This window comes from Rutidosis leptorrhynchoides, chromosome 2 (genome assembly GCF_046630445.1).
Source record: "Rutidosis leptorrhynchoides isolate AG116_Rl617_1_P2 chromosome 2, CSIRO_AGI_Rlap_v1, whole genome shotgun sequence".
Lineage (NCBI taxonomy): Eukaryota > Viridiplantae > Streptophyta > Magnoliopsida > Asterales > Asteraceae > Rutidosis > Rutidosis leptorrhynchoides.
Genome location: NC_092334.1, coordinates 92,625,662 through 92,697,750, shown reverse-complemented (window position 1 = coordinate 92,697,750; position 72,089 = coordinate 92,625,662). Strand labels below are relative to the sequence as shown.

Here is a 72,089-nt window from a genome sequence, read left to right as displayed (position 1 = left end):
TGAACACCATACTACAAAACACATACGTACACGCGACGCGAGATTTAACTAAATTAAGTTGATTACGCCATCTTAAACTTATGGAGTGATGTCGAATGGAAATGTGAGATAGCGTAATGTAATGACCGGGATTACATTACGGTAACTCATATAGAAGTTCCGACATCGCAAAATAAGGAATTGGGAGCGAGTCAAGTAGGTTACTTGGATAAATACCGTTTAGAACATAAACCGTTTAATTTCAAATATGAGTAGAAATTTACACCGTACGATTTAATTGTTATTATAACCTATAAGGAGCGTGCATTCACGTCACAATTCGTCACTACCCGACACTGTCCGTCACCCCTGATTTCTACTTGGCACTACGAAGACACTGCCTGGACATACTCATCATCTTATACCACTACCCCTTGCTATTTATCGTTGGTTACTACTACTCAACGCCGCCTTTCACCACTAGTCGCGACCGATCACTACTTCTCACTGCTTATCATTTTTGATCCACCGACATCTTACTGCAATTATTGTACCAATTACATATAGGCTAATCCTGTTGCTATCATACTTATTATATTAGATTTTGTCTGATATATTTCCTAAATTTCCTCCGTAAATTACGGAAATCTTTTTGCTATATACACGTATTCAAGGAGATAAACATAGCATCCAACACTCAATTCATATCAAACCCTATTCCAAACACATAATATGGATTTCTCATCTGATTCCTCGAGCTCCATGGATAGCGTAACCGGAACAAATGAACCTATTAGCCATCATCTTTTCTGGATGAATTGGGGGTGGGTTCGTAGTCAACTTAATCAATGGAGGCGAGAAGAAGGCGATCCCTTTCACCAACCGAATTCACCTCTTGGTGAAGAACCTGAAGCACTTACCGGCGAACCAATCCGGAACACCATTTTCACCCTCATTCCCAGGATATCCCGCCACGAATATCTAATATCCAGAATTCTAAATCTTATTCATCCACTTGTTCGAACCGCCAATCATCCCAGAATAGTAGAAGAAGTCAACGAGCTTCGCGCTCGAGTAGTGGCTCTGGAGAATATGGTGCGAAATCTAAGAGCATCAGCAGCACCAGCAGCATAGCCAGCACCACCAGTACCATCAACATCACCACCAATAGCATCAGCTTCACCAACAACAACATCCACATCCCACACCTCAACATCACACTCGGTACTTCGGATATCAACATCATACACCCCATAGATACCAAGGAATATTAGTAATTGTGAGTTAAGATGTATTGACTCATTCTTCCTGGAAAGAAAAAATTATATATGTATACTTTATATATATATGGTTTGGAACAATAATAAATCTTTTCGTACTAAAGTATTACGTGTGAATCTTAACTAGTATCTACTACTTGGTTAAATCATATCACTAATATGCTATGATGTACATTCTTCGTTAATGACTTAACAATCATTAATCACTGCTTCAGCACAATAAACTCCATTTCATAATAAACTAAGTGTATTATTCAAATACATGTTTGATTTTTCACTTCTATTTTCGATGTACTCAAAACTTTCTAGAAAATATTATTCGTGCCTTGTAAATTTCACAAGAACTTCACGAGCATCAATATCATATACCGAGGTATATCAATAAACAATGAATAATGAAGTATTGATTCATAACTTCATTAGCGAAATATTTCGCGACAATTATGAAATCTCTAAGGTTTTGGAGATTATCTTCAACCGTAAATCAAATGAGTTTAATATTATATTAACTCATTAAATCCATGATTACATCTGAAGAATATATACGAATATATATATTCATAAAGATTGTAATTAAAAACTCTTCTGTATAAACTGTAAATTGTAAAAATATTTAACGGGTAGGTAAAACCCGAGAAATATTTATATCTCACATTAATATGTTACATTATATATTCTTCAAATTCTGATTCAATAATCAGTAACTATACTAATTACACTCACAAGATATGTGTATCCGTTCACAAAAGAACAACTACTATATATTCTGATTTTGACGTATCAGAATCTAAGTAAAGCTTTAGCAAGTGTTATCTTCCTAAAGATCACTACATTCATGAATTATATTCATTTGTATTCTATGATGAATTATCACATCAAACCATCGAAATTATCATTCATTACTTTTGAAATCAACAACGCCTATTCGTCAACCATTAGATCCGTTAACGATTACAATCAACGTTTAATCATCTAAAAATAAAATCTCTTGAAACCATCTCGGATTGATAACCAACGATTCAGATTCGTTAACCTTGAGAATGCTGACGAAGCAGCAAAAGCTATAGATGGTCTTAATGGCCAAAAGTTTGATGATAAAGAATAACGTATTGAAAAAGGCTCAGATTTGGAACTGAAAAATGGATTGAGCTAACCATGAAGGAGACCAAGGACAAATACAAGGACCAAACCCTATATTCAAAGAATCCAGGTAATTCTGGATCCGATGATATCTTTAGAGAATATCTTGCTCCGAAGTCATGCTGAATTTCTAATGGAAGATGATGATTCACAGACCTTACAATCATCATGAACCATGTTACATAACTCTTTCATTCTATTTAACTTCTAAACATATCAAGGAAATATATTTCTTGATGATTCGGTCTTTTTCGGATATTCTGGTAATTTGACAAATCAAATTGTGCTATTACCTTTCCTTTCTACTTTGTATATTATGATCATTCAAAACTCCATACCTACGAATTCTGGACCATTACTTGCTTGATTTAAAGTCGAGAAGAGAGAACAAGGTGAAAACGGATACTATGACGATGAACAGCGAATGTTTCTGCATTATCACCAGCCATTGATCCGTATTATTTGACCATGTATAGAAGAACAAGTTGAAGATCTTCTTGGATAAAAAGCATGAGTCTTCGAAAAATAGGTCAGAATATAAAAGACAACAAACATGGAAGATCATAAACCATTTATATCAATAAGTATTGAAAAACAGAGGAGTGCTAGAATTAAAAATACTGTCACCCCTAGAGCATTATAGAAGAACAGAGATTCTTCTGGTGGTAGACTAAAAAGAAGAATGACTGTATACACAGTCAAAATAGTAACGAAAATCAAGAGCGGGTGAAGCATCTTCACAAAATTTTCAAAAATAGAATTTTGAAAGTAAGAAGATTGAGGTTGAGAAAATAAGGACGCAGAGATGATTAATTTATATCAAAACTTTTTACCATAGCAACGCATCAGCCGATTAAGATAATCGTATTAAATCAAAAAGAAAAGGATTCTAATTTCCTTAATTACCGGATCCAAATCTCACAGATTTCAAACGATTATATTCAAATCCCTTAAATTTAGGAGATTCAATAGTGATCACATCGAAAAGTCAAGGCGGACAACTATTACTTCAATACATCCGTTAGTGACATATTCAGACGTATTTTTACACGTAACCGAATCATTTCATTCATATTCTTGATGATAAGAAATTCTATACACTTAACTCGTATTCATTATGAAACCGAACGTACCTTAGAAGTCCATCTGTATAGAGATCTCGAAAGATTATTTAATCTTATCATATTATTTGACGAAACACTCGTATATGACCAAATTCTTTTATTAAAAGAATGTATGAAGGCTTACGTCTGAAAAGACAAACTATTCAAGCCAAGTATAAACTTTATTTGCAAACTTAGTTATAGAATTCAAGCTCACGTTGAAACGTGGATTTCTAATGATACGAAAATATTTTATTTTCATCAATAACTGCCATCATCCAAATTTCGGGACGAAATTTTCAATAACAGGTGGGTAATGTAAAAACCCGAGTTTTTTCGTTAAATACTTGACGATCGTTAGTTAAATCATACAATTTTCATACGCTAATTTTTTTTTCCAGAATAGTTAACAGTGGCTATGTGAAACTTTTTCGTATTTAAAGTAATTAAATGCGTACTTGATCCTTAGTGGATTACTTGAATTAATATGTTATATTAATTAGTGAACTTAATTCGGTTGACGAATTAAACTAGAAACGATACGATTAAAGTTAATCGCCTAGAAAACTTTTCAGTTAACGGAACTCAGAAAAATGATAGAATAATTATTCTTAATAATTATTGAACTTATGAAAGAAATTTAATTTATTATGTACTTAATGAATTAAACACGATGATTTTATTTCAAGACTAGTTAACGTTCCGAAGATTCGGTACGGTTAATGGCACTCGAAACGAACCACGCGCGAACGAGCTTTTACACAAAACGAGCCCGAGACCCGAGCCCGAGGCCACATGGCCATGACCTCATACCTCATCATCCTTGGTCCCATGAATAGCCAATGTATGTTGACTATTAGTTTAGGCCCATGTTTGTTGACTTTTGGTTGTTTAGGACACTAACTATATTCTCTTAATTTCTAAGTAACAAGAGAACATGTCCCATTCTTTTTCCTATCATTCTTGCTCCATGATTGCAGCCCCATACACACCAAATAATCCCATACCTTCATCCCTACAATTCTCCATCAAGTTTTGATCTCTTGTTTTTGCTTCTTTGATCAATATTGTTGCTTGCATCGTTCTCTTCGCGTTTGTATAAATGATTTTGTGATCAAAGGTATAAACACATAAACTCTAATCTCTAAAATCAGATTTTTATTAAGGTTTCATGGATTAGGTTGTCTATTGCTCAAGTCTTGATGTTTGATGAATACTAGATGCGATAAATTGCTCGTCTTGATTGTTTTATGCGAAAACCGAATTTGTATTTGATGTGTACAGTAATTTTAATTTTTCAATTGTATTCGCTTGATTTCTGTCATAACCCGTCCTTAACCATAAGAACGTGTTAGATAACGTATGATTTCATTGCGAGGTATTGACCTCTATATGCGACATTTTTAAAAGAAAAACTGCATATATTATACATTACAAACCATGATCCTTATTTTTGATACAAGCTTTGGACAAAATAAAGATGATTATCGTTTAGCGATAATCTTCGACTTACAAACTTTACAAATGATAATAACAACCCGATTTCTAGCATATTTTACAACACAAGTTCTTGGATATGCAGTCTTATTTTTGACACAAATATGCGTACGCAAGATCCTGCTTAGATTCAACATGATGCAGCGGAAGCTTTTAGAAATCACCTGAGAATAGACATGTTTTAAAAAGGTCAACATAAAGTTGGTGAGATATAGGTTTAATGCCGGCAGCAATATATATATATAGACCACAAGATTTCGTATATAAACAGTTTAATAAAAATATTCTAAGTGGTTGAGCACTTGGTAACCATACTTAACAATTAATTACGTCGCATATTCCCTTTAATATGAAATCTTACTACACTGTACCAAGTGTAGTCACGAAACGAAGTACTATGCAACCGTTGAATACTGGTCGTCCAGTCCGGTTGGGGTTGTCAGGCCCGATAGATCTATCAACAGGATTCGCGTTTACAATACCGCTGTAAATATTAGTTACCAAGCTACAGGGAAGTATGCCAGTGGTACAACTCAACGTAGAATATATTTTTCAGTTACTTGTGTCCATATCGTAAAACATAAAATACATGTATTCTCATCCCGAAATATTTAGATTTTAAAAGTGGGACTATATACTCACTCTTGTCTTGATGATATATATAATTTGACTCGGTCTTCCGGTTGATATCACGAACCTATCCATATATAATATATCAATATGTTTTCATTTTAAAACAAACGTTATATATATATATATACTTGTTATACTTTTAATATTTTGAATATTTCCTTAGTCCGTAGTTAGCATTTCGATGTTAGTAATTCAATTTTAATGGTTCATTTTTAGATGTTTAATATACCCGCAATAAACAAAACCCCCAACGAAATAAATAAAACCCCATCGTATATGTATTGGTTGAGATTAATCTTGACCCACGGTACCGGTGTTGTCAAATGACGTATTGCGTACATAAAGTACCGGTGTTGTCAAATGACGTGTTGCGTACAAACATGGGATCTTATGATTAATCTTCTCGTGTTGCTTACGGGTGATCCTGAACCATATGAAATTGAATTATGAGTACATATATATAAAATATCATGTTATCTTATAAAGATGTGATTTTATGTAAATTTTTCCAATGAATCCCGAAGTCAATTAAGTCTTGGATAACCAATTTTGTTTCGGTCATAGTTTCTTCGTTACAAGTCCGTTTTCGTTGATTCAAATTGCCATCTTCTTGGATCGAGTTCTTCTATAAGACTATGAACTGTAAATACCTTGGTTTGTATTCAAAATCATACGGCATAGATGAAAGTTTAGTGAAACATATGAAGTTAAACATTTTTGTTACAACAAAATCATTTAATGACCATTTTTCCAAAAATACTTATACTTTGAAAAACCAAGTTTTACCTTGTTAAATTAACATATAAATAAGTTATGTTACATGTCTTGAAGTATTTTAAAAGTTAAGTTAGAAGGATCTATTTAGTTTGCAAACAAGTTTGAAAACTTTCAAACTATGTTCTTGTTGTTAAATTTTTATACCACAAAATAAGATAGCTATATATATATGAATCGAATAAGGTTATGAACATAGATTCTACCTCAAGTTCCTTGGACAAGGTTGCTGTAAAAGAGAAGTAAAAAGCTAGAATCAAAAGGGTGATGGAAGTGGATGAAAGATTGGAAGTAAGTTTGTGTTCTTGGAAAGGATTCTTGAAGTGTTGTTGTAAGAGTTTTATTATGGTGATTAAGTAGTGTTTTTGAAGCTAGATCTTCTTGGAACTTTGCTGAATTGTTATGGAGTTCTTAGAGCTTTCAAGTAAGAGAGTTAGAGAGTAATTTTGAAGTGAAAATGGTGATCAAAAGTTTGATATGGGGAGGGCTATAAAAACGTGACCAAGGGGGAGACAAAACAAAATTCCAAGTTGTAATTTTATGCAATTAGTCAAGCTATCCTCCAAATTCTAATTACCTAGCTCTAAGGGCAGTAACAAGGGTTGGTTAGGTGGTGATTTGATGTGTATATACCAATAGTAAATACGTATAGAAGCTAGGTATGATACGAGTACAAATACTCTAGGTATACGTATAGAAATTTTGTGAAAAATGGAATGAGGATTCAAATATAGCTATCTTTTGTGAATACACTTATATGGTTTTATGTATTTAAGTTCTTAAAAGTGATTAAATACATTACTTATACGATATATGTATAAACATTATAAGTCATAAGTATTTATGTCAAATAACGTTACGTATGGTTATCGTTTTGAAAACTTAAGTTAGTAGTTTCAAAATATACTTATAACTTGTTGTTATTAATACAAAATGAGATATTAAAACATTCTTAGATCATGTTAAATATGTATATATACATATATATACACAAACGTATAATTATCATATATTGTATAGTTCGTGATATCATCGGTCAAACTAAACGGTCAAACGTTGTGTAAAACTCTTTTCGGAAACATAAGTCTCAACAATTTGGATTGCTTATCATGTTGGTAAGGTTTAATTTATGTAAATATTAATCTTATAAGTATAGAATGATCGAAAAAGTGCGGGTCGTTACATTACCTCCCCGTTAAATAAATTTCGTCCCGAAATTTTAAAATTGTACCTATTTTGCGTCATCGAGAAAAAAGTGTGGATACTTTTGTTTCATCTGATCCTCTCGTTCCCAAGTAAACTCGGGACCTCTTCGAGCATTCCAACGAACCTTAACAATCGGTATGTTGCTCTGCTTGAGCTGTTTAACTTCACGGTCCATGATTTCGATTGGTTCTTCGATGAATTGTAGTTTCTCGTCGACATGGATTTCTTCAAGAGGAATGGTGAGGTCTTCCTTTGCAAGACACTTCTTAAGGTTCGAGACGTGAAAGGTATTATGTACTCCGGAGAGTTGTTGCGGTAACTCGAGTCTATAAGCTACCGGTCCAATGCGTTCGATGATCTTGAACGGACCTACATATCTTGGGTTTAGTTTACCCCTTTTTCCAAAACGTATTACACCTTTCCAAGGTGACACCTTTAGCATAACCATGTCACCGATCTGAAACTCTAATGGTTTCCTTCGGACATCGGCGTAGCTCTTTTGGCGACTACGGGCTGTTTTCAATCTCTCCATAATTTGTACAATCTTCTCAGTCGTTTCGTGTATGATCTCGGGACCCGTTAATTGTCGATCTCCTACTTCATTCCAACAGATAGGAGATCTACACTTCCTTCCATACAATGCTTCGAATGGCGCAGCTCCAATGCTCGCATGATAACTATTATTATACGAGAATTCTGCTAACGGTAGATATTTATCCCATCCGTTTCCAAAATCGATCACACATGCCCTGAGCATGTCTTCAAGAGTCTGAATCGTTCTTTCACTCTGCCCGTCGGTTTGCGGATGATATGCGGTGCTCATATCCAAACGAGTTCCTAGGGCCTCCTGTAGTGATTGCCAGAACTTTGAGGTAAATCTACTATCACGATCGGATATAATGGAAATAGGTATTCCATGCCTTGAAACAATTTCCTTTATATATAATCGTAATAGTTTCTCCATTCTATCCGTTTCCTTTATAGGCAAGAAGTGTGCAGACTTGGTGAGACGATCAACAATCACCCAAATGGTGTCGTATCCCCAGGCAGTCTTTGGTAACTTCGTGATGAAATCCATAGGAATACCATCCCATTTCCATTCTGGGATTTCTGGTTGTTGAAGTAACCCTGACGGCTTTTGGTGTTCTGCTTTGACCTTGGAACAAGTTAAACATTCCCCAACATATGTTGCAATGTCTGTCTTTAAGTTAGGCCACCAATAACGTGTCTTAAGATCTTGATACATCTTTCCGACTCCAGGATGTATCGAGTATCTTGTCTTATGTGCCTCGTTCAATATCAACTTCCTTAATCCACCCAACTTCGGTACCCAAATACGGTTTGCAAAATATCAAATTCCATCCTTCCGTATAACGAGTTGCTTCTCATACTTCTTCATTATTTCACTTCTTATGTTTTCTTTAGTAAGTGCTTCTCGTTGAACTTCTTTGATTTGTGAGTTGATATTCATGCGAATTTTTATGTTCATTGCTCGAACTCGAATTGGTTCTCGTTCCTTTCTGCTTAAAGCATCGGCCACCACGTTCGCCTTCCCGGGATGATAACGAATCTCACAATCATAGTCATTTATTAACTCGACCCACCTACGTTGCCTCATGTTCAATTGTTTCTGATCAAAAATATGTTGAAGGCTTTTATGATCAGTAAACACAGTGAATTTAACCCCATACAAGTAGTGTCTCCACATCTTCAATGCAAACACGACTGCTCTCAATTCTAGATCATGCGTCGTATAATTTCGCTCGTGAATCTTCAATTGTCGGGACGCATATGCAATAACTTTCTTCCGTTGCATAAGAACGCAACCAAAACCTTGTCGCGAAGCGTCACAATATATTTCAAAATCATCGTTCCCTTCTGGTAACGATAAAATAGGCGCCGTAGTTAACTTCTTCTTTAGTATTTGAAATGCGTTCTCCTGCTCCGAGGTCCATTCATATTTCTTCCCTTTTTGCGTTAACGCTGTCAACGGCTTAGCTATTCGGGAAAAATCTTGAATAAACCTTCTATAATAACCGGCTAAACCCAAAAATTGTCGTATCTGCGTTGGAGTCTTAGGAGTCTCCCATTTTTCAATGGCTTCAGTTTTTGCTGGATCAACCTGAATTCCTTTGCTACTAACAACATGGCCAAGAAATTTCACTTCTTTCAACCAGAAAGCACATTTAGAAAATTTAGCATATAGTTGTTCTTTTCTCAACAACTCTAATATCAACCTTAAATGCTCTTCATGCTCTTGCTCACTCTTGGAATAGATAAGAATATCATCAATGAAAACGATAACAAACTTATCTAAATATGGACTACAAACTCGATTCATGAGGTCCATGAATACAGCTGGCGCATTTGTCAACCCAAACGGCATGACCAAAAATTCGTAATGACCATAACGTGTCCGAAAAGCAGTTTTCGGAATATCTTCTTCTTTGACGCGTAGTTGATGATAACCCGATCTTAGGTCGATTTTTGAATAAACACATGATCCTTGCAGTTGATCAAATAAGTCATCAATTCTTGGTAGTGGATACCGATTCTTGATAGTTAACTTATTTAATTCACGATAATCTATACACATCCTAAAAGATCCATCTTTCTTCTTAACAAACAAAATTGGAGCTCCCCACGGTGAAGTACTCGGTCGTATGAATCCACGGTCCAGTAATTCTTTTAACTGACTTTGAAGTTCTTTTAACTCGGACGGTGCAAGTCTATATGGAGCACGAGCCACTGGTGCAGCTCCTGGTACTAAATCTATTTGAAATTCTACCGATCTAAATGGAGGTAATCCCGGCAATTCTTCCGGAAAAACTTCAGGAAAATCTCTTGCCACAGGCACGTCGTTGATGCACTTTTCTTTCTTTTCGACTTTATTAACATGTGCTAAAATAGCGTAACATCCCTTTTCTAAACACTTCTTGGCTTTCAAACAGCTAATGAGTTTTAGCTTTGAATTACCCTTCTCTCCATAAATCATCACCGGTATTTTATCCTTACCAGGAATACGAATTGCCTTCTTAGCACAAACAACTTCCGCTCCTATTTTGGACATCCAGTCCATGCCGACTATTACATCAAAACCTCCTAATTCTATGGGTATTAAGTCGATTTTAAACGTTTCTCCGGCTAGATTTATTTCACAACCACGACAAATTTTATCGGCTTTAATTAGTTTACCATTAGCTAACTCAATCAAGTACTTAGCATCTAGAGGTAATGATGAACAATTCAATTTAGTGTAAAAATTTCTACACACATAACTTCTATCGGCGCCAGTATCAAATAAAATAGATGCTGATAAGTTATTAATGGTAAACGTACCCGTAACAAGCTCCGGGTCTTCTCGTGCCTCTCTAGCATTAATAACAAACGCTCTTCCACGTGCAGGTCCGCCATTCTGATTCGGGCACTGGCTCTTATAATGACCTTGTTTTCCACACCCAAAACAAGTAATGTTAGCCAAAGCAGTTCTATTTGCGTTGGTGGCAGGAGTCTTGCTACCATTTGCATTTGTAACGAGAGCCTTACAATCTTCAGCAAGATGTCCCTGTCGATTGCATTTGGTGCACAACACACTACAGTAACCAAAGTGATGTTTGTGACAACGGTTGCATAAAGGACTTTGTCCTTTGTAACCAAAGCCTGAACCGCTACCCGCACCTTTCGGGGTTTCTGGTTTCTTAAAAGATTGCTGTTGGTAACCTCGATCATAATTTCCGTTCCACTTCCTTTTGTTACTTGATACCTTCACCTCAGTAGTGAATGCTTTCTTATCCAGAATGACCTGATCCATTAACTCGTTCGCCATGGTTATAGCTTCATGAATTGTCTTAGGTTTCGACGCCGTAACGTTTGCCTTGACCTTCTTGGGCAAACCACCTTTGTACATTTCAATCTTCCGTGCTTCGGTTGGAACCAATTCAGGACATAGTAAAACCAATTCCATGAATCGCTGATTGTAGTTGGTGATTTCAGTACCAACCACCTTCAAACTTCGTAACTCATCTTCTAACTTAATAACCTCATTCCTTGGACAATACTCGGTGATTATCATCGCTTTGAATTCTTCCCATGGAGTATCATAAGCTACATCTCCTCCTACCGCCTTCACATAATTCTTCCACCATGTGAGTGCACTATCTTGTAAAGTGCACGATGCAAACTTGGTCATGTCTTTTTCATCACAACCACTGATTTTGAACACCGTCTCCATCTTTTCTATCCATCGGGTTAAACCGATCGGTCCTTCCGTTCCACTGAATGATGAGGGCTTGCAAGCTTGAAACGTCTTGTAGGAGCATCCTACACGAGGATTTGGGTTAACTGCAGCAGCTCTTGCAGCCTCAACCCATAACATTCTGTCGTTCACTCGCTGGTTGATGAGTTCCTCGAGTTCTTGTTCCGTCATTCGATTCAATCGCGCCATTTCCTAATGAAAGAAAATAATTATTCTCATGGATTATTATAGATGTAGTGTGTATTTATAGTACATTATAGCTTGTTAAAAATATGAACCAGGTATTATTATAAAAGCCTTTTCTTCTTATTAGCTTTTTATAATTATATCTAGGGTAGTACCTACCCGTTAATGTTCATACTTAATAGCTTAGTACAGAACCAATTACTACAATCTAAATAATACTTAACCATGGAAAATTATTGCATTTCATACTTCGCTATTTTACATATGCTTACATCAAACTTTAAACAAACCACACTAATAATATTATACAAAACATTATGTGATTCCATGGTTTAATACGGCAGCGCATCATTTGGTCTATTTCCCAAAACATTTATGTCCAGGGAATCCCTCAACGCGAATCCTAGCTGTCTCCCTACGTTTTGGCTGAGGTGCCGAAGAACTAGATGCGGGGATAGCACTAATAGGAATAGCGGGGATAGGGGTGGTAGTGTCTAATGGAATTGGTGCCACATCATCCTCCCTAAACTCGGGATTTGAATTTTCTATTTCATTAGCTTTTCGTTTCTTTCCTTGATCGAACTTTTCTTTCGTAATTTCCTGTATTTCTTCCTCGGGTTCACTTTCCTCTTCGGGTTCACTTTCCGGTTTTTCTATAGTTGGTTCATCCGGAATTTGTGAGTCTTCCCCAAAGATACTACTTTCGTCATCGGATAGGTTAATGACTGGAACACCATATGAAGATTCTGATTCGGAGTCGCTGAATGTGATAATAAGTTTCGAGCCCGACATTTATCACATAACAACTAACCCATTAGTACTACATAATATTTACATATAAATTTTAACCAACAGTGATAAGCAATGGTTTTCAAAATCAGACCCGGTCAAAGTCCAGACTTACTAATGTATCCTAACGACTTCTCGGTTAGACACACTAATGCAAACCTGGTTCGCTAAGACCACCGCTCTGATACCACATGTCATAACCCGTCCTTAACCATAAGAACGTGTTAGATAACGTATGATTTCATTGCGAGGTATTGACCTCTATATGCGACATTTTTAAAAGAAAAACTGCATATATTATACATTACAAACCATGATCCTTATTTTTGATACAAGCTTTGGACAAAATAAAGATGATTATCGTTTAGCGATAATCTTCGACTTACAAACTTTACAAATGATAATAACAACCCGATTTCTAGCATATTTTACAACACAAGTTCTTGGATATGCAGTCTTATTTTTGACACAAATATGCGTACGCAAGATCCTGCTTAGATTCAACATGATGCAGCGGAAGCTTTTAGAAATCACCTGAGAATAGACATGTTTTAAAAAGGTCAACATAAAGTTGGTGAGATATAGGTTTAATGCCGGCAGCAATATACATATATAGACCACAAGATTTCGTATATAAACAGTTTAATAAAAATATTCTAAGTGGTTGAGCACTTGGTAACCATACTTAACAATTAATTACGTCGCATATTCCCTTTAATATGAAATCTTACTACACTGTACCAAGTGTAGTCACGAAACGAAGTACTGTGCAACCGTTGAATACTGGTCGTCCAGTCCGGTTGGGGTTGTCAGGCCCGATAGATCTATCAACAGGATTCGCGTTTACAATACCGCTGTAAATATTAGTTACCAAGCTACAGGGAAGTATGCCAGTGGTACAACTCAACGTAGAATATATTTTTCAGTTACTTGTGTCCATATCGTAAAACATAAAATACATGTATTCTCATCCCGAAATATTTAGATTTTAAAAGTGGGACTATATACTCACTCTTGTCTTGATGATATATATAATTTGACTCGGTCTTCCGGTTGATATCACGAACCTATCCATATATAATATATCAATATGTTTTCATTTTAAAACAAACGTTATATATATATATATACTTGTTATACTTTTAATATTTTGAATATTTCCTTAGTCCGTAGTTAGCATTTCGATGTTAGTAATTCAATTTTAATGGTTCATTTTTAGATGTTTAATATACCCGCAATAAACAAAACCCCCAACGAAATAAATAAAACCCCATCGTATATGTATTGGTTGAGATTAATCTTGACCCACGGTACCGGTGTTGTCAAATGACGTATTGCGTACATAAAGTACCGGTGTTGTCAAATGACGTGTTGCGTACAAACATGGGATCTTATGATTAATCTTCTCGTGTTGCTTACGGGTGATCCTGAACCATATGAAATTGAATTATGAGTACATATATATAAAATATCATGTTATCTTATAAAGATGTGATTTTATGTAAATTTTTCCAATGAATCCCGAAGTCAATTAAGTCTTGGATAACCAATTTTGTTTCGGTCATAGTTTCTTCGTTACAAGTCCGTTTTCGTTGATTCAAATTGCCATCTTCTTGGATCGAGTTCTTCTATAAGACTATGAACTGTAAATACCTTGGTTTGTATTCAAAATCATACGGCATAGATGAAAGTTTAGTGAAACATATGAAGTTAAACATTTTTGTTACAACAAAATCATTTAATGACCATTTTTCCAAAAATACTTATACTTTGAAAAACCAAGTTTTACCTTGTTAAATTAACATATAAATAAGTTATGTTACATGTCTTGAAGTATTTTAAAAGTTAAGTTAGAAGGATCTATTTAGTTTGCAAACAAGTTTGAAAACTTTCAAACTATGTTCTTGTTGTTAAATTTTTATACCACAAAATAAGATAGCTATATATATATGAATCGAATAAGGTTCTGAACATAGATTCTACCTCAAGTTCCTTGGACAAGGTTGCTGTAAAAGAGAAGTAAAAAGCTAGAATCAAAAGGGTGATGGAAGTGGATGAAAGATTGGAAGTAAGTTTGTGTTCTTGGAAAGGATTCTTGAAGTGTTGTTGTAAGAGTTTTATTATGGTGATTAAGTAGTGTTTTTGAAGCTAGATCTTCTTGGAACTTTGCTGAATTGTTATGGAGTTCTTAGAGCTTTCAAGTAAGAGAGTTAGAGAGTAATTTTGAAGTGAAAATGGTGATCAAAAGTTTGATATGGGGAGGGCTATAAAAACGTGACCAAGGGGGAGACAAAACAAAATTCCAAGTTGTAATTTTATGCAATTAGTCAAGCTATCCTCCAAATTCTAATTACCTAGCTCTAAGGGCAGTAACAAGGGTTGGTTAGGTGGTGATTTGATGTGTATATACCAATAGTAAATACGTATAGAAGCTAGGTATGATACGAGTACAAATACTCTAGGTATACGTATAGAAATTTTGTGAAAAATGGAATGAGGATTCAAATATAGCTATCTTTTGTGAATACACTTATATGGTTTTATGTATTTAAGTTCTTAAAAGTGATTAAATACATTACTTATACGATATATGTATAAACATTATAAGTCATAAGTATTTATGTCAAATAACGTTACGTATGGTTATCGTTTTGAAAACTTAAGTTAGTAGTTTCAAAATATACTTATAACTTGTTGTTATTAATACAAAATGAGATATTAAAACATTCTTAGATCATGTTAAATATGTATATATACATATATATACACAAACGTATAATTATCATATATTGTATAGTTCGTGATATCATCGGTCAAACTAAACGGTCAAACGTTGTGTAAAACTCTTTTCGGAAACATAAGTCTCAACAATTTGGATTGCTTATCATGTTGGTAAGGTTTAATTTATGTAAATATTAATCTTATAAGTATAGAATGATCGAAAAAGTGCGGGTCGTTACAATTTCATTTCCGGATGATCAAGTTATGGTCAATTGAAATTAACGTTGTGTTTTTGTGATTGATCAAAAATCTGGGTTTGATAGACCACGAATTGGATTGTGAAATTTATACCATTGGATAGGTAATTTAAAAACACTCAGTTTACACTAGGAGATCATGTCATTTGCTTATGCAAAACCCGAGATATGCTTGAATTAGTGTAAAAGTAGTTTTATACAGCACTTGCATGAAAACGACCTTGTATGATAAAATGTGTTAGCTTCTGTGATTAAAGCTTTGAATATTTGAAATATACACAAAAATTAATTCATCTTGCATGTAGATATCATAGGCTAATTGTATCTAGATCTTCGGCTAATCGCGTGCGAATGTGACTAGCGAAACTAGAATCGAATCTGTAAATTGCTCTCTGTTTTATACTCTGTGGATTGTGTTTATTGAATGAGCATGTAAGCTTCTGAAATATGAATTTTAACATGATATGTGACTTATTGTTAGTTTATGTCAATCTCTTAAACCTTATGCATTGGGCACAATAGGGCCATACTTTATGTAAATTTTGATTTGAGCTGAAAAACTGAATGTTCAATTTGCATGAATAAACTGTACAAATTGGCTAAACCAAAATTGCTCGATTTTGGATATGTGTTATTTTAACTTGTTTTTAAACTATGGCCACTGGTCTTGTATCGATTGCATGTTCCTAACTCCGGTTATAGCTAAAACCAAATCAGTGCGCGGTCAGAAACTGACTTGGTGAACCCCAAATGTACCCCTTCTGATTCCTGACTTTTAATTATCGTATGAGACCCTGGCTGGACTTTTTGGAATTGATTTTGAGTATACTTATGATCTGAAGTTTTCCATGTTTACTTGAATTTTGTACTATGAGATAATATGCTAAGTTTGCTACATGTACATGAACTTTGTGCACAACGATAAACTGAAATTGTGAAATTGACCAATTATGATCTAAAACGTGTTGTTTGACTTAGGTTTGATATGTTGACCAACATTTGACATGAACCTACTGATTTTGACTTTAGTTGACTACTTTGACCAAGTTTGACTTTCGCTTTGACTTCGGTTGACTTTGTTTGACTTGCATGAATTAGTTGACTGTATGTTGACTTCTACTTTGAAACGCGTCGATTCGAGCAATAAGACAACTTATACTATGAAATCACACTTGTTTAAGACATATTTATTGACCAACCTAAATACATATACTTAGGTTGCATTACTCGGCTATAAACCGTACAAGTAAATTTTCCACTTTTCAATCCGAGCTTTATTCAAAGGTGAGTCTACAGTCCCGCTTTTTACATGTTTTCAAGGATGAGAATACACGCTGTTATACTTATATTATCAAATGCTTTTTGTATTGACACGAGTACTATATATGCATATTGATTTTGTACACAAAGCCTCTAGCTTGAATACTTTAAATACCATCGGTGTAGGCACAATTTAGATGGACGGATCCGTTAGGTTGACAACCTCACCCGCTATAAAAACTGTGGTGCATTTACTTTGAACATAATACATTCATACAAGTGTATAACATTTTTATGAGGTAAAGGCAGGTATAGTGGATTCTATACTTGGGTCATTGCTAGTATTCAGGTGCTCATAGATTATGCAAACGTTTCGCAACTTGGAGTTGTACTTGTAAAATCTCGTGGCCAAGGAAACTAAACTATATTTCTGATAACTGTTTTTCAGATACTATACAACGTTATTTAAAACTGTGGTTTACGAACAAATGAGATAAAACTTGACATGGTATTGTCTACGAATATTTGAAACTTGACATGGTATTGTCTACAAATGATTGAAACTTGACATGGTAGTGTCAATAAACTTTTGAAATGGGACACGGAGTTTTCTAACTTTTAACATTGAACCTTGGTGGTCTTCCACTAATAACCGTTTTCGAAATGTATTTCTTAAACATACTGTATTGTTTACCTAAAACCTGTAGATTCGCTCAACATTGTTGTTGATCCGTTTTGCGTGTTTTATTCTCAGGTATTAATTGCTTCCGCTGTAGAATATTGCTGTTACGTAGAAGTCAAGCCAAGCACTGGGACCAGAGTTAACATTCCGTTAAAGGGATTTTTGACGGGGTGTTACAAATGTAATTACTTCTGCTAGCCATCCTAGTATGGTTTTGGGTCCATCTTCGAATGTTGAAATTAATGTGTTGAATAATGATAATTTGGAAAATGGTATCACATCCCCAAAATGGACCAGGGGTAATTGTGACCAATCATATCATAACACAATTGTATAAACAAGAACGACTCTATATGAGACTTTTTAAATAAAACCTTTGTTAATAAAACAGCGGAAGCAGTAATAAATGTTTACATTATTATTAAAATGTAAAATAAATGTTTATGAACTAAAATATAATATGCGATGTGGACTCCATGTAAGCATCAAATCTATCATCACAAAGTTGCAAACAGCTAGCTCAATCATCACATGAGACAAAACATGCTTAAAGTGTTAACCAAAAAGGTTGAGTGAAATTCACAGGTTTATAAATAATATCCAAAGTTTTAGACCACAAGATTTAGTTTAAAGTTGATCAATATAGATATATCAATCTAAAAGAGTTGCTATAATTTGTAATATCGCTACTAAACAAAATTTACCTTGTGACACCTTGTACTGTCAGTGTCGTGAAATCATTATTATGTAACCAAAGACCAGCGGTCAAATGATTAGAGACGTTACTCTTAATAGATCTATTCACAATAATTAAGTTTGCATTTAAACGTAGCAATTAACGATATTACGGTAGGGATTTAGCATGAATCAAAGCATGACAGCATAGTTAATAATTTAGTACTTGTGTCTAAGCGTAAAACAGTTATAAAGCAAGCATGTGTCTCACCCCAAAAGTTGTAAAACATTTATGAAACAGTAAAAAGTGGGGTTATGAAGTTCACCTTAGTAGCAAGTAAGTTATTCCATGCAAAGAAGAATGAACGGAGTAAGTGATCGGAGATTTTAACCTAGAGATATAATCTTTGATTAGTTAATGTCTAACAGACATAAAGTTTGTTTATTAATATAGCAACTATATTAACAGTGACGGTTTTCGAGAAAAGTTCCTATTTCTCAAAAGTTTCTATTTTTGGAAACCTACTATTTTTGTAAAGCTTCCACTTATAGTAAGCTTCTAGTTTAAGAATGTTCGAGTTATAATCCTCAACAAAGACGTTGTACAATCTCGCCCAAACGTCACTGCTAACATGCAAGTCACTTGAATGATCTATTGTTATCGAGCGGCCCAGGATCTCTTGACCAGAATCTAACTCTTGTCATTCGAGATCCACAAGCGTCCCATAATGGTAACAAGGAACCCTAGGCCACAAGTAGCGGTGAGGTTTGTATAAAGTGCACGTTATCTTTTAATTATAACGTTCACGTTATAGGTGTATACACACAACGAATTATTAATGTACTTAATACTTATATATGTGATAATATAACCTAAGTATTATTTAATATTTAGTTATACCTTAGTATGTCTTATATATATTAAATATAATTACCTTTAAATAAATACCTAAATTACTTCAAAGATAATAGTGTTTTATTAATCAAACATTATCTAAAATTGTCTAAATACTTAATTAAATATCTAAAAATTATATACATAATTTTTATAGTCTTAGTTAATCATATAAATCAGTAAAAAATTTAAAAAAAAAATTTATTATATTTTGTATTTATTTTTATTTTTACCCTTAATTTATTCACAAAACAAGTTTAATTCTTCATAATTACTAAATAAACCCAAACAATTATTTTTATAATTTTTATAAGTTTCTATCAGTTTAATAACCTGTAGAAAAAATATTTAAAAAAATATTTAAAAAAAATATTTTTATTATTTTATATTTATTCTTAATTTACCTTCGAATTACATAATAATAGAGTTTAATTATATAATAATTACCAATTCGACCCAAGTAATTATTTTTATAATTTTTTTCAGATCTATATAAGTTTTATAAACGCAGAAAAAATTATATATATTTTATTTTTGGTTAAAAATATTTATTACGAATTTTACATTGTTTTTACATTTAAATACTACATAATTCGTATTTAATTATAAATAATATTCCATAAATTATCAAAATTATTTTTATACACCATAATACTTATAATACTAATTATAACATATAAAAGAAATTTATATATATGCATTTTGAATTTATAAAGAATATACAAAAAATAAAAGCAATTCGATAAAAAAATATAGAAATTACCTCAAGTAGTTTCCCAAGTTTGTGAGAGAGTTTTTTCAAAGATTTGATACAAGTTTTTATGAAATAAAAGTGGGTATTTATAAAAAAAAATAGTTGGTGAAAAGAAAAAATATAAATAAAATAAAGGTGCCAATTTTGACAACAACAAAAAAGAAAACATGTTAAAAATGTTTTTAATAAGTTTTTATTTTTAAAAATATTTAGTCAAAATTCATGGGCTCATTATTTAATTTATAAAAAAAATCTTTTTTTTATAAGCTAAAATATAAATAATGATTAAAATAACTTATCATTTAATTAATAATTATGTTACATATAGTTTTATATAAAATACACATTAATATCAATATTAACTAAAGTTATTTTATATAATTAGTATAAACTTTAGTTAACAAAACGTGTCGACAAAAAAATAAATATTTAATCAACGTCGAATTTAATCATATATTAAGTATGGATAACAACCCTAGGGGCAAATTAGTCAATTCGAGTATGGAAATGTGAGGGTTGTTATAGTACCTACCCTGTGACGACCCAAAAATTTCTGACCAAATTTAAACTTAATCTTTATATGGTTTCGACACGATAAGCAAAGCCTATTAAGCTGGGTCTCAAGAAATTGAATTGATTTCATGGATACATTTGACCTTTGACCATTTCTGATGATTCACGAACAAATGTGTGTAAATAAAAATGTAAATATATATATATATATATATATATATATATATATATATATATATATATATATATATATATATATATATATATATATATATATATATATATATATATATATATATATATATATATATATATATATACATACATAGATATATATAAAGATAAAGATAAGTATATATAATAAATTAAATTAATAAAATACACTTTAATCAATCAATTTGAAAATTTAAAATGTAAAATAATAAACAGAATAATTAAGTTATTATCAAAATGAATATAAAAAAACATATATATATAATATTATTATGAATCTATATAAGATAAATATATATAAATGATTTCTATTAATAATTATTATGTTAAAACATATATGAAATTTAATAAGTATAAATTGTTATATTATTATTATTGTTAATATAATCATTATCAATAAAATTAATATTATTATAACTAATAATATTATTAGTACCATTAATAATATTAACATTTTTATTATCATTATTAAAATCAGTGTTAGATACATTATTATAATCAATAGATTATATATAAATATGAAATTTAATATATATAAATTGATATTATTATTATTATTATTATTATTATTATTATTATTATTGTTATTATTATTGTTATAATTACTATCATTATTATTATCATTATCTTGATTATTATTATTATTATTACTTTTATTAAAAATTAACACTTATCATTATTATTATGATTAAGGAAAGTAAATCTTACTAATATTGTTATTATTACAAAGTATTAACATTTAGTATTATTATTATTATTATTATTATTATTATTATTATTATTATTATTATTATTATTATTATTATTATTATTATTATTATTATTATATTATGATTGTTATTATAATTGCTATATTCATTATTACTAGTATTATTATTATTTAATGTTATTATTATTATTATTCTAATTATTATTATTAACTTAGTTATTTTAATAGAATAAGTATTATTGTTATTCTTATTATGACTAAGATTATTGTTACTATATTATCATTAATGTTATTATTACTATTATTATCCTTATCAATATATCAATATCATTTAAAAGTATTATGATTGAAAATTATAAAATTATCATTGTTATTAGTATAGGTATTATCATTATTACTATGATTATGATTATGATTATTATTATTATTATTATGAAAATGATACAAATTATTATTTTTCATTAATATTAGTATTAGTATCATTTTTATTACTAGTATGATTTTTATAGTTAACATAAGTATCATTATTAACAATATTATTATTATATAGTACCAATAATATTCACTAATACTATCATTATCATAATTATTAATTTCAAACCAATGAATTCCTTATAAAAATATATTTAACTTAACTATATTAAAATTTATTCAAAATATATAAAATGAACATATTTAACTAAATAAAGAAATACATAAGTTATTAATATAAAAATTATATCACTATTAATAATATATATATATATATATATATATATATATATATATATATATATATATATATATATATATATATATATATATATATATATATATATATATATATATATATATATATATATTTGTTCGATTACAAGTCTATGTTTTAATATATATATATATATATATATATATATATATGGATAATATAGGTTCGTGAATCCGAGGTCAACCCTGCATTGTTCAATTCCGTCGTATGCATATTTTTACTAAAAATATCGTATTGTGAGTTCATTTGTTCCCTTTTACTCTTTACATTTTTGGGACTGAGAATACATGCACTGTTTTTACAACTGTTTTACTAAATGCCTTTGAAATCTATATTTTTGGACTGAGATGCTTTTATAAATGTTTGACGAGATAGACACAAGCAAAACATTCCTCGAATGAATTATTATGCAGACAGAAGTTCTGTGGATTATTATTGAATTAATTGGACGTGATAATTGCCACTAATTGTTGTGAATATTTTTCCCTGATTATTATTGCTTGGTAACCTAATAATTATAAACGGATATGGCCCTAATTCACGTGAATCCTAAAGGTAGCTACCGGGTTTAACACCCCCACCCAGAATGTTCACTAGACGGAAGAGCTAGTGGGCGTGGTGTTTAGTACTTCGAAGTTTATATATTATACATACGAGATGTTCTGTTTTGGGGATATTATTGATGCGCATTATATGTTAAGGTCGGTAACCAAGCCAAGCAATGAATGCAAAGTGAATGTTATGTATCGAGAGAATGATTTTATACACAGGTTATGTGTATGATATTTTGTACACGGGATAAGTGTACGGTTACTAAGATTTATGAAAATGGTTTTGTACACGAGATAGGTATACTGTATTTAAATCTTGTGTTCTATCAAAATGATGAATTTTATTGCTTATGATAAATCTATGAACTCACCAACCTTTTGTTTGACACTTGAAAGCATGTTTATTCTCAGGTATGAAAGAAATCTTCCGCTGTGCATTTGCTCATTTTAGAGATATTACTTGGAGTCATTCATGGCATATTTCAAAAGACGTTGCATTCGAGTCGTTGAGTTCAACAATATTATTATTAAGTCATTGATAGTTTGATATATTATGAAATGGTATGCATGCTTGTCAACTTTTGATGTAATGAAAGTTTGTCTTTTAAAAACGAATGCAATGTTTGTAAAATGTATCATTTAGATCTCAAATACCTCGCGATGTAATCATATATTATTGTATTCATCCTTATGGATTAGGACGAGTCGTATCATACCCGTTAAAGAAATTTTGTCCTGAAATTTGACAGAGATCGTCATGGTTGACAATAAGTATGTTTTCATGATGGATATGAGTTGGAAAATAGAGTTTTATCACTATTGAGTAATAAAACAATTCGATTACGTGAAGAGTATGAGTGAAGTTATCATAAAAGAGTGAAATGAGAAAAATAAAGATTTGTTTTAATTTTTGACGTAGTCACGGTTGATTTCCGGAATTCAAGGGATTTAAAGAAAATCTTCGTAATCTGTATAAGATTTGATTCTCTGGTAATTAAGGAAATTAGGATTTTCTTTGATTAAATTCGTAATCTGCCTCGATTACTATGTCCGATATTTCCAATATAAATTAACCTCTTTCGTTTCATTATTTTCACCACTCCTATACTTTCTTCCTCAATTCATACTTTCAAAGATTGTGAAAATGCTCCATCCAGTTCTTATCCTGGATATTTTTCTGGCTATCGCTTCTGTCATTCTTCTTTTTCATCTACCACCGGAGGAATCTATTTACTTCTACTATTGCCTTGGAGTTATAGTAATTTTAATTCTCCCGTGTCTTTATGTTGCTATATGTATTGATATACACGGTTTGTAATTTCCGTGTTGTTATCGGGCTTTATATTTTCCCCCTATATGTCGGAGCTCCGTGCTTTTGTTTTTCCTTCCCGACTTCACGTCAAGCGAATAATGGTCCAGAATTCGTAGGTATGAAGTTTCGAATGATCATAATATACAAAGCAGAAAGGAAAGGTAATAGCACGATTTGATTTGTCAAATTACCAGAATATCCGGAAAAGACCGAATCATCAAGAAAAATATTTTCTTGATATGTTTAGAGGTTAAATAGAATGAAAGAGTTATGTAACATGGTTCATGATGAGGGTATGATCTGTGAACCTTTAACACGTCCCATTAGAAACTCAGCATGACTTACTGTAATATAATCACGTTGGCCCGACGTCATTATATTATACTAACTCATGCTTCAATTCCCAACACTTCTCCAGAATTCATTCATAATTTATATTTAGGTTTTACAGAAGTTTCCAATATAATGTAATACAGATAGCACGAAGAGGTATATAATTTCGGACGAGAATATTTATGAAAATATCTTCAGAAATATCGAAGATATTTATGATGATATATTAGAATTTCTAAGTTCGAAAGTTGATGAAGAAAAATTTTCCGCAAGCTTTTAACATGACTTCGGAGCAAGACATTCTCTAAAGATTTCATCGGATCCAGAATTACCTGGATTCTTTGAATATAGGGTTTGGTCCTTGTATTTGTCCTTAGTCTCCTTCATGATTAGCTCAATCCGTTTTTCAGTTCCTAATCTGAGCTTTTTCAATACGTCATTCTTTATCATCAAACTTTTGGCCATTAAGACCATCTATAGCTTTTGTTGCTTCGTCAGCATTCTCAAGGTTAACGAATCTGAATCATTGATTATCAATCCAAGGTGTTTTCAAGAATATTGAATTTGAAGTGTTTAAGCGTAGGATGTAACCATCAATGGTTCTAATTTCGGTGGTTTGACGTGATAATTCATCACAGAATAAAATATGAATATATATATATATATATATATATATATATATATATATATATATATATATATATATATATATATATATATATATATATATATATGAATTTAGTAATCTTTAGGAAGATAACACCTGTTAAAGCTTTACTTGGATTCTGATATGTCAAAATCAGAATATGTAATTGAATTTGTATGAAAATGGTTGTTCTTTAGTGAACGGATACATATATCTTGTGAACGTAAGTAGTATAGTTACTGATTATTGAATCAGAATTGAAGAATGTATAATGCAACATATTAATGTGAGATATAAATATTTCTCGGGTATTACCTACCCGTTAAAATATTTTCACAATTAACAGTTTGTACAAAAGAACTTTAATTACAATCTTTATGGAGATATACGTTCATATATGTATTCTTCAAATATAATATAGATTTAATGAGTTAATATAATATTAAACTCATTTGATTTGCGGTTGGAACGAGAATAAATAATCTTCAAAACTTGAGAGATTACATAATCGTTGCGAAATATTTCTTTAATGGAGTTATGAATCAATACTTCATCGTTCATTGTTATTGATATACCTCGGTATATGATGTTGGTGCTCGTGGAATTCTTGTGAAATTCACAAGACACGAATAATGTTTTCTAAAAAATTCGAGTACATCGAAAATGGAAGTGTAAAATCAAACATGTATTTGAATAATACACTTGATTTATTATGAAATGGAGTTTATTGTGCTGAAGCAGTCATTAACGAAGGATGTACATCATAGCATATTAGTGATATGAATTAACCAAGTAGTGCATACTAGTTAAGATTCACACGTAATAGCTTAGTACGAAAAGATTTATTATTGTTCCAAACCATATATATATAAAGTATACATATATAATTCTTCAGGAAGAATGAGTCAATACATCTTAACTCATTATTACTAATATTCCTTGGTATCTATGGGCGTATGATGTCGATGTTTGAGGTACCGATTATGATGTTGAGACGTGGGATACTAATGTTGTTGTTGGTGAAGCTGATGCTATTGGTGGTGATGCTGATGGTACTGGTGGTGCTAGTTATGCTGTTAGTTATGCTGCTGGTGCTCATAGGTTTTGCACCATATTTTCTAAAGCCACTACTCGAGCGCGAAGCTCGTTGACTTCTTCTATTATTTCGGGATGATTGGCGGTTCGGACAAGGGGATGAATAAGATCTAGAATTTTAGATATTATATACTCGTGACGAGATATCCTGGAAATGAGGGTGAAAATGGTGTTCCGGATTGGTTCGCCGGTAAGTGCTTCAGGTTCTTCGCTAATAGAACAATTTGGTGGGTGGAAGGGATCATCTTCTTCTTGTCTCCATTGATTAAGTAGACTACGAACCCACCCCCAATTCATCCAGAAAAGATGATGACTAATTGGTTGGTTCATTCCGGTTACGCTGCCATTGGAGCTCGAGGAGTTCGAGAAATCAAGTGAGAAATCCATATTATATGATCGAATAATGGGTTTTTGATATGAGATGGGTGTTGAATACTGGATGATATCTCCGTCTCCTTGAATACGTATATATAGTAAAGAGATTCCGTAATTTACGGAGGAAATTTAGGAAAAGTGTTAGACAAAGTTTATTGGGATAGATATGATAAGATATGATTTGTCTATACTCCATTTATGCAATAATTGCAGTATGACGTGTCTAGATTAAAAATGATAAGTATGTAATCAGATAATGATAAGTATGTAATCAGATAATGATTAAAGACTTTCAATTCGTAATGGCTTATTCATGTCTAGGGGCTTGAGCTATATGATCCTTTAAATCGGTAATCCAAACCCTTCCATTCTAGAGTTTCGTAGATGTCATCCGTCAAGAAAATTCAATGATCAAAGATAACGAGAAATCAAAGATTTAAAAGTAATGAATATGAGTAGTGATGACATTATAATGTCTTTGAGATTCTCGATAACTCAATGACATTTTTCGGTTCACAAACCGATGCATAAAGGCATAAAGCATATAGGTACGTGATATAACAAGGAGGTTATATACGTTTGAGTATGAATAGTAACAAATATAGGAGTTTCAATTATCATGGATAATATTTCATGTAATACATATATAATACACAAAATCATGATAGATGACATAGGAATGTCGAGAACGGTGTCGCATTTAAATGTGGTGGCGGAATTGAATAGTACTTAGGAGAATGAGCAGAGTTCTTAGATTGGCTCGGCATTCTAAGATAAGTAAAGTTTCTAAAGTATAGTGTAGCATTTAACAGTTAAAAGCAACAATTAAAGACACTATAGTCAAGGAAAGTTGTAGTCCTACATTGCTAAGGTACCTAATTGTATAAGGCACACTTAAAATGCAATCTTGGTTCTCTACAACAGCCTGCTCTGATACCAATCTGTCACACCCCCAAAATGGACCAGGGGTAATTGTGACCAATCATATCATAACACAGTTGTATAAACGAGAATGACACTATATGAGACTTTTTAAATAAAACCTTTGTTAATAAAACAGCGGAAGCAGTAATAAATGTTTACATTATTATTAAAATGTAAAATAAATGTTTATGAACTAAAATATAATATGCGATGTGGACTCCATGCAAGCATCAAATCTATCATCACAAAGTTGCAAACAACTAGCTCAATCATCACCTGAGACAAAACATGCTTAAAGTGTCAACCAAAAAGGTTGAGTGAAATTCACAGATTTATAAATAATATCCAAAGTTTTAGACCATAAGATTTACTTTAAAGTTGATCAATATAGATATATCAATCTAAAAGAGTTGCTGCAATTTGTAATATCGCTACTAAACAAAATTTACCCTGTGACACCTTGTACTATCAGTGTCGTGGAATCATTATTATGTAACCAAAGACCAGCGGTCAAATGGTTAGAGACGTTACTCATCTATTCACAATAATTAAGTTTGCATTTAAACGTAGCAATTAACGATATTACGGTAGGGATTTAGCATGAATCAAAGCATGACAACATAGTTAACAATTTAGTACTTACGTCTAAGCATAAAACATTTATAAAGCAAGCATGTGTCTCACCCCAAAAGTTGTAAAACATTTATGAAACAGTAAAAAGTGGGGCTATGAAGTTCACCTTAGTAGCAAGTAAGTTATTCCACGCAAAGAAGAATGAACAGAGTAAGTGATCGGAGATCTTAACCTAGAGATATAATCTTTGATTAGTTAAAGTCTAACAGACATAAAGTTTGTTTATTAATATAGCAACTATATTAACAGTGACGGTTTTCGAGAAAAGTTCCTATTTCTCAAAAGTTTCTATTTTTAGAAACTTACTATTTATGAAAAGCTTCCACTTATAGTAAACTTCTAGTTTAAGAATGTTCGGGTTATAATCCTCAACAAAGACGTTGTACAATCTCGCCCAAACTTCATTGCTAACATGTGTAGTGACCCGTCCTAATCCACCTGGACGAAGTCTTTAACAGTTGGTCCCATTGCGCGGTACTGACCTCTATATGCCATGAACGACTCCATGTAATGTCTTTAAAATGAGCAAATACACAACGGAAGATTTCTTTCATACCTGAGAATAAACATGCTTTCAAGTGTCAACCAAAAGGTTGGTGAGTTCATAGGTTTATCATAAACAATAAAATTCATCATTTTGATAGACCACAAGATTTAAATACAGTACACCTATCTCGTGTACAAAACCATTTTTCATAATGCTTAACAGAGTAGGTTCGTATCCTTTTCTCCTCCGTAGGTTGCCTCGCGATTTTTAAATAACCGTACACATATCTCGTGCACAAAAATAATACACATAACCTGTGTATAAAAATCATTCTCTCGATACATAACATTCACTTTGCTTTCATAGCTTGGCTTGGTAACCGACCTTAACATATAATGCGCATCAATAATATCCCTAAAACAGAACATCTCGTCTGTATAATATATAAACCTCGAAGTACTAAACACCACGCCCACTAGCTCTTCCGTCTAGTGAACATTCTGGGTGGGGGTGTTAAATCCGGTAGCTACCTTTAGGATTCGTGTGAATTAGGGCCATACCCGTTTCTAATTCTTAGGTTACCAAGCAATAATAATCAGGGGAAAATATTCACAACAATTGGTGGCAATTATCACATCCATATAATTGTAATCGAACGAATTTATATATTATTAGTGATATACTTGTTATTATGTTTTTCATTAGTAACTTAATTAAATGTATTTATTTTATATTCTTTAAATAAATAAAAATGTTAATATATTTTAGTTAAGTATATTTATATATGACTAATTTTTGTTGTAGTAATGATAATAATATTAGTAGTAATATTGATAATAATAGTAATATGATTTTTATAAAAATAATAACGATACTAGTAATAATGATAATAATAATAATAATGAAAAATGATAATAATAATAATAATAATAATAATAATAATAATAATAATAATAATAATAATAATAATAATAATAATAATAATAATAATAATAATAATAATAAGTAATAAGTAATCTACCTCAAAGAAGTAGCCCTTAAAAAAATGCCAAGTCCGGGTTTGAACCCGCGACGTCCCGCTAACCTGATAACATCCTTAATCAATCTTCCATTTATGTTTATATGTTTTATCTCACAACCAATATATGTATAACCCGAACTTCTGTTTCTATTTTCTTCTATCAACATCATAATCATAATTATCAAACACTAAACCTCATTATCGTTCGTATTATCACCATCATCATTTTCTTATCCTAACCATCATTATGATCCATCATCATGAATCTTCATGATCATAACCACATTCATCTCATGTTTTCATGTATCAATATTATCCCATTCCTTATCATACACGATTTTTATATCATCACTCGTCTGGCCTGCATTTCTTTCGGCCCACCGGCAGTTCCCAAGCCTAACATACCCTAAGCCCAACTATTCACTAGTCCATTTATAAAATTAGAAAATAATACGGCCCAATCATCCAAATATAATTGAAGCCTAAAAGTAGCCCAAGAGAAGTAAATCAAAAGGCTCGTTAGCCATTAGCTGAAAAGGGAACCGATTACCATTGACTATAGCTTGACAAATTGTTCGATGGTGGGGTTCGGTTTCAGATTAAATAGAATAAGGAGCAAAAAAAAAAGACACTTGTTGACTTTGGAATCCAATACACGTCCCCCTCCTTAACCCCATGTCTCATTCCATTATCAATATCATATTAGAAAATACCAAAAAGAAAGAAGGTGCAACCTTTATCATCATAAAACCATCGTGACACCATCATTATCATAATTAATATCCCATCAATTGTTAACCTCTTCCTTTTTCATTCCCCTCAATGTACATCGTCACCTAAACATCAATAATATTATTTTTCGGTACCCATTACAGTTTCATCATCATTTTACCTTATTACGTAGTATCACATATCATCATCCTCTTGTTCATCCCCGTGACCGTTATCATATTCTTAATCTTAATTATCAACATCTAAATTTTGAAGCAAGAGTGTGTGATGGTTTCGGCCCAACTAGAAGGTCCAATAACCAAGCTTAATTGTATAGTCCATGTAGGATTCACTAACTAGCCCACTAACAAATTTACTTAAATCCATCGGTCATTACTTGATGTAATTATACCAACCAATTGTGGTAGGGTCTTGCTTTCGGTTCCTTGGTCGGCCATTAAATTGTCACTAGTCCCACTTGCATAACTTTTGATTGATAAAGTAATGCCTTATTGAAGTTGCTGTACACCAATAACCCACTTTGCCTTTTGTTTTTAATTAAATGGTTCGGTAGGCTTGATAACAATCTGATAGTGCTCCAAATGAACATATATTTAGTATCAATATCCCTCCGATATGTAAAGATTTCAGTTGCAATTGTTCCATTTTCATGTAATATTCATTTATATTAAATAAGTGCGAAGACAAAAGGCGAAAACAACGAATTGAAGACGCAAAGGTCCAAAAAGCTCAAAAGTACAAGATACAATTAAAAAGGTTCAATTTATTAATAAGGAACGTCTAAAAATGACAAGAGTACAAGTTACGAAACGCAAAGTACAAAATATCTCAGCGTACGCAAGGACGTTCGAAAATCCGGAACCGGTACATGAACCAACTCTCAACGCTCGACGCAACGGAAAAAAAATTACGAGTCTACTATGTATATAAATATAATATAATATATAAATAATTATAAAAATTATTTATATATTATATATATTTAAATAAAAACCGTCGGCAGCCTTGGATCTTGAACTTGTGGGCTGGTTTTGGAACCTCCGCGACTTGCGGAGCTGGAAGGCCAAAATGGCCGCGACTCGCGAAGCAGTGAATTTCAGTTCTGGCTATAAAAGCTCTCGAGTTCTGCATGTAAAATATATAATAAAAATAATAATAATACTTCGTGTGTAATAATAATAATAATAAACAAATATATATATATATATATATATATATATATATATATATATATATATATATATATATATATATATATATATATATATATATATATATATATATATATATATATATATTATATATATATAGATTAGTGGTATATTAGATTAGATTGGGTTATGTAAATGTTATTTTTCGGGTTTTAAAGTCGGAACTCTGTCCATGTAACACTACGCGATAAATACTCAATGTAAGCTATGTTCTTCCTTTTTAAATTTATGTCTCGTAGCTAAGCCATTATTATGCTTATTTAAATTGAAGTAATCATGATGTTGAGCTAAATACTAAAATTGGGTAATTGGGCTTTGGACCATAATTGAGGTTTGGGCAAAAGACCGACACTTGTGGAAATTGAACTATTGACTATTAATAGATGGGGGGTATTGTCTAATTGAGTGACAACTCATTGGAGTCTGTCGAACCTATCTTCAAATTAATTAACCTAATAATTAATAATGATTATGGTTGTCCTATTTAGTGATGTTCATATGGAATCTGTTATAATCATTTAATTAATCAATTGGGTTGGGTAATTGATTATTCATTCTGATCAAGTGGATGAATTAATATTCATAAACTAATTAAAACAGGGGTGGATTACATACAGTGATAACTGGTGTAATTGTTGACAGAAGTGATAACTGCGTCACAGTTTAAATCCTTAATCAGTTGGAATATTTGACTTCGGGTATAAGGGTAATTTGACGAGGATACTCGCACTTTATTTTTATGACCGATGGACTATTTTTACGCACTTTAATTATCGTCATTTATCTTTACGCTTAAAATATAGAATCGACAAACCGGTCATTAAACGGTAAAAACCCCCTTTTATAATAATATTACTACTTATATAATTATATATATTTTGTATAAATATAGTTAAAAATATAGTAAGTATCACCAGCTCCCTGTGGAACGAACCGGACTTACTAAAAACTACACTACTCTACGATTAGGTACACTGCCTATAGTGTTGTAGCAAGGTTTAGGTATATCCCATCCGTAAATTAATAAAACTTGTGTCATATTTTGTAGTATTTTGTATTAAAAATAATACTATTTCGTACACCCCGCTGCACACATCAAGTTTTTGGCGCCGCTGCCGGAGAACTTGGCGAAACGCTATATTTTTAATATATATTTGTATAAATATATTTTTAGAAAAACAATATCAAATAAAAAAAAAACCGAAAAAGAAAAAAAAAATTTAATATATATAAATCTATTTTTAAGATATTTTTAAAATTATAAAGTAGTTCTATTTTTATTTAAGTTTTTAAATATAAGTTTTTATTATACAAATATTTTGATATAAAAAAAAAAAAAACGTCGAATTTCAAACTGTACCAGAGTTGAATTCTGGAACCTCGCGACTCGCGGGGTTTGCAGCTTCGGGAACCGCGACTCGCGGAGCCGTCTGACACGAACCTGGTCCAGCAATTAATACGATTTAGGTTTTAATTATTTATTATTATTATTATTAAACCTAATTAGGTTTTATATATAATATTATTTAGTTTAAGTTTTTAATTAATTTGTAATATTAAGTTTTAATTAGTTTTATTTATATATAAAAATTAATACTATTATAAAAAAAATAATATTTTTATAAAAATTGTATTTTTTACAACTTTTTATATATTTTTATATTTTGTCCCTTTTTATTTGTTTTTAGCGTAATATTTGTATGTTTTTCGCTCGTATTTAGTTTTAAGACATAGTTTTTGTCGTAGCTTATTTTTATTTCTAGATTTTTAGGCTTTGCCATAAAATTCCTTAAGAGCTTTTTCTTTAGACTAAGATTTAGGTGCTTTAGAATTTTGTGACGCCGTTTTTATATTTTAGTACCTTTTTAAGTTATTACCATTTGGGATATAGTTTTTCTTTTAAGCTTTAATATTTTTAGACGCAACTTTTAATTCTTAGTTTTTAATTCCTTTTTAAGTTACGACGCGCTATTTTCTTATTTTTATTTTTCGACGTTTTTCGACGCGCATTCTTTTTCTTTCTTATTTCTCGACGCTTTAGTTTTTAGGACTTAGAAATTTTCTCTATTTCTTATCTAATATCTCAAACAGAAAGAAAAATTATTTAAGTGGTTAAATTAATGGACGTTGACAATTTTCTGCTTCGTAGTAATAGTTGGATTTGTTAGTGGCTGAGTTGTGAGCTTCCGATTTAAAGGGTTCTGGCTCCCTGCTGCATCTTTTGGCTATTCGAAACGTGGGCAAAAGCAGAAAAGTCTATTAATTGGACAACTTATATAAGTTTTTCTATTTTTATAACTAATAGGATATTTAGTAAATGCACCACATTGTAGCTAAAATTTGGCCATCGCAATAAAATAGAAAATTTTGAAAACAAGGCTATGAAAACTCTTTTTGATATCCAAAATCAATTAAATCAATACTCTCAAACGGGTGTTGATGACAATTCGTTCGGTCAATCTTGGATCACGAATGACGAAACAATAACTGGTTGTGAAATCTGTGGAGATTATCACTCAACATGGGAATGTTACTATTACATTCCTATGGAAAATTACGCACCCACGGAACCTGAATGGAATGATTATGAAGAATACAATTCAAATTGGGATTATTCCCAAGAATATATCCAAACTCAACAACCAGTAGACGAGGAAAATTACGTGTCTGAAAATTTATTAGACGATATGAAAATCAAACTCGAAGAACTCTATGCTCAAAATGAACAAATGAGAGAGTTTGTAAACCGGCAAGCTAAAACACTATCAGACTACACACCTGTTGATCTGAGGAGTCGTGTGCAAGAAAATCTCATATCATCGAATTTTGATGAATTCGAGAGCTCCGAAATCACCAACTATCCCGATGATACTTTTTATTCAGTCTTACCAATTTCACAACATATCGACACATTAGCCTCTACCGACGAAATCATCGATCCATCAATGGATAAATAAGAAGTAAGGGTAACAAATTGGTACTCTTGGGAATACGATAACGTTGAAAATTTTACCCCCAAGGCCAAACCGAACTTCACCATTCCACAACCTTCCAACCCAATATTCTCAATAGACGAGTCATCCACCGGAAATGAACTACGATCTGTAATAGATAATGACACCTCGAATTTCACCCAATTGGGTAATAGAGGTGAAAACTTTGACGTCGAGAATAAAAGGAAGGAAACGTTAGAAATTGTCCACCCTATAATATGTATATCGGTGTATATCGATCCATTTGACCAAGAACCAGAAAAGAGACATATCCATTTACTAAAAGCTACACTTAAAAAATAATTAAGTAGTAACAATCGGGCGAGTCTAAACTTTAAACCCATTGATATATTATACACCACCCGAGATGTAAATAACTGGCTCACTACTCTAATTCGTGGAACTTATTCTACCGACTTCGCATGTCGTCAGCTAAGTGTGGGGAAGTTTAACCCCACTTAACGTTAAATTAGGGGTTCGGGTTAGTGCATAACTCGTTAATAAACATGCATAATAAATTAGGGTAAAAGACGCATTTTTAAAGATTAGCAAACAGTTCAGAAAAGCAACCGTTTTTGAAGAAAAATATGTGTGATAAAACAAGAAGGAATGAATGATGAGCCGCGCCATCTATCATTCGATGAGCTTTGTAATTACAAACTGGGTATTTTTAATCACTTTTCTACACTAATCACCCTCATGAATTTATAATTATAGTCTGATTTCATGCAAATGAGGGCATTGCATGATCTCAAGTGTGGGGAAGGGTTATAAATTCACTCGGGTTTATACTTGGTTTATTTGCCAAATTTTGTGAAAATTTGAAAAATTTTCAACTAAATGAATTTAAAATCATGTTTATATATATTTATGAATGGTGAAAACTAGGTGTTAATACCGAAATTATCGTTACCTCGGAAAGGACATAAATTGAGAAACTTCCTAAAACGATTGAATTCATTTAAAATGGAATAAAGGAGAATAAAAAGGCAAAGAAAGAAACTAAGTGTGGGGAGAATGTGCCAAGTTATTCAATTAAAAACTATCTATCACATGTTTCTGTAAAGTTTATTGCAGGTGCTTTTGTTTTGGACTAAATTAACTATTTTACCCGATGAAAGAAAAGAAAAGATGGATCTACACGATGAATCAATTCCATCATTAAAAGGAAGTAAAGTCTTCCGAAAAAGACACGCGCTTCTTGATTTAGGTCAAGAAGTTGTCGTCCAGACCAGCTGTAGGTTGACGAAAAATCTAGAAAAGTCATCTATAAAATCAGCAGAAAATCCACGGACCTCAGCATCAAACAGGGTCGCCAAGTGGTCAGATTTATCCTAACCATGAGAGGATCTGTCTCGTAAAATGGGGAGGGCGCCGTGCAAATTAGCTTGATAAGACTAATGAATCAGACCCCCAGAAAGGATAATCTCCTCAAAGATTAAAAATCAGCTTTTAAGCCTGATATTACTCAATCCTTGAGATTGACTTTAAAGATTGAGAATTACAACTCATGGAATTCGATGATATCTAAACTCGAGCTTGAACGAGAAAATATTTTGATCAAAAATAAAACCGATTTGTTTTCTGAAAACCCATTTTCAATGCGTTCATTGAACGTAAAATCCTAGGAATTCACCTGGAATTCATTAGGTCACCTGAACCAAATCGGGTGTCAACCGTAAGAACGGTGGTTGCATATTGGTCGAAGACAGGACCTTTTGCCAAAACCGAAAAACTATTGGGTGATCTTTACTATTGCTCCTACAAAGGATAGTATTGCATCCGACACGTTAAAGACCATAATCAAAAGCATGTCACGGGACATTGCCTTAACAGTTGCTTGTTCATCGCTTTCCTTTACAACCGGACGGTAGTTTACCGAAAGGTAATATACGGGACAAGTAAACTGGACGTGTTGCTTTCCTAATACAAGGTTAGCAAGTGGGTGACACAAAACCATAAGTTTTGAGCTAAAATTTTCAAATCTGAAACCCACCAACCCACAAAAATATTTTGCAAACACCGGTGAAGGGTTATTCCGGAAAACCTGTCTAGGGTAAAATATAGCATGAATTTTCAAAAGATCAAATGTTTTTATAAAGATCCAATTTCCTAACGGATCTAAATTTTCATAGTCATGTGGGACTGTAAACCACAAATGCTACTATCATTGTTTATACCGCCGTATCAAAATCACTGATGTACAAAGTGTGAAGAATAAAGAAGTGATTCTAGTGTGTTTTATTTCAAGACTGTATTGCTTGAGGACAAGCAACGTTCAAGTGTGGGGATATTTGATAGTGCTCCAAATGAACATATATTTAGTATCAATATCCCTCCGATATGTAAAGATTTCAGTTGCAATTGTTCCATTTTCATGTAATATTCATTTATATTAAATAAGTGCGAAGACAAAAGGCGAAAACAACGAATTGAAGACGCAAAGGTCCAAAAAGCTCAAAAGTACAAGATACAATTAAAAAGGTTCAATTTATTGATAAGGAACGTCTAAAAATGACAAGAGTACAAGTTACGAAACGCAAAGTACAAAATATCTCAGCGTACGCAAGGACGTTCGAAAATCCGGAACCGGTACATGAACCAACTCTCAACGCTCGACGCAACGGAAAAAAAATTACGAGTCTACTATGTATATAAATATAATATAATATATAAATAATTATAAAAATTATTTATATATTATATATATTTAAATAAAAACCGTCGGCAGCCTTGGATCTTGAACTTGTGGGCTGGTTTTGGAACCTCCGCGACTTGCGGAGCTGGAAGGCCAAAATGGCCGCGACTCGCGGAGCAGTGAATTTCAGTTCTGGCTATAAAAGCTCTCGAGTTCTGCATGTAAAATATATAATAAAAATAATAATAATACTCCGTGTGTAATAATAATAATAATAAACAAATATATATATATATATATATATATATATATATATATATATATATATATATATATATATATATATATATATATTATATATATATAGATTAGTGGTATATTAGATTAGATTGGGTTATGTAAATGTTATTTTTCGGGTTTTAAAGTCGGAACTCTGTCCATGTAACACTACGCGATAAATACTCAATGTAAGCTATGTTCTTCCTTTTTAAATTTATGTCTCGTAGCTAAGCCGTTATTATGCTTATTTAAATTGAAGTAATCATGATGTTGAGCTAAATACTAAAATTGGGTAATTGGGCTTTGGACCATAATTGAGGTTTGGGCAAAAGACCGACACTTGTGGAAATTGAACTATTGACTATTAATAGATGGGGGGTATTGTCTAATTGAGTGACAACTCATTGGAGTCTGTCGAACCTATCTTCAAATTAATTAACCTAATAATTAATAATGATTATGGTTGTCCTATTTAGTGATGTTCATATGGAATCTGTTATAATCATTTAATTAATCAATTGGGTTGGGTAATTGATTATTCATTCTGATCAAGTGGATGAATTAATATTCATAAACTAATTAAAACAGGGGTGGATTACATACAGTGATAACTGGTGTAATTGTTGACAGAAGTGATAACTGCGTCACAGTTTAAATCCTTAATCAGTTGGAATATTTGACTTCGGGTATAAGGGTAATTTGACGAGGATACTCGCACTTTATTTTTATGACCGATGGACTATTTTTACGCACTTTAATTATCGTCATTTATCTTTACGCTTAAAATATAGAATCGACAAACCGGTCATTAAACGGTAAAAACCCCCTTTTATAATAATATTACTACTTATATAATTATATATATTTTGTATAAATATAGTTAAAAATATAGTAAGTATCACCAGCTCCCTGTGGAACGAACCGGACTTACTAAAAACTACACTACTCTACGATTAGGTACACTGCCTATAGTGTTGTAGCAAGGTTTAGGTATATCCCATCCGTAAATTAATAAAACTTGTGTCATATTTTGTAGTATTTTGTATTAAAAATAATACTATTTCGTACACCCCGCTGCACACATCACAATCCCATGTGTTTCTCCTTTGCCGGCCACATATTAGTATTTAACTCCACATACGAAATGTCTCAAGAACTTAGTATTCGCTTTATTCAAATTGCTAAAGCAACGAATGGTGATTATAAAGACCATTATATGATAACAGTCCCTCTATCTATTTCGTTTCATCATATCATTTATCAACATGTATACGTTTCCTTTTACTTTAATCAATAAGTGGGGTTGCAAGTTTGGTAAGTGCCGTCCATAAAGGAGAAAAGGTCCCGCAAAATAATAGTAGTTATAAGGTAATTTATAAAGGTGGCGTTCCCCCTTTAAAGAAGTAAACAAACGATATATATAATCATGTAGTAGGCTGTTGTAAGTTAAATCCACAACAGGAGAGAAAAGAAATATATATATATATATATATATATATATATATATATATATATATATATATATATATATATCGAGGTAGAGGTGGCGGTTTTGAGGATTGTGAAGGTGGAACCATGGTGATGTATGTGGTGACAACCGACGGTGGTTAAAGTGGTGTAGAGGTGGTGGTTGACATGGTGTGAGTAGTTCTATAATGGTGGCGGGTGGAGAAGTGATGTTGGTTTAGTTTGATAACACAGGAAGGTAAGTGCACGTTTTTGATAGTTTGTGTGGTTGTGTTGTGGTGATTCGAAATAGAAAATAGAAGTAAGATAGAAAGAGAAGAGAGAGGGACAAAGGTGGTGAACTGTGGTGGCAATCGTGATGCTTGTTGAAGAAAAGAAAACGATTGAATATGGCACAAGTAACTCAAGAGGTGATGATTTGGTTGTTGTATATCTTTCATATATGTATATGTAATTATATATATTTTGTGAGTGATACTGCAATAATAATTGATCATATTTTGTTTTGTAGGGTTAATGGTGGTCGACAGATATATTCGAGGCCAGAAGGAACAAACAAAAATTTATAAAGTAGAAAATGAAGTGTAACAGATTCGTACGATTGCTGTTGATATCTAACAACTTGATTTGATCAAGTTGTTTGTATTGACAAGTTGATTTGGACACTCAACTGATTTTGTTGTATTGTGAATTCGCCTGGTATCAATTACAGACGGGAATCAATTACGAGCAGTGGGAGAAGGAATAAAGCAGATAAAAAAATATAAAGCTGAAGTTAATCTCTAACGGAATTGTATCTGTAGTTGAATTGGAGTCGACAGAAGGAATCAATCAAGAAGAATAGAAGATAAAAAAAAAGAAAGTAGAAAGTGATGGCTAACAGATTCGTACTACATTTGATCTCAATATCTAATAATTTGTATCTTACTAAATTATTATATCTGATTTTGATTCTATCAGATTTTGTTGTGTATCTGTGATTCAATCTTGATTGGTAACAAATTTGATTGTTATATTTAACTGAATTCGTTTGTTATTGAACCTAATTGGAATCATTTGCAGACAAAAAACAAATTGTGATACAGTATGATTGATACGTGCAACTGATTCTGTTGTTATAATTCATTATTTTTATAATGAATAAATATAAAGATAATAATAATAATAATTCTATTAATATTAATAATAATAAATAATAATAATAATACTAAAATATTATTAAAAATAATAAGATAATAATACTGTTAATAATTATTATCATAAAAATAATATTTAGGATAATGATATTAATAGTTATTATAATGTTTATAATGATATCATTAATGATAATAGTAATAAATTGTATTATTTTTATAATAATAATACTGATACTATATAATAATAATGATTCTAGTAATAAGTTACTTGTATCCAAATGTTAAAATTAATATTAATAATAGTAAAAGTAATAATAATTATATTCGTAACTAAATTGAATATATTACAATTTATTACTATTTAATATATTGAATCTTCAATATTTATTAATTATATATATATATTACAGAATATAATATTACAAATTATAATTCCAATTACCATGTGTATATATCTACACACATATCTATTTACAATTAATTGTTCGTGAATCGTCGGGTACTTATTAAATGGTAAATGCATATATGAAAACAGTTTAAAATTTTTGAGACTTAACCTAACAGACTTTTTTTGTCGCGTTAAATACATTAGATCGTATCAAGATTTTGGTTTAAAATTAGTCGAAAATTTCCGGATAATTACAGTACCTACCCGTTAAAGAAATTTCGTCCCGAAATTTGAGTGGTGATAGTTGGAATTGAAATCGAGAATGTTTTAATACCAGATTTGAACTCAGATTCTCAATAGAAAAATTTTAGTCGTCTATGAATGTTTCATCGTAGAAAAATGATAAGATTAAGGCTTTCTCCGAGATTGATACGTAGATAATTTATGAATGCCCTTCTCGGGATGAGTTCAGTTTCATGATGAATTCGAATCAAGTAATACAGTTCATGATGAATACAAGCCAATTAACACGGTTCGTGGTGATGGTGATTTTGATCAAGTATTACCATCATCACGTTCCATTAGAACTTTCGAATGACTTACTATAATATAATCACGTTGATCAAGTGTCATTATATTACATTAACGCATGCTTTCATTCCAATATTACTCAAGAATATCCAAGGATTTAAAACTTCTAGGGTTTCACTAGAATTTAGAAGTCAAAGCAATTTTTGATATGATATATCAAGGATAGAATGACAGCGAAGATAATTACGAACAAAAACAATATAAAGATACCTTCGGAAATATTGAGGATATTTACGACTAAGGAAGATATAACGATATCATAGAAATATTGAAGATATTATAATGAAGAAAGAAGATTTCGATCTTTTTCCGAGTTTTTCCAAAGTACCATTCTGTTATTATCAAACTTTTGACTGTTACAGTCATCAATAGTTTTTGCTACTTTATCAGTTCTTTTAATACTCCGAGAATTGATTTCGTAAATTGGGGTGCTTATTCAGAATTTCAGAATGAAAGATCATAATTCTAAAAGATACATGTTATATGTATACATATAGCTGTTGATATAGAAACGCTGCGAGATTCAAAATAATTTTAAATGTGTTCTCTGTTTCCTCTCTGCGACCATAATCCAAGTAATTGCGACCATAATTCATCTTCGTGACCCTAATTCCAATAATTGCGGTCACGAGAATGTGCTGAATGAACATTTTTCGTTGTTAGTTAGAAATCTCCATTTTAACGTATTTTGAGCTAAATAACTTGTCAAAGTTCACAACAATGCTCCATTAACCACTTTAACTTTTATATCAACACTTTAATCAAATGCAAACCAAAAGCTCTTGAAAATCACACGAAACCATAAAGTTAGAACAAATATTGCGATTAAAAATGTGTATAATAGCAATATCAATACATAACATCTTGTTTAGTCAATTACTCATCTTTGAAGTGTGGTTTGTTCCATCATATAAAAGATAATATTTACAATGTCAATATCTTCTCCTAGTGCAGTTGCATTATGTTTCAACCACTAAAAGAATGTACAACTTTTCAACCAAATCAGTGTGAGAATACAAATAATAGGTCCGTATTTCATACATTTTAACTGTACAGTATCACATTATTTAAGTTGGAGGGGGTATAAGAACCTACAAGTATAAACAAGTGCATACTCTTTTTACACCTGGATGACATTCATACCATGCGCCACAAGATTCACAATTTCTACTTGAAAAGGGAAGTCCAGACTTTTTGTAATAGAACAATTTTGGTTAGAGGACCAAAAACCTTTAAGATATCATTAGTTGACAAAAGAGTCAACTTAAGCAATACTTGAGGGGCAAATATTGTAAAATATCTTCCCTACCTTTGTTAATTCTGGCGGCCTTTGTGGTATATTTTTCATTTTAAAACCCCAATATTCTTCAATAGTTCAATCTATCTGCTTCTTCACCGGATATATTTTATCAAACTACATCAAACCCTAGCAACCCATTACTTTATCTCGTGATCCGCCTAATTCAAGTATTTCATATTTTGCTTGGTATTGTTTAAAAAAGTACTCTGTAATACTCCCAGTCATAAGCTTCTAGACATAATCTTGATTATTGATCAATTACTTCACTTGGGTTTCTCAAAAGTATTGATCTTTTTGTGTATCTGATTTCAAAAATTGGATTATTATGATGTAATGAGATGAGCATAGTTATACTTGTACCAATCAAGATTTCAGATTTAATAAAAAATGGGTATTCAAATGGTTTCAGTTATTGCTATTATGTTTTTTGTTTTCCCTTTGATAGAAGTTTCAAGAAGCAACAAAGTTCCCCAATATCCGCCAGTTGATAATTTGATCAATTTGCAGCAAATAATGGATAAAGATATGGTAACATATATTTTTTAAACTAATTTTTATACTTATTGTGAAATTGTGAATAGTGATAGTGATTTAGATCTGATAAAGTTAGCTGCTTGCAGGCTGCAATAGTATGGACTAATTGTGGAACTGAATTGTTGCATTTATTTGAAGCTTTTCAAGATCTTGACTTTATTAGCAATCATGAAACCCTTTTAGAACAGGACAATATATTGATATCATCACCTTTACAGGATCTTCATATCAAGAAAATGATATCAGATTGCTTGGATGTTAGAAATGTCGATTTCCCCGAATCAGGACAAGAAAACACCCCTAGAAAATGGTATATGCAGTATTTAGAGTATTTTTCACTCGACCTGAATCGAGCTCACAAAGCTCGTAGGCTAGCTGAAACGAACGCACCTGCTCCTAGCCCTAGCCCTAGTTATTCACCAGTTGCGGCTCCAAGTTTTACGATACCGCCTAGTGCTCCATTTTTTCCTGTATTACCTCATGATCCTAATTCGGGTAAAGCTACACAAGCACCTGAAGGTACTAGTGCTAATCAACTGTCTAATAATGGGAGTAATGATACACATAAGAAGATTATTATTGCTGTTATTACTACAGCTACCGCAACGTTTTGTCTTGCTGCATTGATCTTCTGTTGCTACACTCGAACTTGTGGTAAATGTCGTGGGCAAAATGATGAAAGGCCTCTTCTTAGCATGAGTTTGAGCGATTATTCCATTAACGGTATGTATACATACTCCAATCATGCTTTAGAATTATATTAATCCATTTTAATGTTTATTGGACAAACTGCACCTAAAAAGGAACATACTTTATTTGATCTTGTTAAAGTATTTGACTGAAATTATGTTTCTACTAGTTGAAATTTCGCCAAGTTTATTTGTTTGTTACTGTATTGAGTAAGTTGTATGTATGTTTCAGGTGGTTCGTATAAACCGTCATACAATTCAAATAACTCCGTGCACAATGTTGGGAGTATGGGTGATGAAGCACTATATGCTAATTCGAATGTACAGAAAATGGATTCTAACATTCCGTTAGGTATACCTTTACAACCTCCACCAGGAAGGGTAGAATCGTCATTACGCCCACCCCCAGGAAGGGTAGAATCGTCTAAACGATTGCCAGTGACATCAGCTCCACCTCCTCCTGCACCTAGACCTCTTACCGCTGAACCACCGCCCCCTCCACCACCCAAAGGACCACCACCGCCACCACCAAGTGGTGGTCCCCGCCCGCCCCCTCCACCAAGTGGTGGCCCACGCCCGCCTCCTCCTCCGGGTGGTGGTGCACCTCGACCGCCAGGTGCAAGCCTAAGACCACCACGGTCGTTTGCAGCGGGACCTAGCAACTCGAGTCGTGATGAAGCGGATGCTTCAAAAGCTAAGCTGAAGCCGTTCTTTTGGGACAAGGTTATGGCTAACCCTGATCAATCAATGGTTTGGCATCAGATTAAATCAGGGTCGTTTCAGTAAGTTCACTTTTTTTACCTCTCTAAATTTTTATGCAACTATGGAAAGATTTTGTAACATGATTTTTTTGTTGATTAACAGGTTCAGCGAAGAAATGATAGAAACATTATTTGGTTATAATAATGCAGCCAATAAAAACAATGATCACACTAGGAAAAATTCTGCATCTCAAGATCCTACTTTTCAGTATGTTCAAATTCTTGATCCGAAAAAGGCGCAAAATTTGTCTATTCTTCTAAAAGCACTGAATGTGACAACTGAAGAAATTTGTGACGCTTTGAAAGAAGGTAACGTTTTCTATTAAATAGTATACTTATACTTATATTTTAGTTTTTTTTTTTTTTAAATGTACTCCGGATATAAATAGTTAACATTAGAGGTGGAATTTTGACTACTTTTGAATGATTGAATTTGGGTTATACTTTATCTCTGACCGGTAGAATGGGTAAATCAAAAGCTCAGCTTGACCTGAAAGAGTTAAATGGATCGAAAGTAACTCATTATATAATTTTAGTGCATAAAATTTACTAAAAGTTCGAAATTTATGCACTAAAATTTGACAGAGTAGTTTTATAAAATGTCTGGTAACTCCGGACGAAAAATGTTCCACAAATAATGGGTCTAGTTTAGGCTAAATAAGATAAAACGTGCCGTTTTTGATTTATTAACCAAGTTCGAACTTGTATAAATTGCATCAGGAAATGAGCTTCCTGCAGAACTTGTTCAAACTTTGCTAAAAATGGCACCGACTACCGATGAAGAACTGAAGCTACGAACGTACAATGGGGACATATCTCATCTAGGAACAGCAGAACGTTTCTTAAAAACGTTAATTGAAATACCATTTGCTTTCAAAAGACTAGAATCGTTGCTCTTTATGAGCACATTCCAGGAGGAAGAATCAATGATTAAAGAATCGTTTACCACTTTAGAGGTAAATCGTTAATCTTCGCATCTGATAATTTATGTATTTTAGTATTAAAGATTTGATTTTTTTTGCTAATGTTTCGGTACTTAAATACATTACAGTCTGCTTGTGTCGAACTTAGAAAAAGCCGTTTGTTCCTGAAACTTTTGGAAGCTGTTTTGAAAACCGGGAATCGAATGAACGACGGAACTTTTCGTGGCAGTGCACAAGCGTTTAAACTCGATACACTCTTGAAACTATCCGATGTTAAAGGAATCGATGGAAAAACAACACTTTTACACTTTGTGGTTCAAGAGATTATTCGGTCAGAAGGTGTAAAAGCTGCCCGAACTACCCGGGAATCAAAGAGTTTCAAAACCGACGATCTTCTTAAAGACACTTCATGTACTTCTGAAGAAACAGAGGAACGTTACCGTATACTCGGGCTTCAGGTGGTGTCAGGTTTGAGTAACGAGCTTGAAAACGTGAAGAAAGCAGCCATTGTTGATGCTGACGGGCTGACCAGTTTGGTATCTAAACTGGGCCTGGCCTTGGTAAAAGCCCATGAGTTTATAAATGTAGATTTAAAGAAGGTCGAAAAAGATGAGTTTCTGAGCGTTTTAGTGAATTTTGTGAAGAACGCTGATAAGGAGATCATGTGGATGGTTGAAGAAGAAAAGAGAATAATGGTGTTGATTAAGAGCACGACGGATTATTTTCATGGAAATTGCGGGAAAGATGAAGGGTTGAGATTATTCGTGATTGTTCGTGATTTTTTGATAATTTTAGATAAAGTATGTAAAGAGGTTAAGAGTGATCCTGTAAGAACACCAAGAACGCATAAAAATGAAGATGAGGAGATTCAAAGTAGAAATGATCGGTTATTGACTGCAGGAGGTTCGTCTGAACCTCCTCGGTCACCGTTTGCGGAACAACGTCAACGGCTGTTTCCAGCAATTGTAGGACAGCGAATGGACAGTTCTAGTTCAGATGAAGATTAGTGGGTAGGGTTTTGTTGTCTTTAATGGTGATGATTGCATTGTAGGGTGTAGGTGTTAGTTGTATATGAAATTATGAATCTTAATTCTTACCAGTTGTAATACTATGTGCATTGATCTGATTACCAAATACACGAGCATGAATGATTGTACATGCTACAATATTTCTATCATCTCTTTGATAATGTAGCTTCATGGGTCACGTGTCAATCAGGTTGAGTAACAAGTCAAAAGACTGCCACAAGGAGTGGTGATCGAAGTTAGTGATGAAAAAAAAAATGGTTTCGCACCAGTTCCGGATCCCAAAAAACCGTTTATTCGGATTCGGTTCTGGTTCTTGGGGTCGGGGTTTTTTTTTTATTTTTTCGAAATCAAATATTATCGGTTTTTAACCGAGTTTTTTCGTACTCATTTTTCACATGATTCGATTTTTACTGGCTTGATATAACGTTTGAAGTTTGAACAACAATGATATAAATAATATAAACATAAGTTTTAATGTTTAAACAACTCTAAATAATACTCCTCAATCCCAAATTAGTAGTTCCAGTTTGACTTTTGAAGTTTTGATTTTTCAACTTTGACTTGAAATTTATTTATTTGTGTTATATAATTCTTAAGTTATATTAATGAAAACGTATTTTAAACTAATCCATTTATATCATCAAATAAATATAATACAAACAAATAAATTTATAGTCAAAGTTAAATAAGAAATAATTTAAAAGTCAAAATGAGACAATTAACAAAGTGTGTAAAGAGGGGAAGAGTGATCATGTAATAACACCAAAAATGTACATGAAAGATTCTACATGTTAGTACAATATTATGTTCATTGGTCTGATTACCATATATGTACATGAACGATTCTACATGTTACAATATTTCTATTGTCGGTATACCACTAGTGCATTGCCTCATTGGGTTATCCGGTAGATGCAAAAGGTCAAGATTTCGATTCTCGGTGGGTTTTCTCGACGCGTTTTTCTCCCGACACGTGTCATAAATATAATCGAGTGGGTGGTATCCCAATACGGACCTCATCATTGACTTCTAACTCGGTAAAAAAAAATGAAATTGTCGGTGTTTCTTTAAAGATTCTTGAGAAATCTTGAAATGAAAAAAAGTTAGTGGTATCAGCGTTTTTGTCTATCTAAATGGGCACACAAATTTACTTTAGGGTTTGTTCTGGAATGAGAAACAAAATAAATGAAGTGAAAATGAGTGAAATGGAAGGAATGTAATCTTTTCAATTGGAAGGAATATTTGAAGGAAAAATTAGGCTAAGTCTATTCATTCACTTTCTTCTATTTCTTTTATGTTAAAACTCTGAAAACAAATTTCATTTAACTTCTTTCCCAATCTTTTTTCTTCTCTTCAAAATTAAATTCTGTTCCAGAGCCTAAAGTTAATATGTAAAAGGAAAAATAAACCCGGCGAGAACATATGTGGGGAGATGGATTCTCAGAGCTAAACAAGGGAAGAAATGTGAGGGCAATGCGAAGAACCTCGAGATACAGACGTTTTTAAATGAAGACGTTTGAAATTGAGCTCCAATTTCATTGCTAGTAGGAAATACGAAGTAATAGATTATGCGTTTGATAAATGTCACTCTTACTCATAAATACTCCCTCCGTTCCAAATTTATTATTTTCTGACAAAAAAACACACAGTTTAAGAAAAAGTACATGTCATATATACATTTTTATTAACGTTCCAGTCTTTCCTCTTAATTTGTACCAATCTTTTTGTCATACATGAATAAAGTAGGGGCACAAAGGTTATTTAGTACTACGTACATTATTATTATTCATTTATGTAAGTGAACAATTAATTTGAGGCATCACAAAATAGAATAGTGGACAACAGATTTTGGAAAAGAGAGAATAATTTTAAGTTAATTTACTTAATTTTATTTTATTTATAATATGAAATAAATTACTGTATCTAAAATAATAAATGAGAATACATTGATAAATTTAGTGGTATTTAATTATTTTTGTAGGTTGAAAATCATTTTAGTACCACTAAAAATATAAAGATAGACGGAGTACATTTTTTGTTTTTAAGAGGGAGATACTAATATCAAAAATTGATTACTTAAATGATCCGTGATATCTGCCGTTCATTTTTAATCAAATAAATCTACGGTACACATGCGCAATCCATGTAGTCTATTCTCATTGGTTGATTTCACTACACTGACCACCTATAAAACCACAGAAAAAATACAACATCAATCAATCAATCAATCCATCGATTTCACAACAACAACAACAAAAAAAGAAGCAATGGCTGGAAGAGGAAAGTCGATAGGCTCAGCCGCCGTAGGAAAAAAATCAACATCTCGCAGCAGCAAAGCCGGTCTCCAGTTCCCGGTCGGTCGAGTCGCTCGGTTTATGCGAACCGGAAAGTACGCAGACCGGATCGGTGGTGGCGCTCCGGTTTACTTGGCAGCAGTGTTGGAGTACCTTGCAGCTGAAGTATTGGAACTAGCTGGTAATGCTGCAAGGGATAACAAAAAGACAAGAGTTGTGCCACGTCATATTCAGTTGGCAGTTAGGAATGATGAAGAGCTGAGTAGGTTGTTAGGAACGGTTACGATTGCTAATGGTGGTGTGATGCCTAATATTCATGCTCATTTGCTTCCTAAGAAAGCAGTTTCAGCTGTTAATTCTAATAATGATGATTAGGGTTTTCAATTTTTCGATTATTCGTGTTTGGTTGATTATATGTTAGTTATGACTTATGGATGTGAATGAAATATTTGGGAATTTAGTTAATTATTATTTTATTATTGAATTTTATATTAAAACCATAATTTGTACACTTATTGACAATAATACCCTTTGACCAGTTGACCTGCACCTTCAAAAATTAGTTGACATGTTGATTTCCAATTTCTAACGATAATAACTGAATTCTAACAACATATCTAGACCTTTAAAAGTACAGGAGCAATGATTTACTTCTGTCAATATAACTAACCATTCTTCATCATCCCTCTACTCAATCAACAGTTTAATCAATCATCAATGGCAGAACGAGTTAACTCAACAAACTCTGCTAACCCTAACCCAGAAGCCATATCTGCTGATGCTCCTCCACCACCCAAACGGATTCCTACACGTTCATCTTCGAATGCAATTGAAATGGACAATGCAACCAGAATCAATACAGAAATGTTGGAGGATGATCTTGATGACACTACAAGCGAATCAAAGGAAGAAGATGAAGGCAATAAAGGAGTTGGACTTTTAGACATTGTGGTGTTAAAGGATCTTGTTGAATATAAGAAACTGAATGGTGTATACCCATGGGAGAGTAAAGATCGGTTCAAAAAGTTCTGTCGTCCATGGGTTCTTAGGGGGTTTGGAACTTTAGGTGGATGGATAACTAAATTTGAAGAATTGAAGGATAAATACAAGAATCATAGTGGTCCAATTCAGCCGAGCAAAAGAGCCGAATACATAATGTGGAATATGGTTTTTGGAAATGAAGGAAGTAGCAGAAATGATGATAATCAGCCTCCAGTTTGATAAGATGAGTATTGGATTCTTTACAAGTTTGTGTACACTGAGATGATTTCTTACCTTGAGAAATCGAAAGGAAGAACATATGTTTCGTTTATAATTGGGTGTAATTCTTTGAAGTTTGAACGCTATCGCTGATAATAAAAAAGAGTGTTTGATGAATATTTTGCAACTGGAAGTGTCTTTTTTATTCATTGAGCAATATTGGTTTTGATTCTTTGATAACACTTGTACTGATAATTTCAGTTTTATGTAGGATTAGTTACTCTTGAATGCCTACTATACATTATTTCGCCTTTCTGCTCGTACAAGAATCCAATTGGTATTCAATTCTGTATCGATCCGTGAAGCCTGATTATGGTTTTGCCTAGAAGTAAGAAAGTGGGCTGAATAACGAGTCAATTTGGGTCAGAATGGGTTCATTTCTAAACTTTAGCCAAAGTCAGATCAATACCTTCTGTTATCTTCAAAAACAACCCCCAAAAGCTACTCCTGAGTCCTGAATCTCAAATCAAACATCACAACAAATTTTTTGTATTGATGATCTAAATTGTCTGTTATCAATCCAAATACAGAGTAGGTTTCACATAAGTCAGTCATGATAAATACATGTAACGCTTTTGACAACTGTAAATCCACTCTTGAATTCTCAAACGAAACTCAATTCATCAATTTTGGGGTTCAGTTAAGCTCGATCACTGTCTAACAGGATTGAAATTCTGGTTCATAATTCTCAAACGAAACTCAATTCATCAATTTTGGGGTTCAGTTAAGCTCGATCACTGTCTAACAGGATTGAAATTCTGGTTCATGATTAATTAAGCACAGGTGTCAGTTGATCTTCGAAAGCTGTAATTAGATAATGTGAAGAGTGCTAGCAAAGATAATCAAAAAGTGGTCAAAACATATACACATTGCTTCATAACACAACCCACAGACGGTCAGCTTAAACCAACCCATGAGCCACTAATATAATAGCTCGTTTTTGACCCGTATGCTCAAGCCCCATTATCATCACTCGTTATCGAAACATCATCGGAAGTATAGATTTGGACCTTCTAGGTACTATTTAACCAACTGGATCACAAAGTAAAAAGCAGATCATGAGCTCACAGCCCCAAACAACATGGTATGAAGCTCAAATCTGATGGCAACCATCATCAGATTCAAATGCACAACTGCAGTGTCTATAAGTTAACCATTATCAACCAAACATACCACAACAAGCCTTCAACTAAATTATGATTCAAATACATCACAACCATCTTGCCAAATTCCGATTCCGATATAATTTATACAAACATTCAGCAACTAACTTCAGCAACATTTCACATCACCATATGTAGCACTCCAACTACAACAGCCAACAAAAGAATCACCAAATGTTTCTGCCAACACCAAACTTTAAATGAAACTTGCAATTACATTTGTGTAAACAGTACACTAAAAAACAAAATAAATAATAACTTTGATTCACAATCTCAATACATGATGATCCTTTTTTTGGATCTACAATCTGTATGAACAAATTCACAAATCTCGAATGCATTGAAAGATTAAAAAATTAAGCAATTTCGTAAACGTACGATGCTAAATAACAATAACAAAGGAAAAAAAAAACTTATATCATCTCATTAAATTGAAACATATACAGACTAAATCATTAGACAAACTGTCTATTACAAAGCACCTACAAAATTTAAAATTTGAAATATAACACCAACAAGCATTAAAAATAAATAAAAAAAACTTCAATAACCCAAAAGCGGTAACTTTTTTTTTTTCTAATCATCATCAGCAGCCGGTTTCGAAGAACCAACCTTCTTCGGAAGTAAAAGGTTATGAATGTTAGGCATAACACCACCATTAGCAATGGTGACGTCACCGAGCAATTTACTCAATTCTTCATCGTTCCTAACCGCCAATTGAATATGTCTAGGCACAATTCTAGTTTTCTTATTGTCCCTTGCTGCGTTTCCCGCCAATTCAAGCACCTATTCACAATCAATTTCAAACATTCATTATATACCTAATAACGAAACCCTAGAATTTCAATCTTAAAATTACAGATAAAGGCCTCAAATTTATATAATAAAATAAGCAAAATTGAAATGTAAGTACCTCTGCGGCAAGGTATTCAAGAACGGCAGCGAGATAAACCGGAGCTCCGGCACCGACACGTTCGGCGTATTTACCGGCTTTGAGGAAACGAGCGATACGACCGACGGGGAATTGAAGTCCGGCTTTGCTACTACGTGATGTGGCCTTTTTGGGGGCTGCAGATCCTAGTGATTTGCCTCGTCCGGCCATTATTGTTGACGTTGATTTGGTGTTTTGGTTTGATTGGAGGTGAATATGAAATGGTATGTGATTGTGTATGTTTGTCGAATGGAACTATATATGAATCTGAATGTATTGCGGGTGGTTGTTATGGATATTGACCAATAGGATTGATGCCCACCGATCGTGATTTATGACCGTAGATTGAAATCGGATATGGCGGTTCGAGTTGATTTTATGATTGATTTGCTGGATTTAGTTACGTGCTTACGGCTCAACCGGTGTTTAATTTGTAACTCTAATGGGCTTCTAAAATGGGCCGGACTTTGCAGTTATACACAGAAGCTATGTTGGAGAATGTTACACTTGCAACTCTTTTAAATCATAAATAAATAGTACATAAAGATGGATGAAATAATTATTAATTATTATTAATTATTAATTATTAATTATTAATCCTTATATACTGGAGATTTGTGTAGTTTTACCTATAATTGATTTTAGTTTTTAGTTTGTGTTCACATTACAACTGGTCCCTCAACTTCGGTTATATTTATTCAACGGCCCCTCAAGTTTACACTTTCTTAGGGGTAAAAAGTGTAAATATATAATATATAATTTTATTAAAATAAAAGAAAATCCTTATATATATATATATATATACTAAAATTAAAATTGGTGGAGATTTGTGTAGTTTTAGTTATAATTGATTGTAGTTTTGAGTTTGTGTTCACATTACACCTAGTCCCTTAACTTCGGTTATATTTACCCAACGGTCCCTCAAGTTTACACTTTCTTATGGGTAAAAAGTGTAATATATATAATTTTATTAAAATAAAAGAAAATAATTCCACCCAAATTTATAGCGGGCCCTATCTTCGCGCTCGGTGCAACTAAAATTTTTCCGAGACTACCGTTCAACCCGAAAAAATCTTACGAACCCAACGGGACTAAGTATACGCGAAACGGACACTTCTCAAAAAACGCTAAACAAAACGACAGCCCGTATCTTTTCGCTCGCCGCGAGTTAAATTTTTTCGACATGAACGTCATACTCGAAATAATTTTATGAACAAAATGATAAAAAGTACGTTTGAAACGGACACTTTTTAAAAAACGCTAAAAACAACGACAACCCGTATCTTCCTGCTCGCCGCGAGTTATATTTTTTCGCCAATACCGTCAGACTCGAAATAATTTTATCAACAAAACGAAACTAACTGCGTTCGAACCAGTCATATTTTAAAAAACAGTAAATACGACAACACCAACAACGGCGCTTAACACATTGAGCGTTTTCCCTTCTGTAAATACATAAAGCTACGTTAAATATGAATACGCAGTCCGAAAGCCCCCGCCGCATCGCGCGGTCCGGACCCGGACTAGTTATTAAGAAGTTAGACTCTTTTTAATGGTGATGGGGTGATGGGGGGTGATGGGATTTTTGTGAGGTATAGTGCTGATGTGGCAAAGGTGATGGGAGTGATGGGTGATGGAGTTTATAGATGGGGTGATGGGGTGATGGAGTGCTGATGTGGCAAAAGTGATGGGGGTAATGGGGTGATAGACGTGATTGGGGTGTGATGGAGGTTGTTGGTCTCACATTTTTAATTTATTTTTCATTTTTGTTTGAGTTTTTATAATAATAATTATTATTATTAGTATTATCATTATTATTAATATTATTAATTCGTATTATTAATTATAATAATTATCACATAGAACATTCATTTTTTAACAGAACTTTTATTAAACACAAACAAACACGGTTACAAGTTTTTTTTTTAAAACTAAACATCCAACACAATTACAACGATAATTAAGTTAAACATTTAGAAATCTTCCGAATCACCGGACGAGTAGAAGTTGCTATCCGTGTCGTACTGTGGCCCGCTTGGTACATAGTCCTCTTCATGAGAGGGATCAATGTACCCCATCTCAACCGGATACTCGATGTACAGCTTGATTGACTCGTTGCGGGTCACAGCTTCACCCACAAGCATAGACCAGTCTTCTTCTTCTTTATGAGGAGTGGCTGGAACATTGGGTTCCTTGAAGAACCAGACTTGTGAGAATACAAGAGGTATCTCCTCCTTGAGGAAATCAAGCAGATTAGACAGTGGATGATTACGGACGTTCAAGAGGTACTCCCTTTGTTAGGCACTGACAGTGGTGGAGTAATTCTTGACCTCACGGTCGAATTCTCCACTGTAGTTCACTTGGACCAAAACATTAATTTGACTCATTTTGTGAAATGTCCCGTTCTTATTATTTAAAAACGTTCCATATTAATTGATTTCGTTGCGAGGTTTTGACCTCTATATGAGACGTTTTTCAAAGACTGCATTCATTTTTAAAACAAACCATAACCTTTATTTCATAAATAAAGGTTTAAAAAGCTTTACGTAGATTATCAAATAATGATAATCTAAAATATCCTGTTTACACACGACCATTACATAATGGTTTACAATACAAATATGTTACATCGAAATCAGTTTCTTGAATGCAGTTTTTACACAATATCATACAAACATGGACTCCAAATCTTGTCCTTATTTTAGTATGCAACAGCGGAAGCTCTTAGTATTCACCTGAGAATAAACATGCTTTAAACGTCAACAAAAATGTTGGTGAGTTATAGGTTTAACCTATATATATATATATCAAATCGTAACAATAGACCACAAGATTTCATATTTCAATACACATCCCATATATAGAGATAAAAATCATTTTCCCAGAATAACAACTTTTAAATCAAAGTTTATCATAGTTTTTAATTAACTAACCCAAAACAGCCGAAGGTGTTACTACGACGGCGTAAATCCGGTTTTACGGTGTTTTTCGTGTTTCCAGATTTTAAATCATTAAGTTAGCATATCATATAGATATAGAACATGTGTTTAGTTGATTTTAAAAGTCAAGTTAGAAGGATTAACTTTTATTTGCCAACAAGTTTAGAATTAACTAAACTATGTTCTAGTGATTACAAGTTTAAACCTTCGAATAAGATAGCTTTATATGTATGAATAGAATGATGTTATGAACATCATTACTACCTCAAGTTCCTTGGATAAACCTACTGGAAATGAGAAAAATAGATCTAGCTTCAAAGGATCCTTGGATGGCTTGAAAGTTCTTGAAGCAGAATCATGACACGAAAACAATTTCAAGTAAGATTTCCACTCGAAATAAGATTGTTATAGTTATAGAAATTGAATTAAAGTTTGAATATGATTATTACCTTGTATTAGAAAGATAACCTACTGTAAGTAACAAAGGTTTCTTGATCTTGGATGATTACTTGGAATGGATTTAGAAAACTTGGAAGTAAACTTGCAATCTTGGAAGTATTCTTGATTTTATGAAACTAGAACTTTTGGAATTTATGAAGAACACTTAGAAATTGAAGATAGAACTTGAGAGAGATCAATTAGATGAAGAAAATTGAAGAATGAAAGTGTTTGTAGGTATTTTTGGTCGTTGGTGTATGGATTAGATATAAAGGATATGTAATTTTGTTTTCATGTAAATAAGTCATGAATGATTACTCATATTTTTGTAATTTTATGAGATATTTCATGCTAGTTGCCAAATGATGGTTCCCACATGTGTTAGGTGACTCACATGGGCTGCTAAGAGCTGATCATTGGAGGGTATATACCAATAGTACATACATCTAAAAGCTGTGTATTGTACGAGTACGAATACGGGTGCATACGAGTAGAATTGTTGATGAAACTGAACGAGGATGTAATTGTAAGCATTTTTGTTAAGTAGAAGTATTTTGATAAGTGTCTTGAAGTCTTTCAAAAGTGTATGAATACATATTAAAACACTACATGTATATACATTTTAACTGAGTCGTTAAGTCATCGTTAGCCGTTACATGTAAGTGTTGTTTTGAAACCTTTAGGTTAACGATCTTGTTAAATGTTGTTAACCCAATGTTTATAATATCAAATGAGATTTTAAAGTATTATATTATCATGATATTATGATGTACGAATATCTCTTAATATGATATATATACATTAAATGTCGTTACAACGATAATCGTTACATATATGTCTCGTTTCAAAATCATTAAAGTTAGTAGTCTTGTTTTTTACATATGTAGTTCATTATTAATATACTTAATGATATGTTTACTTATCATAATATCATGTTAACTATATATATAACCATATATATGTCATCATATAGTTTTTACAAGTTTTAACGTTCGTGAATCACCGGTCAACTTGGGTGGTCAATTATCTATATGAAACCTATTTCAATTAATCAAGTCTTAACAAGTTTGATTGCTTAATATGTTGGAAACACTTAATCATGTAAATAACAATTTCATTTAATATATATATAAACATGGAAAAGTTCGGGTCACTACAGTATCTACCAGTTAAATAAATTTCGTCCCGAAATTTTAAGCAGTTGGAGGTGTTGACGTATCTTCTGGAAATAAATGCGGGTATTTCTTCTTCATCTGATCTTCTCATTCCCAGGTGAACTCGGGTCCTCTACGAGCATTCCATCGAACCTTAACAATTGGTATCTTGTTTTGCTTAAGTCTTTTAACCTCACGATCCATTATTTCGACGGGTTCTTCGATGAATTGAAGTTTTTCGTTGATTTGGATTTCATCTAACGAAATAGTGAGATCTTCTTTATCAAAACATTTCTTCAAATTCGAGACGTGGAAAGTGTTATGTACAGCCACGAGTTGTTGAGGTAGCTCCAGTTGGTAAGCTACTGGTCCGACACGATCTATAATCTTGAATGGTCCAATGTACCTTGGATTTACTTTCCCTCGTTTACCAAATCAAACAACGCCTTTCCAAGGTGAAACCTTAAGCATGACCATTTCTCCAATTTCAAACTCTATATCTTTTCTTTTACTGTCCGCGTAGCTCTTTTGTCGACCCTGGGCGGTTTTCAATCTTTGTTGAATTTGGATGATTTTCTCGGTAGTTTCTTGTATTATCTCCGGACCCGTAATCTGTCTATCCCCCACTTCACTCCAACAAATCGGAGACCTGCACTTTCTACCATAAAGTGCTTCAAACGGAGCCATCTCAATGCTTGAATGGTAGCTGTTGTTGTAGGAAAATTCTGCTAACAGTAGATGTCGATCCCAACTGTTTCCGAAATCAATAACACATGCTCGTAGCATGTCTTCAAGCGTTTGTATCGTCCTTTCGCTCTGCCCATCAGTTTGTGGATGATAGGCAGTACTCATGTCTAGACGAGTTCCTAATGCTTGCTGTAATGTCTGCCAGAATCTTGAAATAAATTTGCCATCCCTATCAGAGATAATAGAGATTGGTATTCCATGTCTGGAGACGACTTCCTTCAAATACAGTCGTGCTAACTTCTCCATCTTGTCATCTTCTCTTATTGGCAGGAAGTGTGCTGATTTGGTGAGACGATCAACTATTACCCAAATAGTATCAAAACCACTTGCAGTCCTTGGCAATTTAGTGATGAAATCCATGGTAATGTTTTCCCATTTCCATTCCGGGATTTCGGGTTGTTGAAGTAGACCTGATGGTTTCTGATGCTCAGCTTTGACCTTAGAACACATCAAACATTCTTCTACGTATTTAGCAACATCGGCTTTCATACCCGGCCACCAAAAATGTTTCTTAAGATCCTTGTACATCTTCCCCGTTCCAGGATGTATTGAGTATCTGGTTTTATGAGCTTCTCTAAGTACCATTTCTCTCATATCTCCAAATTTTGGTACCCAAATTCTTTCAGCCCTATACCGGGTTCCGTCTTCCCGAATATTAAGATGCTTCTCCGATCCTTTGGGTATTTCATCCTTTAAATTTCCCTCTTTTAAAACTCCTTGTTGCGCCTCCTTTATTTGAGTAGTAAGGTTAGTGTGAATCATTATATTCATAGATTTTACTCGAATGGGTTCTCTGTCCTTTCTGCTCAAGGCGTCGGCTACCACATTTGCCATCCCCGGGTGGTAACGAATCTCAAAGTCGTAATCATTCAACAATTCAATCCACCTACACTGCCTCATATTCAGTTGTTTCTGATTAAATATGTGTTGAAGACTTTTGTGGTCGGTATATATAATACTTTTGACCCCATATAAGTAGTGCCTCCAAGTCTTTAATGCAAAAACAACCGCGCCTAATTCCAAATCATGCGTCGTATAATTTTGCTCGTGAATCTTCAATTGTCTAGACGCATAAGCAATCACCTTCGTCCGTTGCATTAATACACAACCGAGACCTTGCTTTGATGCATCACAATAAATCACAAAATCATCATTCCCTTCAGGCAATGACAATATAGGTGCCGTAGTTAGCTTTTTCTTCAATAATTGAAACGCCTTCTCTTGTTCATCCTTCCATTCAAATTTCTTCCCTTTATGCGTTAATGCAGTCAAGGGTTTTGCTATTTTGGAGAAATCTTGGATGAATCTTCTGTAGTAACCAGCCAATCCTAAAAATTGACGTATATGCTTCGGAGTTTTTGGGGTTTTCCACTTTTCAACGGTTTCGATCTTTGCCGGGTCCACCTGGATACCTTCTTTGTTCACTATGTGATCGAGGAATTGAACTTCTTCCAACCAAAATGTACACTTTGAAAACTTAGCGTACAGTTTTTCTTTCCTCAATACTTCTAGCACTTTTCTCAAATGTTCTTCGTGCTCTTGATCATTCTTTGAGTAAATAAGTATGTCATCGATGAAAACAATGACAAACTTGTCAAGATATGGCCCATACACTCGGTTCATAAGGTCCATGAACACGGCTGGTGCGTTAGTCAATCCAAACGGCATAACCATAAACTCGTAATGACCATAACGCGCAGTTTTTGGAATATCATCCTCCTTTACTCGCATTTGATGATATCCAGATCGTAAATCGATCTTCGAATAAACTGACGAGCCTTGTAGTTGATCAAATAAGTCGTCAATTCTCGGCAGTGGATAACGGTTTTTGATGGTAAGTTTGTTCAACTCTCTGTAGTCAATACACAACCTAAATGTACCATCCTTCTTCTTGACAAACAAAACAGGAGCTCCCCATGGTGATGTGCTTGGTCGAATGAAACCACGTTCTAATAGTTCTTGCAGTTGGCTTTGCAGTTCTTTCATCTCGCTGGGTGCGAGTCTATAAGGAGCACGAGCTATAGGTGCAGCTCCTGGTACAAGATCTATTTGAAATTCAACAGATCGATATGGAGGTAGTCCCGGTAATTCTTTCGGAAATACATCGGGAAATTCTTTTGCGACGGGAACATCATTGATGCTCTTTTCTTCAGTTTGTACTTTCTCGACGTGTGCTAGAACAGCATAGCAACCTTTTCTTATTAGTTTTTGTGCCTTCAGGTTATTAATAAGATTTAACTTTGCGTTTCTCTTTTCTCCGTACACCATTAAAGGTTTTCCTTTTTCTCGTATAATGCGAATTACATTTTTGTAACAAACGATCTCTGCTTTCACTTCTCTCAACCAATCCATACCGATTATCACATCAAAACTCCCTAACTCTACTGGTATCAAGTCAATCTTAAATGTTTCGCTAACCAGTTTAATTTCTCGATTCCGACATATATTATCTGCTGAAATTAATTTACCATTTGCTAATTCGAGTAAAAATTTACTATCCAACGGCGTCAATGGGCAACTTAATTTAGCACAAAAATCACTACTCATATAGCTTCTATCCGCACCCGAATCAAATAAAACGTAAGCAGATTTATTGTCAATAAGAAACGTACCCGTAACAAGCTCCGGGTCTTCCTGTGCCTCTGCCGCATTAATATTGAAAACTCTTCCGCGGCCTTGTCCATTCGTGTTCTCCTGGTTCGGGCAATTTCTAATAATGTGGCCAGATTTTCCACATTTATAACAAACTACATTGGCATAACTTGCTCCGACACTACTTGCTCTGCCATTACTCGTTCCGACACCATTTGTTCCTTTCGTTCTGTTAACCCCTGGTCCGTAGACCTCACACTTCGCCGCGCTATGACCATTTCTTTTACACTTGTTGCAAAATTTGGTGCAGAACCCCGAGTGATACTTTTCACACCTTTGGCATAGCTACTTCTGATTGTTGTTGTTGTTGCGGTTATTATTGTTGTTGGGATGATTGTTGTAGTTGCTGTTGTTTTTGTTGTTGTTGGGCCGTTTGTTGTAGTTGCGATTGATGTTGCGATTGTTGGGATAATTGTTGCGATTATTATTGTAATTGCTATTGTTGTTGTATTGGTGATTCTTATCACCGTTTTCCTCCCACTTTCTTTTGACTTGCTTCACATTGGCCTCTTCAGCAGTCTGTTCTTTAATTCTTTCTTCAATCTGGTTCACTAGTTTGTGAGCCATTCTACATGCTTGTTGTATGGAGGCGGGCTCGTGTGAACTTATATCTTCTTGGATTCTTTCAGGTAATCCTTTCACAAACGCGCCGATCTACTCTTCCTCGTCTTTGAACGCTCCCGGACACAATAGGCACAATTCTGTGAATCGTCTTTCGTACGTGGTAATATCAAATCCTTGGGTTCGTAACCCTCTAAGTTCTGTCTTGAGCTTATTGACCTCAGTTCTGGGACGGTACTTCTCATTCATCAAGTGCTTGAATGCTGACCACGGTAGTGTATTCCACCATGTTAACGCAGAACCTGTGAAGGTATGTGTAGCGTACTTCACTTTGTCCTCTTCAGTACACTTACTTATGGCAAACACCGATTCGACCTTCTCGGTCCACCGTTTCAATCCGATCGGTCCTTCGGTTCCATCAAATTCCAAAGGTTTGCAGGCAGCGAATTCTTTGTAGGTGCATCCTACACGATTTCCTGTACTGCTAGATTCAAGGTTATTGTTGGTATGTAGCGCAGCCTGTACTGCGGCTATGTTTACAGTAAGAAAGGTACGAAATTCCTCTTCGCTCATATTCATGGTTTGTCGAGTAGTCGGTGCCATTTCCTTCAAATAGTCAAATGAAACAAGTTAATCATACAGAATATTAAGAGTAGTCAATAGTATCTCATAGCATAATATGAACTCATTTATAAAAGCTTTTTCTTCATATTAGCATTTTATAAGTTTAAATTCGAGTAGTACCTACCCGTTAAGTTCATACTTAGTAGCTAATATACAATTCAACTACTACAATTCTATATGAAAAACTGATTATAATAATATTTCGCGTTCAAACTTTTTCACAATATCTTACAAACTTACAATACCGCTTATTTTACATATAACATGAAATATAGCACACAATAACTTTGATAAAAGATAGTTGTGAAGATAATTCTAGCTAGTACACAAGTCGTTCAGCAAAGGCAATAAAGACACGTAATTCATACGTCCAGAAACAAGTCATACATTCTGGTTTTACTAGGACTACTTCCCATCCTTGGTCTTGTGGAACATAACCGTTATGGCCGTTGATAAGACAGCGTGTTGTAACGTCGTCAAAGGGACGAGGGTTACGTAATATCCAACAGTCCCTTAACAATCTAAAAACCTCATTTCTTACCCCAAGGAATTCTTGGAACGTTCTTCGAATGTCTTACAAACTGATTTTGCCATAAATAGTTGTGCCGAGGAATTCTGACCGACTCTAGACAAGATTTCATCAATCATGTCTCCGGGTAAGTCTTCTAAAATATTGGGTTGTCTATCCATTTTGTGTTTTTATACTGTAAAATAGACAAGAGTTAGATTCATAAAAAAAATACTTATTAATACAAGCAATTTTTACATATATCATAAAGCATAAGCACACTATATTACATATATTACACCACACGAATACAACTATCTTATTCCGACTCGCTCGTTTCTTCTTCTTCTTTAGTTTTAGTTCGTTTTGACAAGTTTCTAGGGATATATGATGTTCCCATAATACGAGCTGTCGTTTTCCACAACGGTTTAGAAAAACCTGGTGGTTTAGAGGTTCCCGGATCATTGTTACAACTTAAGGGCTTCGGGGGTTGACGATACATATAAAGTTCATCGGGGTTGGAATTAGATTTCTCTATTTTTATGCCCTTTCCCTTATTATTTTCTTTTGCCTTTTTAAATTCAGTTGGGGTAATTTCTATAACATCATCGGAATTCTCGTCGGAATCCGATTCATCGGAGAATTGGTAATCCTCCCAATATTTTGCTTCCTTGGCGGAAACACCATTGACCATAATTAACCTTGGTCGGTTGGTTGAGGATTTTCTTTTACTTAACCATTTTATTATTTCCCCCACCGGTTCTAATTCCTCCTCCGGTTCCTCCTCTTCCGGTTCTGATTCTTCTTCCGGTTCTGATTCTTCTTCCGGTTCTTCTTCGGGAACTTGTGAATCAGTCCAATATATATTAAACTCTTCGTTATTATTAGGTGAGTCAATGGGATTTGTGTTAGAGGTAGACATCTATCACACAATATCAAACATGTTAAGGGATTAATATATCACATAATATATACATGTTAATAATATATAGTTTCCAACAAAAATGTTAAGCAATCATTTTTAAAGAAAACACGGTCAAAGTCCAGACTCACTAATGCATCCTAACAAACTCGATAAGACACACTAATGCAAAATTCTGGTTCTCTAAGACCAACGCTCGGATACCAACTGAAATGTCCCGTTCTTATTGATTAAAAACGTTCCATATTAATTAATTTCGTTGCGAGGTTTTGACCTCTATATGAGACGTTTTTCAAAGACTGCATTCATTTTTAAAACAAACCATAACCTTTATTTCATAAATAAAGGTTTAAAAAGCTTTACGTAGATTATCAAATAATGATAATCTAAAATATCCTATTTACACACGACCATTACATAATGGTTTACAATACAAATATGTTACATCGAAATCAGTTTCTTGAATGCAGTTTTTACACAATATCATACAAACATGGACTCTAAATCTTGTCCTTATTTTAGTATGCAACAGCGGAAGCTCTTAGTATTCACCTGAGAATAAACATGCTTTAAACGTCAACAAAAATGTTGGTGAGTTATAGGTTTAACCTATATATATATATCAAATCGTAACAATAGACCACAAGATTTCATATTTCAATACACATCCCATACATAGAGATAAAAATCATTTTCCCAGAATAACAACTTTTAAATCAAAGTTTATCATAGTTTTTAATTAACTAACCCAAAACAGCCCGCGGTGTTACTACGACGGCGTAAATCCGGTTTTACGGTGTTTTTCGTGTTTCCAGGTTTTAAATCATTAAGTTAGCATATCATATAGATATAGAACATGTGTTTAGTTGATTTTAAAAGTCAAGTTAGAAGGATTAACTTTTATTTGCGAACAAGTTTAGAATTAACTAAACTATGTTCTAGTGATTACAAGTTTAAACCTTCGAATAAGATAACTTTATATGTATGAATAGAATGATGTTATGAACATCATTACTACCTCAAGTTCCTTGGATAAACCTACTGGAAATGAGAAAAATAGATCTATCTTCAAAGGATCCTTGGATGGCTTGAAAGTTCTTGAAGCAGAATCATGACACGAAAACAATTTCAAGTAAGATTTCCACTCGAAATAAGATTGTTATAGTTATAGAAATTGAATTAAAGTTTGAATATGATTATTACCTTGTATTAGAAAGATAACCTACTGTAAGTAACAAAGGTTTCTTGATCTTGGATGATTACTTGAAATGGATTTAGAAAACTTGGAAGTAAACTTGCAATCTTGGAAGTATTCTTGATTTTATGAAACTAGAACTTTTGGAATTTATGAAGAACACTTAGAACTTGAAGATAGAACTTGAGAGAGATCAATTAGATGAAGAAAATTGAAGAATGAAAGTGTTTGTAGGTATTTTTGGTCGTTGGTGTATGGATTATATATAAAGGATATGTAATTTTGTTTTCATGTAAATAAGTCATGAATGATTACTCATATTTTTGTAATTTTATGAGATATTTCATGCTAGTTGCCAAATGATGGTTCCCACATGTGTTAGGTGACTCACATGGGCTGCTAAGAGCTGATCATTGGAGGGTATATACCAATAGTACATACATCTAAAAGCTGTGTATTGTACGAGTACGAATACGGGTGCATACGAGTAGAATTGTTGATGAAACTGAACGAGGATGTAATTGTAAGCATTTTTGTTAAGTAGAAGTATTTTGATAAGTGTCTTGAAGTCTTTCAAAAGTGTATGAATACATATTAAAACACTACATGTATATACATTTTAACTGAGTCGTTAAGTCATCGTTAGCCGTTACATGTAAGTGTTGTTTTGAAACCTTTAGGTTAACGATCTTGTTAAATGTTGTTAACCCAATGTTTATAATATCAAATGAGATTTTAAAGTATTATATTATCATGATATTATGATGTACGAATATCTCTTAATATGATATATATACATTAAATGTCGTTACAACGATAATCGTTACATATATGTCTCGTTTCAAAATCATTAAAGTTAGTAGTCTTGTTTTTTACATATGTAGTTCATTATTAATATACTTAATGATATGTTTACTTATCATAATATCATGTTAACTATATATATAACCATATATATGTCATCATATAGTTTTTACAAGTTTTAACGTTCGTGAATCACCGGTCAACTTGGGTGGTCAATTATCTATATGAAACCTATTTCAATTAATCAAGTCTTAACAAGTTTGATTGCTTAATATGTTGGAAACACTTAATCATGTAAATAACAATTTCATTTAATATATATATAAACATGGAAAAGTTCGGGTCACTACATTTTGAAGTAGTAGAGAAGTTTTGAAGTAGGTGTGGTTTGATGAGAAATGAGGGGTTCTATTTATAGAGGTAGAAGGTAGTAGGTAGTTGTTTCAATAAACACGTTTGTTGAATACAGCTATAATAAACATGTCAAAGAATCTCTGTCTTCATCAGCTTTAATTAAAGCATCTCTGATGCATGGCTCTCTAGTCAAGGAATCTCTGTTAAATACAGCTTTAATTAAAGCTGCTATGCTATGTCAAATCATCTCAGTTTTCTGAAAGCATCTTTGCTCAGTTATGAAATAAATTAAAGATAACGATTAAAATTTATTCAAATTAAAGATAACGGTTACAAATTATTCAAATTATTCAAATTAAAGATAACGCATACAAATTATTCAAATTACTGAAATTAAACGCAAAACAAACTGAAATTAAATTAAGCATTTAAAGTTCTAAAGTTTGGTGAAAGGTCCCAAATGTGTTGAGTGAGATCTTATCGGAGTTGGTCATGAATGTTTCTATCTCGTATTTCTTGATCTCTTACATCACGACTTGTAGATCGATTCCTTACATAGTTAGGATTAGCTTCTCTAGTCTTAAGTAATTCTTCCTCGAGCAATGAAATGTTGAAGCCATTATCCTCAACTATCATGTTGTGCAATAACACATAACAATATAATATTCGCCTCAACTTGTTGACACTTTGTGGTCGTCCAGCCATTTGTAGAATATGAAATCTACCCTGAAGAACACCGAATGTTCTCTCAACATCTTTACGTGCACTTTCTTGTAAGCGTTTAAATTTTATACGGGGCTCTTCTGTTGGGGTCGAATACGCCTTAATTAATGTTGCCCAATCTGGGTAAATGCCATCAGCTAAATAATAACCGTTTGTGTAAGTATTACCATTTACAGTAAATGGTGCAAATGGTCCAGTTTCCATTTTTTGATGTCATCGAACAACGAAGATTGATTCAAAACATTAACATCGTTGTTAGCACCCGCAGCACCAAAGAATGCATGCTAAATCCACGTATCATATGAAGCAACGGCTTCAAGAACAATGGTTGGGTGTTTTTGATGACCACTCGTATATTGCCCTTTCCAAGTAACTGGACAATTCCTCCACTGCCAATGCATGCAGTCGATGCTTCCAAGCATTCCATTAAAATCATGCTTTTCTTCATGAGCGCGAAAAAATGAACTATATCGCTACTCGTTGGTTTCCTCAAATATTCATCAACCAAAAGTTCCAAAATACATCTACAAAACATTTCAAGACATACTATAGATGTACATTCGGACATTTGCAGGTATTCGTCAAATATGTCCGCTGTTGTACCGTACGCCAATTGACGCAACGCAGATGTACACTTTTGTATCGTTGAAAAACTTTGTCGACCAAGAGCATCAATTTTTGGTTTAAAAAAAATCAAAATGTCTTGGTAAAGGTTGAACATCGTAAGCAAGTATATCATTTATGATGCGTAAGAATAAATCTTTACTCATTCTAAAACGTCTTTTAAAGTGACGATCGTGATATTTTGGAGATTCCCGAAAATAGTGTTTGTGTAACATTTCACCTGCTTGTTCACGATCTCTATGAATGTATGTTCGAGACCGTGGAACTCGTTCGTTGTTAACAGGTTCTTCAGCCTCTTCAGCATCAAATTCTTCGGCCATTGCTCGTAAAAATTCCAAATCTTCAAGATCATCGGAATCCCACATATCAAAAGCATTAAACAAACTTTGTGACATTTTTTTTTTTTGAGAAGTTTAGAATATTTTAGAAGTATTGAAATGAAAGAAGTGTGTGTAAAAATTGTATAGAAATGTGATATTTATAAATAAAAAAAAAATTATTCATTTCAACGGATATATATCCGTTGCCTCCCACACGTGGCCAGCTCCCATTCGTCAAAACCCCATCACCCTGCAAACATTTCCGGTGATCAAACCATAGCGCCACTAGAATTTTTATCCCATCACGCCGGGCTAGGGGCGCGATGGGTGCCATGGTCTCGAACAAAACCCCATCGCGCTGCGTTAAATGCAGTCTTAGTATGTCATTAAAAATTAGAATATAATCAAATTATATGTGTACAAAAATCTTAAAAATGGCTTTTGAAGCTTCATTAAGATAGAAAACTCATAATATTACATGTTACTACAATGTAAAATAATGTTTATTTTTAGGAGTTTTCTAATGTTAGCTCTAAGGGCTATATTTAAGAAAAAATTTGTGTAAAGAAATTTGTACAAAAGAGTTAGTAAGTTGGTTATTTTTTTTTATTTTTTTTTAGCAAAATACAAGAATTTAAATAAAAATCCATCAGTTCACGAAATGGTGAAAAGGTGGAAGAGTACAACATTGTTTGTCAAGTTGGGCTTACATGAGCCACTTACCCCCACTTGACCATATCAAAACAAAGAAAATTAGAACAGTAGCTAAAAACCAAATACATGATCATTTTCAGGGACGAATCAATACAATCCTACCGCTCCTTAAGAGGAAACCCCCACGACGAATCAATATGAGCATCGCGTGTAGTAAAACATTATATGATGAGATTCGAACGCAAGACGTGTGAGACCTTCGAGTCCCATGAAATTGGCGGTTAACTTTAACGGAAATATTTTTCTCTGCATGAGAGTTGAACCCTTGGCTTCTCTTTTGAAAAGTCAAAGTCGGTTCAACATCAATACGTTAACACCTTGAAGTTATTAGACATAATTTTTGAATTGGTTATTTGTAAAGTTACTGTGGTCCGCCCCTTATGCCCGCCCCAGGTGTAAATAATTGGGTCCGAGTTTTGACCTAGTGATGAATAATAAAATACGGAGTAAATAACTATTGGAAAGAAAAAAACTTAGTAATGGTTAAACGATATAATATATTATGATTCCGCTTTTCGTATAAAAATAATCATGAAACAGACAAAACTTGACACATGCTGCAGTTTAAAGTTTTTTGTCCCTAACTTAATGGTGAATGCACAAGGTAGGTGATCGTTTTCAAAAGTACATGTGCACTTTAAAAGCTTGTTAAGTCACTCTCACATCTTAACTAGCATTAAAAGTTTTTCATCAAAAATCTGTCGAAGAAACCGCATACAGTACGTTCAAATGGGAATGAGAATAGGATAAAAATAAGGAAATTTCTAAATAACCACCCCACTAACATGCAAATAACCAACTTACTTGACACATAAAAATATAGTAGATAAGGTTTTTTGCAACGATAATGGGTCTATGTGTGATGACCCGAAAAATTTCGACTAATTTAAACCAATTCTCTTTATGATTTAATATTATGTAAATATACATATATGTATGTATATATATATATATATATATATATATATATATATATATATATATATATATATATATATATATATATTATAAGATGTACAAGTAAAAACGACTTTTCTACAGTAAAACATTAATTGCTACAGTAAAAATGACTTTGCTACAGTAAAACACTATTTGCTACAGTGAAACCGTATTTTGCTACAGTACTACAGTGAAAACGACTTGCTACAGTGATTTGCTACAGTAAACACTATTTGCTACAGTAAAACACTATTTGCTACAGTAAACACTATTTGCTACAGTAATACTATTTGATGTCGACGAACTAGCAAACAAAAACAGAAAAGGCGGCCATGCGATCGCATGGCAAAAACACTGAAAACTCATGCGATCGCATGAGCTACAGTAAATCGAAAAGTAATATAAATACGCAGTTTGTTCGACGAAGTTTTTCACATTTCTCTTAATATTTATATTTATATTATAATTATAATTTTAAATTTAAGTTTAATAATAATAAGGTATATACGAGGGTGTTTTTAATTCGGGTTTCAAACCGCTTTAAGCTAAGGAAATATTAGGTATTATTCGGGGTATTGTTCTTGAATCCAAGGCCAACCATACAGTCATCTACCATCATTACGTCTACGCAATTTGCCTACAATATTGAATCGCAATATTGAACTGTGAGTTATAGTCTCCCTTTTTAAATGCTTTAAATATTTTTGGGCTGAGAATACATGCAATTTATTTTAAACGCAATAAGACACAAGTACATACAAAATTCTACACTGAGTTAAACCGAAAATCCCTTAGCTTTGGTAACTAGTAGCTGCAGTACATAGGATATGGACTGGTGGGCGCGAATAATTGTATATGGATCCATAGGGCTTGACATCCCCGTCCGAGCTAGAGCGCTAGCCTTTTAACGGACGCATGTTATTTGAGGTTAAGACACGTTGGTTTGCGCGTATTAAAACGAATGAGGTAATTATCACTATAGCGTTAAGTTTAGTTACCAGGGTGCTCTGTTACGTAGAATCTATTGATAAACTTTTGATGAAATCTTGTGGTCTATCTTTATATATGTTTATGACTCGAGCAATTAAACCTATAACTCACCAACATTCGTGTTGACTTTTTAGCATGTTTTATTCTCAGGTCCTTAGAATGCTTCCGCTGTGATGTGCTTGTTGCATGCATGGAGTCTCTCATGCTTTGTACAAAGTTTATTGCATTCAAAATAAAACTGCGTTGTGTAATAAAAAAATTGGACTGTGATGTCAACCTGTAAATTAAAGACTTATGTATTTCGGGGTTTTGCTTATACCTAAGCACTTGCCCACATGTTTATAACTTTCTATGTTAGAAAGTCACTTATTTTAATGAATGCAATATTTTATCAAAACGTATCATATAGAGGTCAAAACCTCACTGTGGAATCAATGATTAACGTGCCGCGTCAATAGCGATTTTGACGGGTCGTTACAGTTGGTATCAGAGCTTGAGGTCATAGGGAACCAGAAATTACATTAGTGTGTTTAACTGGTAATTGTTAGGATGCATTAGTGAGTCTGGACTATGACCATATTTGTTTTTACTGATTTTTGCTTATCATTTGGTCAAAAACATTATATGTAATATATTTATATGCTAACGTAATTGTTGTTTCAATTATGTGATAGATGACTTCTTCTAATCCTATCATTTTGTACGACTCGGAATCGGACACTGAATCTATTCTATCCACAACTGAAAAGGGCGTTCCAATACCTATTAAAGAAGAAATTGTGTTAGCCGGGGAATCTCAACTCCCGGTAAACCCAGAGGAGGTTCCAGCTCCACCCAACTCTAGTTTTCCGGAGCCACAGTATCGTTGGCATGGACCCATGATCCCTGGAGTAAATGAGGATCGTCCATTTCTAAACAAATATGGACATTGGTCCAGATATACCGCCGACGGGCGGGTTGTGCCGATTACGCCTGGCAGATTTCGGTTCATGACCACCGGTACATATTCTTGCAGTTCGTCATCATATTCTCCTACACATGACTCAGACAGTTCGTCATCAGACGAGATCTGTAAGGAGGAGAATTTCGCTAATGAAATAAAAGAGATCACTAAGGAGAAATTCCAACTTGCTATAGATAATAAAAACAACCACAATAATAAAATGTCCTTAATTATTAAAAAAGAACAGGACCATTCGATCCGTAACCACCCTTATTGTATTAAACCCACTGAGGCAACGGGTACCTCAAAACCCCAACTAAAAATAAAATACACTGCCAGAATGTCTGTCGGACCATGTGCACACAAACAATTGGCAGAGAGAACCAAATGGGAAGAAGTTTCTGATAGTTCTGAATGAACTTCCTCGCAACCATAAATCTTCCATGCGCTATTTTATTGCTTATGTGTGCTACTCTATCTTGTTATGTAAAATAAGCATATGTAAAATATCAGTATTGTATGGTATTGTATTATTTTGGTTTATTAATAATAAATGCATGGAATGATTATTTGTATTATTACTACTTCTTATTATTATTATTACATAATAATGTAGTAACTCGCTATAATTTTTCATAGTGGAATATTATTAGGATTTTAGTAGTTAATTCCTTGTACTAGCTATTATGTATGAACTTAACGGGTAGGTAATACCCTAGAAATAATTATAAAATGCTAATAAGAAGAAAAGGCTTTTATAATAATCGGTTCATATTATTAATATGCTACGATTAACTATTGACAACTCATTTTACCTATAATATTCTATATGATTAAATTATATCTGTTGTGTTTATTGAAGAAACATGTCTCAAATGTCGGATGCTGAGTTTGAGCAACTAGTCGAGAAACGTGTGAATGAAAGAATTGCTGCAACCGAAGCAGCAAAAGCAACAGCCGAAGCAGCAGCCAAAGCAGCAGCCGTAAACACAAACTCACGAAACGGATGCTCATACAAAACTTTTCAAGGATGCAAACCACAGACGTTTAGTGGAACCGAGGGACCAGTCGGTCTAACCCGATGGTTTGAAAAGATGGAGTCCGTTTTCAAAAACAGTAATTGTGCGAACGGAGACAAGTCAAAGTATGCTTCGTGCACGTTGCAAGATGGTGTACTTACTTGGTGGAACAATTATGCTAAAGCAGAAGGAATAGATACGGCATATGATATCTCTTGGGAAGAACTGAAAAAGATGCTAATCGAGGAGTACTGTCCTCGAAACGAGATCAGAAAAATGGAATCTGAGTTACGTAATCTGAAGGTTATCGGCGCGAATCTCAATAACTATGAAAAGCGTTTCATGGAACTAGCCTTGTTGTGTCCCGAATTGGTGCCAAACGAGAAACGAAAGATAGAAATGTATATTGACGGTTTATCGATCAATATCAAAGGAAATGTTACATCGTCCAAACCAAATACGATGCAGGAAGCCATGACAATGGCACACCAACTCATGGACCAGATCACAGAGAGTTCGATTAAGGCACCAATTACCGAAGTCAAGACAACTGAAGGAAAGAGGAAATGGGAAGACTATAAGGGCAAAAGTACTCACCTGAAGAAACAAGAAACTTTTAAAGGTAAACAAGATGGGGCAACTGCAAGTCCAAACTATAAGGGACCCCATCCGTTCTGCAAAAGATGTTACACACATCATGCAGGTTATTGTCAAGTGGTCTGTGATAAGTGCAACAAGAAAGGACATGTGGCGAAAGATTGTTATGCCACCGTTTCTGAAGTAAAGACAAAACCGACCGATGTCAAGAAATGTTTTGGATGCGGGAAGTCTGGTCACTTTATAAATCAATGCCCTGATAAGGAGAAGAACAAAGAACCCGCACGTGGGAGGGCATTTAATGTTAGTACCAGTGAAGCACGTGAGGATCCTAATCTTGTCACGGGTACGTTTACCG

The 72,089-nt window shown here is 33.2% G+C and overlaps 4 protein-coding genes across 5 annotated transcripts; 2 read left to right on the top strand and 2 right to left on the bottom strand.

Annotated features, from left to right (window-relative positions):
* The first annotated feature begins 42,594 nt into the window (after nucleotides 1-42,594).
* LOC139891156 (formin-like protein 5) lies at nucleotides 42,595-46,532 on the top strand. Of its 2 annotated transcripts, none has more exons than XM_071874094.1 (6): nucleotides 42,595-42,909; nucleotides 43,002-43,638; nucleotides 43,837-44,386; nucleotides 44,469-44,674; nucleotides 45,086-45,321; nucleotides 45,417-46,532. In XM_071874094.1, exons 1-6 carry the CDS (start codon nucleotides 42,769-42,771, stop codon nucleotides 46,293-46,295), a joined length of 2,649 nt encoding a protein of 882 aa, XP_071730195.1. In that variant the 5' UTR covers nucleotides 42,595-42,768; the 3' UTR covers nucleotides 46,296-46,532. The 2 variants fall into 2 exon arrangements, with proteins under 2 accessions (XP_071730195.1, XP_071730196.1); XM_071874095.1 differs by having other exon boundaries at nucleotides 42,597-42,909; nucleotides 43,134-43,638.
* Nucleotides 46,533-48,533: 2,001 nt separating this feature from the next.
* Nucleotides 48,534-49,005, top strand: LOC139891155 (probable histone H2A.3). Its single transcript, XM_071874092.1, has one exon. It carries the CDS (start codon nucleotides 48,584-48,586, stop codon nucleotides 48,983-48,985), a length of 402 nt encoding a protein of 133 aa, XP_071730193.1. The 5' UTR covers nucleotides 48,534-48,583; the 3' UTR covers nucleotides 48,986-49,005.
* A 2,575-nt stretch (nucleotides 49,006-51,580) lies between these two features.
* On the bottom strand, nucleotides 51,581-52,138 carry LOC139891154 (probable histone H2A.3). Its single transcript, XM_071874091.1, has 2 exons — nucleotides 51,947-52,138; nucleotides 51,581-51,819 (listed from the first exon to the last, which is right to left on the bottom strand). The coding sequence occupies exons 1-2, from the start codon at nucleotides 52,133-52,135 to the stop codon at nucleotides 51,610-51,612; spliced, it is 399 nt and encodes a 132-aa protein (XP_071730192.1). The 5' UTR covers nucleotides 52,136-52,138; the 3' UTR covers nucleotides 51,581-51,609.
* A 13,201-nt stretch (nucleotides 52,139-65,339) lies between these two features.
* LOC139888065 (uncharacterized) lies at nucleotides 65,340-65,789 on the bottom strand. Its single transcript, XM_071871097.1, has one exon. It carries the CDS (start codon nucleotides 65,787-65,789, stop codon nucleotides 65,340-65,342), a length of 450 nt encoding a protein of 149 aa, XP_071727198.1.
* Nucleotides 65,790-72,089: the final 6,300 nt, after the last annotated feature.

Excerpts from the sequence above, each read along its gene's own strand:
- LOC139888065 (XM_071871097.1), bottom strand. The coding sequence starts at position 65,789 with ATGGAAACTGGACCATTTGCACCATTTACTGTAAATGGTAATACTTAC.
- LOC139891156 (XM_071874094.1), top strand. The coding sequence starts at position 42,769 with ATGGGTATTCAAATGGTTTCAGTTATTGCTATTATGTTTTTTGTTTTC. Across the intron at positions 43,639-43,836 it reads GAGCGATTATTCCATTAACG|GTGGTTCGTATAAACCGTCA; the intron begins GTATGTATACAT and ends TGTATGTTTCAG. Across the intron at positions 45,322-45,416 it reads AATCGTTTACCACTTTAGAG|TCTGCTTGTGTCGAACTTAG; the intron begins GTAAATCGTTAA and ends AATACATTACAG.
- LOC139891155 (XM_071874092.1), top strand. The coding sequence starts at position 48,584 with ATGGCTGGAAGAGGAAAGTCGATAGGCTCAGCCGCCGTAGGAAAAAAA.
- LOC139891154 (XM_071874091.1), bottom strand. The coding sequence starts at position 52,135 with ATGGCCGGACGAGGCAAATCACTAGGATCTGCAGCCCCCAAAAAGGCC. Across the intron at positions 51,820-51,946 it reads TTGAATACCTTGCCGCAGAG|GTGCTTGAATTGGCGGGAAA; the intron begins GTACTTACATTT and ends GATTGTGAATAG.